The following is a 72,089-nucleotide window of genomic DNA, read 5'->3' as shown; positions in this document are numbered from 1 at the left end:
AAGTCACAGATAGGGAGGGAACTCCTCACCCCCGCCCCCATCCTTTGGTTTAACACTGAGAGGGTCAGCCAGATTTAGACCCAAACCTGGCACCTGTTGCCTCTAATGTGTCCTGGCTCATGCCACCTAGCTGTTGTATATTCCCAGACTGAGAGGCATTACATTTGTGGTGCATAGGATTGGATTTTCTCTCTTGTCAAGGTTCCCCAAATATGAAATCGTCTGAGAAGCTGTCAAATCAGGCCTCATAGAGAAAGTCACTTCCTAGGGTTTGTGAGCTACACATCCAGCCCTTCACTGCACCTTGGCACCATAAGTGATCCCCCATTGTAAGGATGAGAATAGAAAGGCACTGAGTGGGTGAGCATCTTGCCTGAGGCTGCACAGCTAGTGAACAGTGGAACTAAAAACTTTAATTACATAGCTTACTCAGAAATCATTCTAAAAAATACTTTATCTGACTTCCTGCACCTAAAGATCTTTCCAGGAGATACTGACTTTTAGAGCTAACAGTCTCTTGGAAAATTCTTATCACTCAGTGAATAGATTGCAATGGAGCTAATAATAGAGTGGTATGCAGCATATCTGAAAAGATCTATTTGCTATGTCTTCTTGGTAGAGTTTTCTAAGAAGTACTTTGGTGCACTTCTTATCAAGAAGTTGAAGTGCAAAATATTTTCTATATGGTCGAATCCTTGTTCCACATTCCATTACTTCCCTGGACCTCCTTTGCTTCTCTTTGTGCTTCTGGGAGTCTTGTGTGTTTAGTGGCATTTTCTTCAATGGCGGTTTTTCTCCTTGCCTGAGGATACTTCAGAGAAAAAGCAACTTGAAGAGAAGGATTTGTATGTTTTCCTTTCATCAATGGAGACAGAGTGGTTAAGCAGCAAGCAGCTAATATTCAGCCTTAGAACTCACACAGTGAGTTCAAATCCTGGCTCTGTCACTTTCTTGCCTATATAACTTGGAGTACGTTGATTACCCACATGAGTCTCAGTTTCGAATCTGTGAAATGGGGATGAAAATGGTCTGGAGTTATTGTACAGAATAAAAGAATCAACATGTAAAGTGATGAGCACAGTGCTAATGAATAAGGGCTCAGAAAGGGGCAGCCATTATTATGAATTTTTACCAACTTGGAGGTTCTAGGGTAGACTAAGGTTGTGGGATAGATCAAAACTGGGAATCAGAAATTCCTAAACCTAAGAGAGGTGCTTAGAAGAGGCTTTCCTAGTATAAAGATAATTTGTTTTCACTAGTCTTTGTCCCAAGCATCCTAAATGAAAAAAATAGGTAAATCTTTAAAATAGTACTAGCCTATAGGGAAATATTGATATACCCACATTCTTAGTATAGGAAGACATTGTACACATAAGGTGATTCTTACTCTTTGCTTTGAGGCATGCTCTTCTAGATTTCAGTGAAAGAATTTCAAAGCTACGGACTTAAAACAGAAATTCTGCCAGGACTCTTCTGCGATCCTACTTATTCAAGACAGCAAGCCAAGAGATGATTGTGTTAAGAATGGGGATGCCATAACTGCTAAGGAGACATTCTTCCACTGTGTACAAAACAAATCTTTAACATCCTTGACCATTTTTGTCATCTCTGTAGCTTTGATCATTCCCTGTGTGACCGTTCACTGGGCCCCAGTGTGTTTAAGTCAGGATGTGAAGCATCAAGGGACACAACGTGCATAAGAAACAGACCCTTTTTCCCAAGTGTTAATTTCTGGGCCTCATCATCCATGTGTGCATCTCCAAGAATTCTTCTAAGCCTCATCATCTGGACGAGTTCTCTGCAATCCCCCAGCCTCACACAGCAGAGACTGAAGTAGAAATTACACCTATGCGCTTTTGGCCAGGACAGGATCCTAAGGCTGTGAAAAAAAAAAAAAAAAAAACAGTGTTTCTGTCCCTTACCTCTCTCCTCCAGTGTCCCCAGTCACCTTGTGAGACCCCACTATATCTCTTGTTCATAGCCTGGGTTCATCACTGGGCTCAGTAGAAAACTAACTTTCTTTCTGTAGAAATATAACTCTTACCTGTGCCCTTTCAAATTCTCCCCTTCTCACCCCAAATCAACTCAGCTCAGCAGTTTGCTAAGTGGATAACTTAATGTGTTTCCTTTTGCGGAAAACTGATTTGCATTTTAATGCAAGCTTCCTGGCACCTTGAAGACCTTTAGAGACACCTAAAGTATTGAATCTAGTGGTGTGAACCTTAGGTGCCAAGACCTAACATCTGGGTTCATAATTTCAAACATATGGTCCATTTCAGATCATGCCATCCACCAGCTGACTGTGTGGTTCCTGCCAGCCTTTAGGGCAGCCACACACTTAGCATCTTCATTGCATCAATTTATTATTCTTCAAACTAAAAGCAGTTGTCCTCACTGCCGAGTGGGGGAAGGAGCTTTGGATTAGCTGCTAATGGTAACAGCTGTGATTTTCCGAGTGTCACATGCTGCCATGAGCATGTCATCATTTTGCTGCCTCTGTTCCTCATAACAAACCTGTGTATGGTGGCAGAGTTACTCCCATTTTACAGATGAGAACAACGAAAGCTCAGAAGGATTATATACCTCGTCCAAAGTTACAAAACTAGAGGTGAAGCAAAATTCAAACTCAGTTTTGCAAGATTTTATCCATCACACTATATCCCCGACCTGGGCAGAAGGAGACTCTGCAATCTACTTTCAATGAGTCAAAGTCATGACAATAAGTTACAACCAACAATGTTTACTAAGCAGTTACTATGAACTACGCAATAGGCTTTTCATACATTTGATCTCCCCAAGAACCTAACAGGGAAGGTCCTAACCTTACGCTCATTGTATGATGAAGAGACTGAGAACTACGTAACTTGCCCAAGCGCCAGAGCAATAGAGCTGGAGCTCAAGCCCAGCTGTGGTCTCAGCCACCACTTTTTATTGCATTGCAATTGATTCACTTTGTGACTTTTGGCAAGTCCCTTAACCTCTAGGAGGGGGAGGGGGATTTTCTCATCTGACAAATGAAGTTGTTGGCCTGGAAAATCGCTAAGGTGCCTCCCAGGGTTTCCACACGGACTGCCCCCCGTGATGAGATCAAAAAGTGGAGCCAGCCTGGCTGGCCTCCCATCTGTAGTCCCAGGGTTTATTTACCCTTGGTGTCTCTGGCGATACAACAGCTCAACCATACAGGCGGCCCCACCCTGGGACAGGCTCAGTGACAGGCTGGGGAGCCAACGTTCTGGTGTCTCTGAAGGAGGGAATTAGCTCCGGGCCACCGAGGCCTGCCTGTTTGGTCCTCTGCCTTGCTAGTCTGCTGGAGGGCTGCAGTCCTTGTATGGACTCTGAGCAGGCACCCACAAGCAGCTGCTCTCACACAGACAGTCCCATGGAGCAGAGCCCTTACTGGCTGCCTCTGCTGCTTTTATTGCTTCATTATCTCTCAAGTCAGAAAACGTGAGGGCTGCAGCTTTGGCTGCAATCTGTTAGCTCCCCAGCTCTCAGGGGCCCAGCTCCTGCTGAATCCAGCATATGATGCTGTTCCTCGCCTTTTTTTTATCATCATCGTTTTGCACACACCCTGAGCTCCTCAATTACAGATGCCCTTCTCTTCTTTGTCCCCAGTTTCACAGTAGCACTGCTCTGTTGCAGTGAGGTGGAATAGTAGAAAAGAGTTTATGAACTTGAATGCACCGTGCTCAGATTCATTGCTTTGTTCCTTTTGTTGTTGATCCTCAGGAGGAGGTGCCCTCCTGGGCACCCCAGAGCTGGAAGCTTGCAACTTTAATCTGCAGGCCCCTTTCAGTCATACTTAACAGATTGCTTTCAGGCATGTGTTCGCTATCCCAGATCCCAAGTGGGAGGAAGTGGCCCTGCCTTCTCAGTAATGTACATAGATAGAGCTGGTTTTTCTATTGCAGCAAGTTCTCAGGGCATCATCATTTATAGGATGATGAAGCTTGATGATGAAGCTTGCCTGTTTTCCTGGACTAGCTTAAAGGGCTACCTCTTTATTTCCACATCTTCCAGCAATACCTGGAAAAACTACTGGAAGTTTGTTTCAAAGACTTGGGGATTGTACCAATCCTTCTGTTCTTTAAAAAACTGAAGACACTAGGAGAATTGTTCTTCCTTTATGCAGAGGAGGCGTTCCATCTTGTGATGATGATATTGAAAGACAGACAAGAAAGGGATATCCTTTCAAGGGTATCTGGTCTGAAGAGGTACCTAAACTAGACACTATCTGGGCCCTATTCCTCTCTCAGGGGAGAGGTGGCTCTGCTGCTCCCACAGGCATGTGGCTTACCCCAAGAGGCGCTGAGCAGCTGTACCCAGGGCTCTTTCTGGACTATATCAAGTACAAGGGGCAAAGTATGTAAACAGCACATGTAATTGCAACTGCGGTTATTACCCCAAGTCAACCTGATTTTGCAGCAACCTGATCACTGGAGCCTTCCTTCACACAATCCAGAGATTCAGTCACCCCATGTCACCTCAGGCTGTGGGACTAGGTTTGATGATGATGATGAGATTAACGCCATTTGCTTAGTTTAATGTAGGATTTGTGCTGTCTCATATTAGATCAGCCCCACTTGATGGTTGCAAGGCTTTTTTGAATGATGATTCTTGGAAATCACTTGAAACGGCTGACTCTGAGGTTCTGTATGAGGCTAGACCTGAGAGGGCAGCAAGGAGAGGGAGAGAAGCAGCCACCATCCTTCAAAACAGCTGTACTAGTCTGCTCGCCGGGCAGGGTGTGAGGGGCCACGCCTAGACAGGACTAGGTGAATCAGCTCGCTGCTCCTCAAGCCTCAGAGGTCCTGGAGCAGGGCCAGAGAAAGGAACGAAAATGATGGAGGGGTTGTCAAGGTGTGGGGTGAGCACTGGCAGGCAAGACAGATCAGGTCTTTGCATCTGGAATGATGAAGACCCAGGGAATGTGGATCTAAGCCCAGGAATGTGTGAAGGGGGCAGGTATGGCCCTGTTCAAATGCCAGAAAACTCTACCAGGAAGAAGGAGCAGCCTGTGAAACTGGAAAGAGTAAACTGTGAGATAGTTAACTCACATAGCTGCCTTCATGCCGGGCACGTGTCATGTCTGGGAAATACCCAAAAGAAATGCCGAGGTCCTCGATGCTGAGAGCCCTGAGCCCAAGACGAGGGGTGGTAAGTAAGATCCTACGTAAGCAAAGAAGCTCATGAGTGACGGCTTCCTTCTTCCAGCATCTACGGAGTGCTCCTCCCAGCTAGGTGCTGTGATCACTGCTGGGGACAGACAGGTGAAAGGATTCAGCCTGCACCATCGAAGAGCTGGCAGATGATCGAAAACATTATTATCCTTGCTACTGTGGAGTTGTGTATAAGATATAGTGGGAGTATAGGAGAATGAGCATCTGAATGAATCCAGGGAAGAGAGAATCCCAGGGGGTGCGGGAAAGCACCCGATTAAGATTTGCAAGATGGAGATTTGCCAGGTGAGGTTGGTTTATTCAGTAAACCAACATCATTTGCATTCCTTTCTCTGGACCTGCTCCAGGACCTTTGAGGCTTCCTTGAGGAACATGGAGCTGATTCACCCCCTCCCCTCTAGGCATGGCCCCTCACACCCTGCCCAGGGAGCAGGCTGGTTCAGCTGCTTTAAAGGATGCTGCCTGCTTCTCTCCTTCTCCTCGCCTCCCTCTCAGGTCCAGCCTCACACAGAACCTCAGATTTGGCCATTTCAAGTGATTTCCAACATGGCATCCTAAACTTATTCAATAATGGGAATAACTCTCATTTTTCTGTGTACTAAGTGTCAGGCACTGTGCTGAGCAGTATAGTAAAGGATAGAATAGGATAGTATTAGATAGTATAATAGGGGTGTCGTGTAGTGGATAGTATTAGATAGTATAATAGAAAGTGGTGTAGTGTAGCATAGCAAAGCATAGTGTTGTGTCATGTAGTATGCTACAGTATAATAGGAGATTGGAGACAAGATTTGAGCCAGGATGTATCTGCTCTCAAAGCCTGACCCTTCACCACTGTAGCACATGCCTTTTCTACGTATTAGTCCCAAGGAGAGCAACAGGAGTTGGGCACGTGCTGGGGCATTAACAATGATTTAAGGACATCTGAGCATTTGTCCCAGAGTTTGGGGCTGGCATCCTAAACTGCAGCTGCGTCCTCCAATGAACCGTTTTCACTGCCATGGGTAAGAAAACCCAGCAGGAGTATCTAGGCCCTGGCGAGGCAGACCTCACATTCCAAGCTTTACGAAACCTCCCCAAGCAGTTGGGCTTGTGCAATCCCCTTCTTCACATGCAACGAGCGTTGCTGAAAGCAGCTGTCCAAGTCTCTTGTGGCTTAAATTCCACTTTTCCTTGGAAAAGGGTGAGCAATCTTCTCCTTTCTCATCCTTAACCCCAAGTAGTGAATGGTGGGGTGGAGTTGGGGGTGGGGAGGGGTCCACCTCCGTGTCTCGTTTTCCTCCAATGTTGAGACTTGGCCATTGAAACATTTTTGCTACTGGCTCCTCCAGGGATTTAGCAACTGGAGAAGATGAGACTGTTAGGAAATGAAAAATGATGAGCAGAAGCAATTTTCCTCATGGGCTCTGGCCCCAAAAGGAGCATCAGTCTTTGCTTTGGATGCACATCCTTGTCTGTTCTGTTCTTGATTTATTTCTGCAAATCTGCCCAAGTGCAGTTAAAGTTAATGAAAAAGAGGAGAGCAGAGAGCAGGGATCCACAGGGCTGAGACACTGACAGTGTGAGGTGCTCAGGCTGGAGCTCCTGGGCCGCCTGGGCAGGAGGTCACGGTCTGTGCAGAACATGCTATTCTTATTGGGAAGACCATATCTGTGCCAAGGCCCTTCACGAGGACCTGTAGGGTGAACGAAGCTGCACCTGCCCAGGCCTCAGGGGAAACTCTGTGGCTTCTCTCTCACTGACTTTGTCATGGGTCATTCAAAATGGGCAAGAGGATTTTGGAAACCATGTCCAAGGTTGAAGGGAGAGGAGCAGCAGACAGCGATGTTCGTGTCGATTGTCTCTCCAGTTATGTCCGTATTTGAACAGATTTGGATTCTCCCTTGAAGTTGGGCTGGTTTCTGGCTTTCTCATATTGCCAGAGTTAGACAAGTAGTGAGTGTGGTTAGAGAAGATTGGAAGAGTAGAGTTCGCACACCTGGGCTCTGACTGCAGACCCTTTGCATCTCTCACCTGATCTCCTTACTGCATCCTGGCCCCCCAGCTGCCTTCACTCGGGCTTCCTCAAAGCCACCACCTGAAGGCATTAGCCAATGCAAGTACCCAGGTGACAGTGTGGCTCAAAATCCTTCTGTGCTCCTCATGCCACAGGATGAAGTCTGAGACCTTGAATGTGGCCTCGAAGGCCCCAGAAGATCAGGCCCTGCTTTGTGTCCAGTCAAGCCTCTCTGTCACCTCCCTCCCACCTGGTTCTCCCTCCAGCCATGGCCAAATGTTGGAGCTTCCTGCCTCTTCCCTCTGGCCATGTCTCTGGCTTCAGCCCATGCCCGCCCCCTCCATACCTCTGTTCCTGGCCAGCCCTTCTTCATCCTTGCATATCTGGCTCCCAGTGACTCTTCCCCTAAGAAGCCCTCTGAGTCTCTGTCCAGGCCCCTCCTCTGTCCCTACAGGGTGAGGGCTCCTTTGTGCCTCCATAACATGCTGTGCACAGCTTTATAACAACTCAGAACAGTGAATTCAAAACATCCCTTTATTACCTGCCCAGAACTGGCACTTAGCAAATGTTTATGAAAGGAGTAAGGGAAGGAAGGGAGAGAAGGAAGGAGAGAAGAAGGAAGAAAGAAAGTAAAGGGAGAGAGGAACAGAGGCAGGAAGGAGAGGAAAAAGAACACTGTCTCTTCACTATACTGTCAGCTTATTTAAGACAGGGATTATTGCCATCCGTTTCCATATTCCCACAGTGGCCAGAGCAATCCTAATAAAACGTGAGTCAAACCGTGTTGTTCAGAGTGAAGGGTCCTGGTGATGAGCTGCAAGGCTCTGACTGAGCTGGGCTGGCCCTGGCCTTGGGATGTTTCTCCTCTGCAGCTCTGGCCTCACTGGCCTCCTCCTGAGCAGAAGTTCTGCCTTCTCAGTGGAGCCCATGTCCCTCCCAAGGGCACACAAGTTACCTCTTGGGGGCAAAAAGTGTCTTGCTTTTTAACATTTCTAAAGCACAGATATACACACCGTAAAAGAGCAGATATACGATATATCTATGGCTTTAAAATGTCACAAGGGGACAATTAGTGAAAACGTGTAAAAGGACTCCATAAGAGAGCAATAAGAAAACGATTGAGAAATATTGCTTAGGTCATGCCAGATACCATCGACCTCAGGGTCTTTGCACTCATGGCGTCCTTGCTTAGATTTCTCTTTCTTTGAATCCTTGCCCGAGTCACTCTCTCACCTCCTTCACTCCCATTTACAAACAGCATTCTTGGCTGGGCGTGATGGCTCATGCCTGTAATCCCAGCATTTTGGGAGGTCGAGGCGGGTGGAGTCAGGAGTTCAAGAGCTGCCTAGACAACATGGCAAAACCCCATCTCTACTAAAATACAAAAATTAGCCGGGTGTGGTGGTGCATGCCTGTAATCCCAGCTGCTCAGGAGGCTGAGGCAGGAGAATCACTTGAACCCAGGCAGCAGAGATTGCAGTGACCGGAGATCGTGCCTCTGCACACCAGCCTGGGAGACAGAACGAGACTCCATCTCAAACAAAACAAACAAACAAAAAACCAAACAGCATTCTTTGGCGAGGCATTCCCTGGTCACTGTGTCTGAATAGCAACCTTTCAGACTTCTTGCCCCTATATTCTCTACTTCATTTTCATTCTTAGCCCTAAACCATCTGGCATACTATATGCTTTATGTATTTTTCTTGTTTATTGTCTTCTTACTGTTTATTTTCTGGAAGGAAAACTTTGTTTTGTTCACTGCTATATCTTTAGTACCTAGAATAGGCTCCAGTGCAGAGCAGGTGCTCCATGAATACCTGTCGGGTGAATGCTGAGGATGAAGCCAACACCTGAGAGGTTCTTAGTGTGCCAGGGACCAGAAAGCCCCGGACAGTGATCATCTCCCACTTTTGGCAGGAGCTTCATTCAACTTTCTCCTCAGCCATGATGCGTGGAAATGCTAGGAGGCATCTCAGCTGACCAAAGATGGGGGAGAGGAAGGCAATCAGAGTGCCTGAAATCACAACTGGACTACACAGCCCTGGACAACGGAGAATTAACTGTGTTCTGTAGGATGTGTGTGCTGTTCTAAATGCCCTGTGCCATGGGTCTGCTTTGGAAAGGGCAATAAGGGGTCAGAGAGGGAAGGAGGTCTGGGGACCCTCCCAGCCCTGACTGTGCCCTCCTCTCCCATCCTCTTCCTCAAAGCCCCAGCAAAAGCTGCAAAACCAGGGACTAGGACAATAGGCAGGTGACAGCACCACCCGGATGACAGAGGCCACACTGGCCAGTGTCCCCAAGAAACACGTTGCTTTAAGCTTCATTTGCTTGTAGGCCAGTAGCTGCCACCAAGAGCTGCGCGTTTTTCTTTTCACATTGAACACAGACAGTACTTTCTGACTGGCCTGGAAAACTTCATGGGGAGAGTATTATCCAACTTTGTCATCACATTTCAGTGAGCAACGGTCCCCTAGGCAGGCCCTTATTAGCTAATAAATTGTGAAACTCGATACCGAGTTCGTAATTGATTGAACAGCTACCTAATGACCATTCAGTAAAATTACATAAATTCATTTCTACAGTATTATAAATTATTTATTATCCTCACAACCTAAAAAGTCAAGGTTCATTATTATGTTAGTCTTATAAAGGAAGGAAGCCACACTCTCCAAAGAAAATTTTGGCCTGAGGTTGTCCAGTCAATGTATATGTGCCAACAACTTATTTAAAAAATTACTTAGACCTTCTAAATCTTTATTTTGTTTCCTTTTCTTCTTTCGTAACAGAATTTTCTTAACCCTAAATGAACTTTCTAAAACTGCTCCTAAATCTCACTGGCCCAGGTTTCTTTTCTTTTCTGTTTCTTCCTCTCCGTTTTTTTTTTTGTTGTTGTTTGTTTGTTTGGACTTTACCTTCTCTTCCCCTTGCTGTCTCTCCCATTCTTTCCTTCCTCCTTTCCTTTTGCCTCTTTGTTACATTTACTATTATTAATAAAAAAATTAGGCTGGGCCTAGTGGCTCACAACTGTAATCCCAGTGCTTTGAGAGGACGAAGCTGGAGGATCACTTGAGGCCAGGAGTTCAAGACCAGTCTGGGCAACATAGTGAGACCCTATCACTAAAATTTATTTTTTAAAAAATTATTTGGGTATAGTGGCGAGCCCCTGTAATCCCAGCTACTCAGGAGGCTGAAGCAAGAGGATCACTTGAGCCCAGGAAGTCAAGGCTGCAGTGAACCAAGACTACATCACTGCACTCCAGCCTGGGTGACAGAATGAGACCCGGTCTCAAAATAAAATAATGAGGAAATAAAACAAAAATTTTATATTACAAGTTGATGGGTGTTTATCTTAAGAAATTTGAAAAGTAATGTCAAAAATTTTATCACTTAGTAAAAAAGCTATATATATTTTAAGAAACATTTTAATTATAGAAGTCTCAGTCTTTGCCTCATTTCTTTTAATTTTTTAAAAATGAGACCGACATAGGACTCACTTTTTATTACTTATTTTTTCTCCCACTTAATATATTGTGGACATTTTTCCATATCATTGAGTATTTTTTCAAAACATATTTTGAATGGATGCCTAGTGTTCCCTTATAGCAAGGAGCAATAATTTATTAAACCAATTCTGTATCATTGAGCCTTGAGGCAATCCTCCCAGCTCTTTTTATTGCTATAAAGAATGCTTAGGGACATTCTCAAACAAAATAAATCTTTGTGCAAACTCTGGCTTTTTCTCAGAACAAATTCCTAGAGGTGGGGTCGCTGGGTCAGAAGGTAAGAACGCTTCTCGCTCTTCTTAGATTTGTCAGTTCACGGGAGTCAGATGTATCCGCCCCAACCCCCATGGAGTCAAGAGAAGTTTTCCATGTCTCTTCTTAGCTTTCACATTTGCTACTAACCTTGGCCCTCAAGATCCCCTCTCTTACTTCCTTGGGGAAGCCATGCCAAGGAGCAGGTATATATCTGTAAATCCATGTTCCTGCCCACCATGACCTAGGGTTAGCAGGCTCCACAATCCACCAGAAAACCCTAGTATGGCCAAGTCCTGGCTGGAGCTGCCATGGTGACAGACAGGGACAGCAACCCTTTATCCACATCCCACCCAAAATCTTCGGAAGCTCTCAAAATGCAGAAGACACTGAGAAAAAATGCCTGCTTTATAAGCTGGGGCAGTTTAATCCTATCCTAAGCAGTGGGGACCCTATGTGGACAAAGGTGACAGTCAGCAAAATTTCACATAGATCTTATCAAAATACCACTTCTGTGTTTTCCTTTTCACTGTCTGGTCTTTCTTTCTTTTTTTTCTTCTTCCCTCTCCTCTGCTTTCAATAAATACCAAATAATCTTAGATTTCCAAAAGTCAATCTAAGCATGCACCTAGGGGACTTACGACACAAGGGTATTTACAATGAGAACACACACCAAATGCAAAAGACCCTTTGAGACAATCAGGGAAATTTGATAATGGGTTGTGTGCTGGAGGTTGGAGGATGCCCAAAACAAGAACAAACAAAACATACTCAACTCATTAAGGTATGATGCTGGCTTTACGGTTATATGAGAATATGTCCATAAATTTCACGGATTATACCTAGGTATGTGCAGATGAAATGACACGATTGTCTTGGGTTTGCTTTCAGATAGTTTAACAAAGAAAAAGGGAGAGCAAAAAGATCGATGAGGCAGATGTGGCAGAATTTTAATAATATTGTACCCAGATGAGAGGTTCAAAACTCCTACTCTTCGGAGTGTGTTTAAAAATTTTCGTAACAGAAAAACTTAATGAGAACAGTGTCATGTGCTAATTGAAATGGGCGTTATAGAAAGACATCAGAACTCTTACATTTATTTTGTGACTTAACATTTTCTTCTGAGTTACATGTGGGGTTGCACCAGCTTTTCAGGGCTCAGGGTCCCTAAAGGGCTTAACTGAGGCCTGGTGTCTTGTGTTCCATTCCTGAAGCTACAGCAGAGACTCCCCCTCCCTCGATACCAGTCAGCAGGGACAAAGGCTGAGGAGACCCCTGCCCCTCCCGTTCAGGGTGGGGCCAGCTCTCTCTGTTGGGTCTCAGCCTTAGCATTCCTTACATCTTCTATAATTTAACACTCAAAAATGTATTATTCACTCAGAGAAGACTTTTACTGCAGTTTATACACAAGGGCCTGCGAAAGTCAACCTTCTTCCTTCAGCCCTCCCTTGTTCTTGGTTGCTAGGCATTCTATTGCTTATGAGTACAATATTTACTTTTATTTATTTTATTTGCCCTTGTATTTGAAGAGGTTGGGCAGCACCCAGAATGCTGGGGTTGAGGATTTTCTAGGGGATAAAATGCTCTGTGAAGCAGTTTGTCTCTGTCTGCATCTTGGTGATAGATTATTCCCACACAAGGTCGAGACCCTGACATGGTGCTTGGGTCTCTGCTTGAAGCCGTAAGTATGGGTTTCCCACAGGAGAGACAGGAACAAGAGGCTTCAGAACACTGCACGAAAGAGCTGCTCGATCCACCACTCCTCAGTTATTCCCACTGAGGGTTTGCTTTGCAAGATAGAGATTTGTAAAATAAATGCTCATAGGAGACTCAAATGGTAACACAGATGTAAAATGCAGAAGTCCTGCTCATTGCCCATCCCCAGCGCCCTCTGGTGGTAACTACCATGTACAGTTTGGCATGTTTGAAAGTCCCTGCCCTTGTAGAGCTACAGGTCTTCAGCTGTTATTCTACGGACCTATGGGTGGGGGGCAGTGCACATACAAGATAGACAAGCCCTGTTTCCTACCCTTAGGCATCAAAAAGATCTCTAAGAGGTCTCTAAGGAAAGTGCTAAGGGATTGGTCAGATGCAAAGTTATAGGTTATCATCCTAGCGGTTTAAGAAGGAAATGGTCAGTGAGAACAGAAGTCTTGGGAAACTCCAGGTAACATTTGAGAAGGAACATCATAGAGAAGGAAGGCTTGCCTGGTCAGGGAGGGGAAAGGAGAGCAGGACCGCAATTGCCATGGTTATAGATGTGCAGAAGACCTGAGTCTTTAGGAATCTTCTGAATGCCAATGATACTAATCCCTATTGGCTCAGACAAAAAGAGATTTATTCATGTAATTGAGAAGTTCAAGGGATATATTGAGTTCAGGCATGGCTTGATCCAGGAGCTTCTAGAATGTCAAACAATATCATTATCCCTCAGCACCTTCATTCTCCTTCGTGTTGACTTCATTCTTGGTCCACATATGGCAGATCAAGATGTGGCCAGCAGCTCCACGGTCCAATGCAATTCAGGATAGAGGCTGTGGCAAAAAGAATACATCTCGTTCTGTCAGCTTCTAAATAAGTCCCAGGATTTATTCTGGTAGGACAAACTTGGGTTATGTGCCAGTCCCTGAAGCAATAACTGTCACCAGAGATTGGAATTATGTAAATTGGCTGGCCTGAGTCAGCTCGGAGAGAAGGGGAGTAGTTGTTATTCAAAGGAGCTTGGAGTTCTGTTCCCAGAAGAGGATGCACTGGTGTCCCAAGGCCACCTGCAGAGCATGGCCTCATGGGGACTCTCAACATAATGCGATCTCGCACACTCTACTTGTAACAGCCTGTTCAGAAAGGAGCAAAAGCCCACAATAAAGAGGTTCAGTTGAGCAAAGGCTCTTCAACAAACCCTGAGGAGCCTATTGTGCTCCAAGAGTTCCAGGCCAGGATGGTGACTTAGGAGGCCCACACCTACTTCAGCCAGCACTCCCAGAGCCTGCCGAGGAGGAGCTGGTTGCCTTGTGCACAACTCCAAGCCTGGGGCTTGAGATGACTCAATTGTTCATGCTCTGGAAATGATTAGTCATCCAGAGACACAGGATGTAGAAACCCAGGAAAGTGGTTATTAGAGTTTCTGCCTGGTGTCTGGGTGGGCTGGGAAGTGAAACTGGGGTCCCTGCCATTTGCCATGACTGAGGTGGCCATAATCTGAGCAGTGGAGGACACAGAGAAAGAAGATGACATACCCTGGAGGTCCCAAGACCTGAGGCCCAGCAAAGAGGCCAAGGCCCAGCAGAGAAGGAGGCAGCCCCTTCAGGCGCCACTATGGGGCACACCCAGGAATGGTCTGGGGGCCAGAAGTCCTAGTCCTGGGTGGTCCTGTCAGCTGCCAGCCTCCCTCGTGGGAACTCCTTTAGTCCAGCAGGGACACAGGAGAAGAAGGGGATCGGGGAGGCTCATCCTCACTGCAGCTTCAAACAGATCTGAAACACTGAAGCATTTTCATTCCTTTCCTTTTTCTGCTCTTCTCCATGGGCCAATTCCTGTATTCCACTGGAATTGAGCAATGCGGAAATAAGATAATGGAGGGAGACTTGCAATTAGTGGGGATAAAGGAAGAAGAGCTAAAGGACTTGGAAGATAACCAGTTGTAGGCTTGAGAGATACCTGTTTCCTCATCAGGTGATAAAAGGAATGTGTTGATTTTAACAGACATGGAGAAGGAAACAGAACAAGCAGCTCAGGACTTCACTGGGGAACTGGGTGGGCAGGGGAGTTCACCTTTTGAGCAGTAATACTTTTCACTTTATTTAAACCACTTTTTAAACTTTTACTAGTTATTGTAAGTAATATTTAAACCACTTTGGACAGAAATATTTCAAAGTGTTTTATATAGTGCTGTGCCTCCTGAAACTTGGGATATCACAGAATTTTTAGTCTTTGAGTTGTCACTGTGAGCATCAGATAGGACAGTACCTTCTTGAATGTACAAAACGAGGCATTCAGACAGCTCTAAGCTGGAATTGAATGATATGGAAATAAGATAATGGAGGCGGACATAATTATGCCCTAAGCTGGGCATAATTTTTGTTTTTTAAAGAAACAGGGAACACTCAGAAAGTAGGAATAGGAGGGAACTTCCTCAACCTGAGAAAGGGTGCTGTGGCCTGAATGTTTGTGTCCCCCCAAAATTCATATGTTGAAACCCCAACCCACAAGGGGATGGTATTAGAAGGTGACATTTGGGAAATGATTAGGCCGTGAGGGTGAAGCCCTCATGAATGGGATTAGTGCCCTTATAGAAGAGGCTTGAGAGATCTCCCTTACTCATTTCGCCATGTAAGGGCACAGAGAAAAGATCAACCAGAAAGTGGGCCCTCACCAGATACTGAATCTGCCAGCACGTTGATCTTGGATCTCCCAGCTTCCAGAATTGTGAAAAATACATGTCTATTGTTCATAAGCCAACCAGTTTATTATATTTTGTTACAGCAGCCTGAATGGACTAAGACAAAGGGCATCTATAATAAGCCCATAGCCAAGAAAGGTAAAAGACTGAATGCTTTCCCCCTAAAAACCAGGTACAAGAAAAAAATGTTCATTTTTGGCACTTCTAATCAATATTGCACTGGAGGTTTTAGCCAGGAGAATTAGCCAGAAAAAATAAATGAAAAGCATCCTGATTAGAAAAGAAGACACAAAACTACCTCCATTTGCAGATGACATAATCTTGTAGACTATCTACATAATCTTGTAGAAAATCCTAAGGAATCCACTATTCGAACTACTAAATAAGTTCAGCAAGGTTGCAGAACACAAGTATATAAAATCAAGTATATTTCTATACAATAGCAAAGAATGATCTGAAAATAAAATTAAGAAAATAATTCCATTTACAATAGTATGAAAAAGAGTAAAATGCTTAGGAATAGATGTAAACAAAGTAGTATAAGATATATACACTGGCCAGGCACGGTGGCTCACACCTGTAATCCCAGCACTTTGGGAGGCCGAGGCGGGCGGATCACAAGGTCAGGAGATCGAGACCATGGTGAAACCCCGTCTCTACTAAAAATACAAAAAAATCAGCCAGCCAAGGTGGTAGGCACCTGTAGTCCCAGCTACTTGGGAGGCTGAGGCAGGAGAATGGCGGGAACCCGGGAGGCGGAGCTTGCAGTGAGCCGAGATCGCTCCACTGCCCTCCAGCCAGGGTGACAGAGCCAGACTCCGTCTCAAAAAAAAAAAAAAAAAAAAAAAAAAAAAAAAAAAAAAAAAAGATATATACACTGAAAACTATAAAACATTGTTGAAGAATTTCAAAAGATTTAAATAAATATAAAGAATTTATGAGTTGGAAGATTTGATATTGTTAAGATGGTAATACTTCCCCAAGTGATCTATGAATTCAATATTCAATACAAGTTCTATCAAAACTCCAACTGCCTTTGTATGTGTATACGTGTGTGTGTGTGTGTTTGTAAATTGACAAGTGATTCCAAAGTATATATGGAAATACAAGGGACCCAGAATAGCCAAAACAATCTTGAAAAAAAAAGAATGAAGTTGGAGGATTCATGCAAAGATTTCAAAAACTACTATAAAACTACAGTAAGCAAGACTGTGTGGTAGTGGCATAAAGATAGACATAAAGATTAATGGAACAGAACTGCAAGTTCAATAATACACCCATATATCTATAGTCAATTGATTTTCAAGAAAAGTGCCAAGACCATTCAATGGGGGAAAGAACAGTCTTTACAACAATTTGTATTGAAATAACTGTATATTCACATGCAAACAAATGAAACTGGATCCCTGCCCCACAAAGTATACAAAAATTAAATTAAAATAGATCATAGACCTAAAGATAGGAACTAAAACAACAAATCTTTTAGAAGGAAATATGTGTATATCTTGATGACTTTAGGTTAGGCAATGGCTTCTTAGATATGACACCTAAATCACAAGGAACAAAAAATATCCAGATAATCAAATTTAATCAAAATTTAAAACATTTGTGCTTCACAGTATGCTATTAAGAAAATAAAAAGACAACCCACCCAATGGGAGAAAATATTTGCCAATCATATATCTGATGAGGAAATTATATCCAGAATATATAAAGAACTCTTACAACTCAACAAAAAGACAGACAAACCAATTTAAAAATAGGTAAAAGGTCTGAATAGACATTTCTCTGACGAAGATATTCAAATAAACAATTAACACCTGAAAGGATATTCAACATCATTGGTCATTAGGGAAATACAAGTCAAAACCACAATGAACTATCACTTCACACCCATTAGAATAGCTCTAATCAAAAAGGTAGACAGTAACAAGTATTGACAAAGATATGGAGGAACTGGACCACTCATAGATTGCTGGTGGGAATGTAATAGGGTGTCATGATCTTGGAAAGTAGTCTCACAATTCCTTAAAAAGTTAAACATAGAGTTACCATATGATCCAGCAATTTCATGCCAGGTAGAGTATGCCCATGATAGTTGAAAATATATGTCCATATGAAAATTGGTACATATCAACATTATGTGTAATAGCCAAAAAGTCTACCAGCTGACGAATGGATAAAGCATGGTATAGCCATACAATGGAATAGTAGCCTTAACAAGGAACAAAGTACTGATACTGATAAACATGGATGAACCTTAAAAACATTATGCTAACTGGAAGAAGCCAGACCCAAAGATCACATACTGTATAATTCCATCTACATGAAATGTCTATAATGGGTTAGTCTATAGGGACAGGAAGTAGATTAATGATTGCCTAGGGCTGAGGGTTGTGGTAACATGGGGAGTGACTGCCAATGCACGTGAGCTTTCTTTTTAGGGTGATGAAAATGTTCTGGAGTTAGATGATGGGGATGGTCACAAAATTTTGTAAATATACTAAACACTACTGCATTGTATACTTTAACGTATGTGAATTATATGGTATGTGAAATAGATCTCAATCAAGCCATTAAAGAAAAAGGTGGAAAAAATTAACTGAGGAAATTGAAAATTTGAGCCACCAAGAGATATGAGGCCAGAGTTTTTCTGTTGTTCCCTTTTTATTGATACAAAATGATATTACATTAAAAATGATATTATACACTGGGTGCAGTGGCTCATGCCTGTAATCCCAGCACTTTGGGAGGCTGAGGTAGGTGGATCACCTGAGGTCAGGAGTTCGAGACCAGTCTGGCCAACATGGGGAAACCCCATCTCTACCAAAAATACAAAAATTAGATGGGCATGGTAGCGCGTGCCTGTAATCCCAACTACTCAGGAGGCTGAGGCAGGGGAATCACTTGAACTTGGGAGGTGGAGGATGCAATGAGCCGAGATCATGCCACTGCACTCCAGCCTGGGCAACAGAGTGACTTTGTGTCAAAAAAAGAGATATTATACATTATCTAAATGTTGTTACACTAGTTTTAGCTCTCTAAATGATAAGTGTATGATGATCAGTTTCTGAATGGATCGTGAATTATTTTTTCACATGTCTGACCAGCACTGAACACTTCCCCCTACCCTTTCAATATTTGGTTGTTTACTTCAGGAGGCTCCAAGGGAGAACTGTTTTTTGCCTTTTTCAGCTTCTAGCAGCCACCTATATTCCTTGGCACATGACTCTTTCCTCCATCTTCAAAGCCAGAAGAGCATCTTCCAATCTTCCACCATCTATCCCAGAATTCTGCCACCATATTGCCTTTTCTTCTTCTATAGTCAGCTCTCTCCCCCAATCCTCATATTTGTAAGTATCTTATAAGGATCCTTGTGATTCTATTTAGAGCCCACCCAGATAATCCAAGATAATCTCCCCATCTCAAAATCCTTACCTTAATCACGTCTGCAAAACTCCTTTTGTAATATAATTAATAACAACTACAAGTTGTTCCAGAGGATAACCCTGAAAATCTATGTGAGTCATTATTCAGGCACCCACAGAGGTGATGACATCCAGTTGTAAGTCCAAAACCCCACTGGAGACCCATGGAATGGGTGAATCCCTCTCTGAACTTTAGTTGCAATTCTACAACAAGCTGGCATTACCTTTGGACAAAAGTTTTCCTAGGAATTTTGCTTGCACTGTTGTTCTGTTTGTGGCAATCACATGAAATTCATTTTTGTGTGGCAGGTGCACACAGACCTTGCCTGGATCTTTTCAAAATCGGTGGTGGATGGCCAACATTCATTTCCATTTATTTCCCATGCAAAAGGCAAAGTTGTCAGCTGTTTGGTGAATATTTCAGAGCTCTGGCCTAGAAGAATCTTCTGGAACCCTGGCTGCCTTGATAAGACACAGTTGAACTGCTTCTCCACCCAGTGACTCCAGCTGCTGTCCTTTGATCTCTGATGTTTACTCTGTGCTGATTTTCTCTTGCCTCACTCGCTGTCTGCTGTCCACACATCTCGATGAGCCGGCTGTGCCTGCCTCTGTGAGGTCCCCACATTCCTCAAGTTTGCAGCTTTTATTGTGCTGTCAGGACAGGGAAGCAGCTTGTACCGTTGTGGGGAAAGTAGAAACAGATAAGCCTTACTGAAGGCCCAGGGAAAGGTCCTCTCCTTTTCTCTCCTTGCATATTGTGAGTATACCTTGAAATTTCTCTTTTGACACCTGAGATGTTTTGCAGGCTTACTTCCACATTTTCTATAACATTCCGGATACCTGAGGTTGCCAGATCGCTGGATTCTGAATAACTGAAGCATCCCCGCATCAATCATCCTCTAAGTGAACCCAATGTCCCGAGGCCTGCTTCTGTTTTCAGCTTGTTCTGGCTACAGAGGTAACAAGTCTCCTACTGCATCTTCATTATCAAGATCATTCTGAGCCAGGAAAAGAGAGACAAGAAGGGAATGGGAAGAGTTCTATAGAATTTGAGCCTTACTTTTCTTGAGCTCTTTGCTCTGAACAAAACTAAAGCAGATGTTTTGCCATCTTTGTTGTCTGTTGTGGCTCCAGATGACACATCTCAGAGGTTCCTGTGATATTTTCATGTGTGCTGAGCTCCTGCCTCCCACTGCCTGTGAAGGTCCTTCCACAGCAACACTCCTAGGCAGCAGCACACACTTCTGCAACCACCGTCCAAATTGGCGTGTACAAGACTTTATGGTCGGAACTCATTGCTGTGAACTTCCAAACCCTCTATCATCATAACAGCTGCCATCTCTGGAGTGCTCAGCATTGGGCTGAGGGTTAGCCACTCGTCTCTTCTACCTGTGAAAATAATCTTATGAAGAGGTTAGTAATATTAATATTCTCATTTTATTTTATTTTTTTGTCTTTTTTTTTTTTTTTCCTTTTTGTGGAGAACGGGGTCTCGCTGTATTACCCAGGCAGGTCTCGAACTCCTGGGCTCAAGCTATCCTCCCGCCTCTGCCTCCCTGAGAGCTGGGATTGCAGGCGTGAGCCACTGTGCCCAGCCAATATTCTCATTTTAAAGATTAAAAAACTGAGGCTCAGAGAGGTTACCTTGTCAAGAATTCTAGTTATTGAGTGGCAGATCTGGGATGTGAATACACCTCTGTCTGGTTTCAAAGCTCATGCTCTTACATAAGCTGTATCTTTGGGTGAGACCGCTTCTTAGGACCAAGGGTAACTCTGGAGAGGGGCTCAGTAAGAGGCTACAGTATTTACCTCTTGCGGCAGTTGGGGGAAGCAGCGATTACATACTATTTCATGCCCAGCAGGTGTAAGCCTGCCATTTGTGTGTAAACCTGGTGAGGTTTGCCATCGTAAATCTAGAACCCATGATTGCCTTCATTAGACTGCCTTTGCCAGCCTGGTATACCTACTCAGAAGATGTATCTAAGCCAACTGTGAACTGAATTTTGATCAGGACTTTATTTATTATCTGGGTCTCATATTCACCCCCTCTAATGGAGTGTTCAATCACGTTTCGGGTCCCCAGGTATCAATGTCAGCAACAATCCGTGTCCAACATCTTCAAAATGTTTGGGCATTTACCCTTCCCCAGAGTCCAGTTACCCAAGGAAATGGCTGGAGGTCCCTCTGGAGGAAGGCCTGGGAGATTAGCTTCTTCTTCAGTCAGTCTTGCCCTCAGCTTCCTGATGAGCCATCCTTGATTTATTTCAGTTGTAGAGATTGAGCAATAATACTTTGTTGGCTGCCTGTTTTTCCCCTCGAATGCAAATTTCTTTTTATCATTTCCATAGCTCTCTTTTGGTCAGATCCCACTAGCTGTCACACCCACTTTGCTGCCCCTTATGATAATTACATTATGATAACTACAAACACTTTGCATTGAACAATAAGTGCTCCCTCGATCAGTCCCATTGTTACTAGGGAGCCCAGTTCTATATCAGCTACTTTGGATATCCTGCAATAGTCTTGACCTTCAGAGAAGAGCCCCCACTGAGCTTCTTCATGACGCATGCCCTCTCACTGGCATATTCTTCTTGCTTTGGCAAATACAGAGTTCTTCTAGGCCCTCTTGTAAAAAAACTTTTCAGCTGTTCAGTTCTCTGGCCTTGTGTGGTATATCCACTCTAGCTTGCCTGTTTTCTGAGCCTTTCCATCCCTTCTTTCCCCATCTTCCATGATCTGACATCTCCATTAGACTTGGCATCACACTTTCTAAACTTTGAACTCCCGGGGTTCTTGCCAGGATGTTAAATATTGCATCAAAGGAGAGTGCTTCCATAGCAATACATTTTCCCCATCCAGCTTTGCATTTCATCCCACTTTGTCCAGCACTCTCTCTATTCCTTCCTGTACATGCGCTTGTCGCCCTTGTTGGACATGTTGGCTGGATCCCACAGCTCTCTGGGCTATAGTTCGTTTCTTCCCTTAGCAGGTTTACACTTTTCTGGCTAGATTATGTTGTGGCTTGACCTTACTTATGGGTCTGGTGGTCAAGAGTAGATTTATGGAGGGAGGAGAGAGTTGTCACGCATTGTCTTGCAAAACAGAACCTCATCATCATCATCTTCATGCAAAAGCAGGCATTAACCTTTAGGAGAAGAGTAGGATACTATTCCAGGCTTAGGGAATTCCAGAGGATCTGGGAACTGGAGAACTTGAGATGTTTTAATATATCAACCCAAATGTCCCCAACCCACTCTTTCCTAATCATAGAACTGACTTTGGTCTAGCAGACCTGCCAGGACTAAACTTCAGTGTTGCTTTGAACATTTCTACTCTTATAATTAAACCTGGGGCCTGCTTCTCACTTGTATCTGCCCAGCAGTTGCAGAGGATAATAGTCTTTTCATAGGCTTCATATAAAAGCCAATAGGTCCTCTGGTATGTATACCTTGCCTTATATTGGTGTTTAATCACTTAGTCTTTTTAAAAATTTCTCTAATGAATTAACAGCTTCTAGCAACAACCATCTGATTCCACAGTTCATGTAATTACTATTTCTCCCAAAACTCTTAAGCACCTGAGATCTCGCATCTGCCAGAGCAGTTTCTTCCCAGGTATAGTGTCCTAGTTCACCACCAGTGAAAATTTTAACAAGAGAATCACAACCGCAAGTGCCTTCCACCAGTGATGAGGTCCTCATTGCAGCAGCTAGCAGATGACAGCTCCAACATGCTGCTGGCACCAGCGTTCATAGGTCAAGTTTCCCAGCAAACAGACTGTGTGCAGGAGGTTTCCTGGGAGTGGTCTCAGGACCAGCCCCTGCAAGGGGTGAGGGAAGCAGAAGTGGGCAGGGGGAATAAACTATGATCCAGTTGCAACAGCAGACTCAGCCAGTCCTGTGGGGAGCTCTGGAACCAGACTCTTGCCAGTTGAGGCAAGAGGGCTGGAACCCTGTGCCCCTTCATCAATGAGTAATAGAATGCAGGCTGCCACCAGGTAAGGGGTGTATCTTTGGGTGAGACTGCTTCTTAGGACCAACAGTAATTCTGGAGAGGGGCTCAGCAAGAGGCTACAATATCTAGGTCCTGCAGCAGCTAGGGGAAGTAGTGCTCCCATCCTGATGGCACATCTGGGCAGCATGTCCCTTCACTTTTTCTTTCCAATGAGAGAGAGAAGAAAAGAGATTAAAAATAAAATAGCCCCTTTATTTTATATTTGAAATGATTGCTCTTGTGATTATAATTTACAACCTTAAAATGCACCAAATTAACCTCTACCATGTCAGGTACGAGGTTTGTTGTTGTTGTTTTTGAGACGGAGTCTTGCTTTGTCCCCCAGGCTGGAGTGCAGTGGTGCCATCTCAGCTCACTGCAAGCTCCGCCTCCAGGGTTCACGCCATTCACCTGCCTCAGCCTCCCGAGTAGCTGGGACTACAGGCGCCTGCCACCACGCCCGGCTAATTTTTTTTTTTTTTTTTTTTTTTTTTGTATTTTTGGTAGAGACGGGGTTTCACCACGTTAGCCAGGATGGTCTCCATCTCCTGACCTTGTGATCTGCCCTCCTTGGCCTCCAAAAGTGCTGGGATTACAGGCGTGAGCCACTGCGCCTGGCCCAGATACGAGGTTTTAACGGTATATTCACATTTACCTGCTTCTCCATCTTTGGTGCTATGATGCCATATATTTTACTTCTACACATGTTATAAACTCCATAAATCCCATAGCATATTGCTATTATTTTTGCCTTGAGCAATTACCTTTCAAAGAAATTAACCAATGACGAAAAACAGCCTTTCATAGTACTTGCATATTTGCCCTTTTGGGTGCTCTGCATTTCAGTATCAGTGGAGATACCTTGTTGATCTTGTCAGTATTTCAGGTAAGAAGGCGTTAAGCTGCGATTCCAGATGCCCTTGGTTCCTTGTGAGGTAAACTCTGGGCTTCTGAATCCAAGCACCACGGGGCATGTTTTCCAGTTTCTCTTCCACTGCCACCTCCTCAACAAAATTTGGGACTGGGTGTGGTCTAGGCAGGCTGAATTACTGGGCTGAGTGCTTTGTTTGGGATGCCTCCAGATGCCATTCATCCCGCCAACTGGCACAGTCAGGCTCAGTTGAGCTCTCCCCATCCCTGCAGGGTCTCCCCGGCTCCAGGAGGACCCTTCTCCATCTTGTAATTCGGGGATCTGGCTCCCTCCCCCAGGTATGGAAGCTGCTCACCATAAAGGGCTCACTTCTCTCTGGAGTTCAGGTCATCCAAGATTTCTTGCATCCCACTGCTCTTAACCAGCCTGGTAGAGAAGCACACTTTTTATTTTGTTCCAGTTTTTCTTGCAGTTCTCTCAAAAACAAAGGTCCCTCCCATTCTCTTATGTTCTAACCAGAAGCAGAGGTCCTCTGCCTGCTTGCCTGGCCTTTGCTGTCTTCTCTCCTGCATCAGCGGATTGCTGTAAGGAGCTGATGTGGATCATATTATATTATGAGCCAGGAAGGTTACAGGGTTCTGGTTTACCCAAAGCCAGTAGCTGGGATCTCGATGGGTCACTACTACATCTCCCTTCATCTAAAGGGAAACAGCAGTGGAATCACCAGAGCACATGCAGCATTGTGGGTGAGGACAGCTGGGTCTTACCTGTATGTGTAACATACACATACACATACACAAATCACTGCAGGGTCTAGAGTTTATCACAGACTCTTTAGACTTCCATGTTCTCATTTGCAAAGTGAGGAGTTCCTGCTATGCTACCTTAGGAAAGAATTCAGCTGGAGCACTTTAAGATTCTAGATCAGTTTTTGCATGAAAAAAATGAAAAGGGGCTGGGCGCAGTGGCTCACGCCTGTAATCTCAGCATTTTGGGAGGCTGAGGCAGGCGGATCACTTGAGGTCAGGAGTTTGAGACCAGCCTGGCCAACATAGTGAAACCCTGTCTCTACTAAAAATACAAAAATTAGCTGGGCATAGTGGTTCATGCCTGTAGTCTCAGCTAGTCGGGAGGCTGAGGCAGGAGAATCGCTTGAACTCAGGAGGCGGAAGTTGCAATGAGCCGAGATCATGTCACTGCTCTCCAACCTGGGTGACAGAGCAAGACTCTGTCTCAAAAAACAAAGCAAAACAAAACAAAACAAAAAGAGAGAGATAAAAGAAGGAAAAAAGAAAAAGAAAAAAGAAAAGGGCATTTGGTGATATCTGAATTCCGGTAACATGAGTGGTTTCAGTCATGCTACGTCCCTCATTAACTTGTGATGAAAATGTACGCACAAGGCACTAATTCTTTATTTTCACAAAATAAGATGGTGGCTAATTTGATTTGAATGCTCCAGTCTGTGAGTGCGCTTAGTGATTTTTAATCCAATTAGTGTTGGAGATACTTCTGATTCTAAGGGTATCCGGTTTCTGCTTATGGTGTAAGTTCTATTTCCCAATGACTCATGTTTCAAGAAGGGAGAAGTTGGGGCCTCTAGTCAATAAAAGGGGTCTGTTTATGTGATTGCTTTGTTTTCTGTTATTAAACCCAAGTGGCAGAAATCATAGGTCTTGCTTTTAGTTCAGATTTCAATAAGCAGTAGAAAACCCACAGACAATTTCGACTTGAAAGTTTGCCATACAAATTAGAATCATTTCTCAACCGGGTCTCAAAACATCCTGCTTGAAAGTAAACAAAAACTGCCACCATGACCACCATGCTGGGGAACATTCTGGAAGTCTCAGTCCAGAGGTCAGCAGTCAGTAAGCAGTGGACCAGCTTTTGATTCGATCTGAGTTGTATAGGCAGATAAACTTCAGGGCCTGATTCAGCCCATCCTTGCAGCTTTTCTTCTGTTAGAACACAAAGTCAGCCTGGACCACTATCCAAATAAATAATATTTTCACCGAGAAAATCATGCCCCAAATCAAATATTCAGCTCTGTTTTAGTTGGCACTACGTCCATTTAATACCCTGAAACTTCTGAAACGAAAGTGTGTTTGTAATAACATCGTGGTACAATTTTCACATTTAAATTTTTGTAATCAATAAAACTCTTCATCACTCTCAGGGTAATTTAGTAATAAGAAACTTTCTTCCATCCTTGGCTGTTGTTGATAAAAGTCACACAAAACCATCTTAGACATAACACAAGTTGTGTCCTATTGCCCCTGAGATAAATCAGCCTATGATCCAATTTTTATGTGACAGGAAAGTGAAAAGAAAACAGAGAAAAGTGAAAATGATCTATAGGAAAACACTTTGCAAGAGCCCATCTGTTTGAGGACATGTGTTTTTGAGCTGTGATCCGGCTCATATGATCGGGGAATAAAGTTTGTCATGAAGCACAGTCTTGCTAAGCATTGTTCGGGGGGAATGTTGCTAAATCCTTTTGGTGTTATTTCACAAGATGGAACTTAATATCTCTGCTGCTCAGACTCTCAGGTGACCAGGAAAAAATTGGGAAGATGAATCTTTCATATTTCCAGGAAAAAAATGCCTGGGACATCTTTACTCACATTGCTCTCTATAATGAATCTGGCTCTGTATGTTCAATTAATTATGAAACATACACGAGCCAATCATAATACTATACATAAATTAAAAACAAATATTGTCCCATCTGTGAAGAGTTGTTGTGGAGCATGAACAACATACCTTTGTTAAGAATGTGGAAAACAGGGTGACAGGGAGTGGCCTTGAAATCATTTTTTTTTTTTGGAAGGCTCTAGGAAAATAAAAAGAATATTGAACATTGGATCTGGGCTCATGACAAGGGGGTACTGACAAGATTATTTCTTCTTGGTGCTTCCAGGAAAGGGAGTTAATTGGATCTGTGGTTTTTAGATATAGTTGGTGCTTCTGGCATGGCTGCTGGATGGAGCGGGTTCTTGGGTTCATTTTCTTACTGGGTGCTGTGCCCAGTTCTACAGTATGAGAGGAAAAGATTCTGCAGTTCTTCAGTGCGCAGCATGTTTTGACAGCCTGATGCAATGAGACACACAATTATTTCAGCAACACAGAAAATGTAAATGCCACCAGGCACCAGGGGAAAGATCCTTTGTGAAGACCCAGATCTATACTATTATCTACGCTATTATCTCAAGTCCAAAAGGCAAAGTGAGGAGGAGAGAAGATATGGTTAGAAAATGAAGAATACAGTCCAGGCACAGTGGCTTCTGCCTGTAATCCCAGCACTTTGGGAGGCCGAGGCAGGCGGATTACCTGAGGTCAGGAGTTCAAGACCAGCCTGGCCAACATGGTGAAACCCTGTCTCTACTAAAAATACAAAAATTAGCTGGGTGTGGTGGTGCACACCTCTAATCCCAGCTACTTGGGAGGCTGAGGCAGGAGAATTGCTTGAGTCTGGGAAGTGGAGGTTGCAGTGAGCCAAGATGGTGCCACTACACTCCATCCTGGCCGACAGAGCAAGACTCTGTCTCAAAAAAAAAAAAAAGAAAAGAAGAAGAAGACTATAAACTCCAACCACATAAGTCAGGCGACCTGAACTGGATCTTCATTTCCTTACTAATAAAGGGATACAGCTACAACAGATCATCTCAAAAATTACAGTCTCCCCCTCCTGCAAATCTCCTAGTCTAGAAATTGATGAATTTTCTTTTATTAGAAAGTTAAGGTCCATGTTTTTTAAATACCCTAATGTGCTAGCACACCTGTATTTATAAATTGTAGACTTTAATTGCCCTTTATAGGGCTAATTCAAAATTCATGATTCCAAAAAAATGTTATAATTCATTGAAAATATAAACGGCTAATGGGCATCTTGACTGCATCGAAATTCTTGGGTTAGATGGAGAAATGAGAAAATTCTATTCGTATTGCTAGTTTACAATTTGCAATTGTAAATTAGCACTCTCTCCTAGGTGTGAGTGACTAACTTATCCAAACAGTTCAACCCTCTAAATTTCCAACACAAACCAAACCAACCAAATACAAGAAAAGAAACAAACAACAATAATAAAGCAAAACAAGGGGGAAACAAAACTGAAATTCTTGCCTCTTACATCATCTTTAAACAAGAGTATGCCTTCAGCTATTTCCTTTAAAAATTCAGACATTTCTAGTGTTTAGCATTTGATCACTGCAGATACTGGAGAGGAATAAGAATGGTAAAAATGGTTTCCCTCCAACTTACCTCTTTCCAGGAGATTCCAGCAGGGCACCTGGTGGAGTTTCAGCAAGAAGCTGACTTTCCATGACTCTTTCCCCTTTTTTTCCCGCCCATATCCTTGGTTTTACTGCAGAAAATATAGAGTACGGCATGATTTATCTTTGAGGCAGCCATGAAGAAAATTTGGAGAAAATTGTAAGACTTGTAGGATTGGAATTGTAGGATCTAATTCCAGTGTAGCCATTCAGGAGCTATGTGGCTTGGGGCAGAGATCTCTGAGACTCAGTTTCCCCACCTGTGAAAGGAAAAATGGAACTACTTGAACGATCTCCAAGGTTCCATCCAACTCCAAAATTCCTTGGCTCTGATTAATTTTCTATATTTTTTTAGCAAGTTTCTCAGAGATTTTATCTTGTTTGCAGAGCTAGAACCTTCTAGAAGGGTTAAGAAAAAAAAAAAAAAACCCAAAGATACCAATTTCATATTATGTAAAACTATAAGTTTGGAGTAGTCTTTGGTATATCTCTTCCCCTCATAAAAAAAAATCTTTAGAGATAATTATGATTTGAAATAAATTATTGAGCTAGTTTAACGTTAAGAAAAAAAAAACGTATCGGCACTAAATATTTGCTAATTCCAAGATGACCCAGGTTTTAAATATTTAACTTGTAAATATAGTGATTCAGACAAACATAACTTTATTAACAAGGAAGTTTAGAAGATTAAAATCCAGGAACACCATGCTGCAGTCGGGTCACGTTACACATTGTGCAACATCGTGAACTCATATTCATTGTTTGGGACAAGAGATTCCCAGTTAAGAATGCACGGCTTTGGATTGTGGTAGCCTGTTTCTTCAGATTGCCCTTCATTATTTTTCTTTCCTTTGCACTTTAAAAATTCTATACCTATCTTTGGAGAAGCTTCCCCAAATATCAACAAGTCGCTTGGGCCGCTTTCAACAGGATTTGGAGTATAGATACAGATACTTTAGTTACCGTAGTAGCACGAGACTCTCACATTAAGTACAACTGTGTGTCATCCTGTGCCAGTTATTCATGCCTCTCAGCTCCAGATTCACCCTTCATTGCCTGCCCTTGGAGATTGGAGAGAGGCCTTTAAATATGTTGCCCTTTCCAGCTGTTATAATACAAGGCTGTGTTAGTGGAAGGTGCTGGAGAGACACTAGGAGGAAGAGGTTTTTCTTACTGGTTCTGGCAGCTCACTTGTCTCGTGCACCTGGCAGGGTTTCTCTAGCACCAGGTTTCTGGTGGCACAACGGCTTCAGCAGTGTCCAGCACCTGCAGTAATGGTGACTTTCCCAGTCCCAAGCCCCTCTGGGTACATGGTCAGCAGTACCCAGTGGCCAGGAGCTTTGCCTTGTCTCCCCACAGGGCAATCGCATAGTCTAGTGTCTTGTGTCATAGAGACATCACTCTGTGAACAGCTTTCCCTGGCACTCTCGAGGGCAGGTTTCCAGCAGGTTCTTGCACAGCACCACAGCAGCTTCCCAGCCATCCAGTAAGCCATGGCCATGCCGTCTCCAACAAGGTCTGGAATTCAGCCCCGAGGCTGAGGTGGGTGGATCAGAGGCTCTACCTTGGGCTCTCTCCATAAGCCCTCGGTATGGTAACTGCTCCTTACACCTGCCATTCCTATGTTTCTTAGAGTTCTTTTTATCCAGTAGTAGCCCATTTCCCATGACTCCAATCTGATTTTATAGTTAATAAATCTCTATGTTAAACTTTTCTTATTTAAATTACTGTGTGGTTTCTGTTTCCTGATTGGACCCTGACCGGTAAACATCCCAAGGTGAAGATTGGCTTATATTTATGGAAAGCTTGAGAGAGAGAAATATTTTAAACCATAACAAATATAGTTAAATTCATTGTTCATTTTTTAATGTTGGGTGGTTAGTTTTGGTGTAAGCTCTCTTCATCTTGTATTACTGTCAATTAGTTTGCTAGGGCTGCCATAACAATAGACCACAGGCTGATGGGCAGGAGTGGGAGGTGAGTAGGGAGGCTTAAGCAATGGAAATTTATTCTCTCACAGTTCTGGAAGCTAGAAGTCCAAGGTTAAGGTGTCAGGAGGTTGGGTGTCTCCTGAGGCCCCTTTCCTTGGCTTGCAGATGTCTGCCTTCTTGATGTGGTCCTCACATGACCTTCTTTGTGTGCCCACATCCCTAGTGTCTTTCTGTGTATTGAAGTTTTCTTTTATAAGGACACCAGTCAGATTAAGGTCGACTGTTTCAGCCTCATTTTAACTTAATCACATCTTTAAGGGCCCTGTCCAAATACAGTCATATTCTAAAGTACTAGGGGATTAGAGCTTCAACACACAAATATTGGGGGGACACAATTCAGCCCGTATTATACTGTTTTTCCTTTTCTAACTTTGGTATTAGATATCAATCATGCAGAAGTAACTCTGCAGTAGTGAGAAGATCATCAGACTTGGCCTTGGAAGACCTGATTTTGGTCCAAAGTTCCACTACTCACCAGCTGGGCAAGCGGTTGAATCTCTTGAATCTCTGTTTTCTCATCAGTTAAAGAGGCTTAAAGGGGCATAACAGGGATTCAATGAGGTCATGCCAATGAAAGTGTTTTAGAACCTACAGAGGACTTTATAAAATGCAAGGCATTCCTTGGTAGGTGTATGAAATCACACATTTTCTAAAAACTCTCCCATTACATTTCATACTTGATACTTATGAAAAGGCATCACCAACCTATTAAACAAGTGTTAAATATAAATGATTTGTATAGCCAAAACGTCTTTGGTTTAATGACCATAGGAAAAATTTCTTTGGACTCACAATTGTCTCTGTACATTCCAGGTCATCTTAATCAAACCCAAATTTTGAATTAGTTATTGCATTATCTCTTGTTTTCTCTTTCTTTTGCAGAAGTAATAAGTAATACTTTTAAAGCCTCATGAACTTATTTAATTGACTTAGCCTTGGTTTTTGGAAAATATAGAAACTACATGGTCTTTAGAATGACAGCCAGCAACATTTTTGGGAATTACAATATTCACTATAACCTGGTGTTCATTTTACCCAATACCATGGCATACCCCTCACCAAGTAATTCAGTGCCTGCAGTCAGTCATCTTGCACAGTGAGAAACTGAGGCATCAAGTGTCATTGTCTTGTTCAGGTCCCAAAGAAAAGAAAAACTCTCATTTGTTGAGGAGTTTTACGTGCAAGGCATATTGCACAGATATATAATTTAATCCTTACAACAGCCCTAGGAAGCAAGTATTATTATTAAACCCATTGTACAGATAAGGAAACTGAGCTTCAGAGAGAGTAAACAATTTGCCCAGAGTCACGTGGTTAATAAGTAATAGATCAGAGATTAGAGCTCAGACCGGCCTGACTCTGCTCTGTTGCTATGGGTCTTATCTCTTCCTTTAGTAGCCAGAAGTTATTTACAGTGGTCTCAATTTAATAGCACTACTAGTGGTATAATTGTCACTGGATTCAAAGCAATTAGCAATTTTATCTAATTGAGTTTGAATTATACAATTCTCCAGTGATTAGCTTCATAAGTGTTCTCAGGCTATGTCACAAATATTAAAAGTTAAGTGCTGAATCAAAAAAATGTTGGCAAAGATTCAATCATGTGCTACAATAGCACCAGTTGGCCATTTGACTCTTGTACATACATAACCATTATCTACAGTGATATTTGTTTTGTTGCCTTTTCAGTTTTCCCTCTGCCATCTGTGTATGCGTTAACTTCATCTGTAGAGCAAGTTGTGTTCATACACTTACCTAGTAAAGGAAAAGGCACTTATGATAACTATTTGTTTTCCTTTTCAACTTTTATATCAGACTCAGCAGCTGAGAAATAGCATACTTTTGAAAAATTTAGTCTCTTTCAAGTTTGTGCTAGATCTTTAAAAGGCTTGACATTTAACCCTCCATAGCTTTACTTTGAAATCTTGTTGGAACGATCTGAAAGAGTGATCTAATTTCAAAAGGAAAACAGGAAAAAAAAATCAAATCAAACTTCACTGAAATTGCAGAGACAAGTCATGAGGCTCAAAGAGAAACTGAATGAGACTGTCATTGCTTTAATAATGAGAGGGAGGAAATGATGTCAATTTAGTAGGACCGTTCATGGGGAACCATCCTCCTTTGAGGTGTCTCTCTTCCCTTACAGGGTTTTGCAGTTCAGTTATTTCAGCACTAACTTCACTCCCTGATAGATAGGCTCCTTAAGATCAGGAATTGTTTAACTCAACCGTATCTCCTATTCATTATCTTGTCTCAATTGCCTTAATATGGGTAATCACTACCTCTAAATGGACTATTACAGTGGCTTCTAGAAGAGCTTCCTGCCTCCAGTATCTTCAGCATGACCTCCTGTCCACACTGCAATATGATCCAGTCCTAAAACTGCCCCAACTGATGCCACATTTCTCCCCAGATACCATCTGAACTCCATCACTGACGCTGAAGTCCTTACAAAATTTGGCCCATACCAAATACTTTGTTAACCATGTTTCCCACCATTTCTGCTCTTTTCCTGATGCTGCCCCCTGCAACCTGAGAAGTAAACAAACAAGAGGATGTGATATTGAGGAACATCCAATGGCCTGGTGGGAACTTCTTTGGGCTGAGTGCTCAGAGAAGACCTCTTTGAGGAGGTAGCATTTGTATTGAGATGTTTGGGAGCTGACCACATGCAGAAGTGGGTAAAGAACATAAATAGGCAGACGGAAGCTCAAATGCAAAGACCGTGTGAGAAGACAGAGTCTGGTCTTTTTATATGGACATGATGGAGACCAGTGTTCCTGGAGTATATTAAGAATAGGAGCTGCAGATTAGGCAGGAGGCAGGTTCTGGAGGAGCTTTTCAGCCTCAAGGAAAGAACAGTGGGGAGACCTTCAAAGTGGGACAGTGAGATGACACAATCCACATTTAGAAAAGACGATCTTGGCTGCTGGGCAGAGTGAAACACAGGGGGCTCCAGTTCCAAACAACTGTTTGCCTAAGTCACCTTCCTGAACACGATCGGTGTATACGTGAGGGATTATTTCTTGTTAGTAAATTGTGAGGAGGATCACGGTATCTTTCTTTTGGGTCTGCATTTTGAAATTTCCATGGAGTAGGCAGGTGTCAAGGTACTTCTTCAAAACTATGTTGTAGTTTTGCTAACATTTTACTTAATAAAGTCATAAAGCCATTACTAGCACTTGCAATCCAGAATTAAACATGCATTAAGTACCTACTGTGGACCAGACATGGTGCTTGGAGGATACAGAGACAAAGGTAATTCTTATCCTAGAGAGTCTTAGAGTGTAGTAGGTTAGCATTGTTCCCAGAGGCCCATGTTAAAAGTTCTGTTGATACCTCATCTTAAGACTCGTAATGAACCATGCATTTTAGCACTTTGTAACATTATGAGATTGTATTATTTATATCAGCTTATAATATACTATGACCACCAGGTGATATTTTCACAGCACAGTCACATATTTTTCCATATTTTCCAATCCAATCTATACAGTTGGTTTTTCCTTTCTCATACTTGGCCTCAATGACTCATTCTTCTTGGTTTTGGTGACATTTCTAAGGATATTCATAAAATTGAATCTTAGCTGAAAACAGCTTAGGATCGCTTTAGAGAAGTCTTTCACCACATAATGAAAAATGGTGTTGATTAAGTAGTTCCATGAGTGTGGTTGACTGTGGTGTCTCTGTAGTAGTATGATAGGTTTCTTCTCCATCTTTGCAGAAACTATAGTTAGAAAGTGATCAACTTTAGTCTATTTCTTTAAAGTGGGACTGTACTTGGGTTTGAGAACAGATTCAAGATTTGCAAGGACTTTGGAAATTCTGAGGTATGTGCCCCACAGTTAAAAAAATCATACCTTAGCTGAATCTTAAATTCAGCTGATGAAAGAAAAAAAATAAAAAATAAAATTATACCTCATACAAGTAGCCTATTTTTAAGGAGAACACTTAGCCTTCTATTCACAACCACATTTGTTGCATTTGGCTCTAGCTGGAAAAATTAAAATCTGTGTTTGTCAGCAGTGAGGCCAGGATGCCTATACCCCAAGTTTAAATATCCAGGAATCATCCAGTGGTTTGCTTTTATTGTTCATAAAGTCAGCAGAGACAAACCACCTGAGTAGTTCCAGATGTTAAATTAACAAGGCCCTACTTCACAGATCTACATGTAAAAAGTACATTTATAGGCCCAAGAAAAGGCTGGGAGGACTGTGCTGTTTAAGGATAGACAGACACTTTCATTCTTAAAACAGATTAAATGTGGGATGTCTAGCCTTGCTGATGGCAGGGGTAGATGACATTTACCTTTCTTTGGTCACTTGAGGCTTCATGGTGTAATGCACTCCTCTCTGCTCTGTTTGTTAAGGAGAAAGCCCTGGTGGGCCAACTCCAGAGGACAGGGCTGTTTTAAGATGCAAGGCTCTCTAAAATTTTAACAAGATTACTTGAGGGTAACACGGCAAAGGAAAATTTCTCCACATTGGCTCAAATGCTGGAGAATATAGAGACATAAATGTGACTTACATTTATTAAAGTCTTTTCCATTTCACTGGTATTTTGGCAATGAAGCTAACATCATTCCAGGCACCTTGCTTTGTGAGTTGGCTACCGAGGGTAACATTATATAGAGGTAAGAAACGTAACTTGCGTGGGCCTGGGGCCGGGGGTTAGAATTTGATGCCATAAATCTTAAAACTACTGAAGGTATCTTATATTTAGGTTTATCTGGCACAGCCAAAAAGTGAAAGTTCTGATATCCAGAGTTCCTACGTGGCTATAATACATAACTTTACTGAGTGGCAAAGAATTTTTATGGCCACTGGCAAGAATCCAAACAAAGATTCAACTATCTCCCCACAAGATATTTCAGCGGAGTGACCTAAGTTATTCAAGGAAGGTTCTGGCTCATAAATCTGAGGTTGGAATACTAACATTATTCTATGTCCTACATATTACATTACAATTAGCAGAAGATGGAAGCATCTATATTATTTGTACACAATGTTACTCCATTGTCAATCGATGAGTTATCGTGATGATCAGGTAATCTCATGTACTGTGCAGTAGCTAAAATCTAACATTTCTTGAGAGGTGATGATGCGTCAAGCATGGTGATGAGTGAGCTTTAAACATTATCTTGTTTAAGCCTCCCAAGTCACATTATGAAGTAGGTGCTCTTGATAAATGAGGAACCTAAGGCATAGAACAGTTTTAAGCAATTGCCCAGGGTAACGAAGTGATGGAGTTCGCATTCAGACCAGCCCCATGTTCTCAACCCACACACTGTATTCCACACTCAAGACCTCTGTCAACAATGATAGCAATTAAAAAAATCTTGAGCATTTATAAATATTAAAGACATTTAAAGAATCTATCAAGAATAATGGAAGGCGTCTCACATAGCCACCCTCCACGGTTAAGAAATAAGTATTGCCAGCACAGTAAAATCCATCATGTATACCTTCCTCAATCACCTTCCCTGCCTGCCCTCCCCCTCTTCCAGAGGTAACTCTGGACCTGAACTGGATCTTATCATTCTCATGCATTGCTTTCTACTTTCACTACATCAATGTATATCCTTACGCTATACATATAGTATGGTTTTATATGTTTGTATGAATGATATATCATACCTTATGTGTTCTTTTACAACTTTTTTTTTTGCCCAATATTGTATGTGATAGTTAATTTTATGTGTCAACTTGACTGGATGAAAGATGCCCAGATATTTGGTTAAACATTATTTCTGAGTGTGTCTGTGAGGATACTTCCAGATGAGATGAGCATTTACACTGGGGGACTCAGTAAAATAGACTGCCCTCCCCAGAGTGGGTGGTCATCATCTAATCTGTTGAGATCCTGGATAGAACAAAAAATGGAGGAAGGAGAAATTTGCTCCTCCTTTTTTCCCCTGCCTCACTACTTAAGCTAGGACATCTCATCTCATTTTCTGCTCTGGGAATGCGGTTTACACCATCAGCTCCCCCAGTTCTCAGGCCTTCAGATTCAGACTGATACTATACCACTGTTTTTTCCCACTGGGTCTCCAGCTTGCAGATGGTAGGTGTATTAGTCTGTTCTCATGCTGCTGATGAAGACATACCCAAGACTGGGTAATTTATAAAGAAAAAGGGGTTTACTGGACTCAGAATTCCACCTAGCTGGGAAAGCCTCACAATCATGGGAGAAGGCAAAAGGCACGTCTTACATGGCGGCAGGCAAGAGAGAATGAGAGCCAAGTGAAAGGGGAAACCCTTTATAAAACCATCAGATCTCATGAGACTTATTCACTGCCACGAGAATAGTATGGGGGGAACTACCCCCATGATTCAATTGTCTCCCACCAGGTCCCTTCCAAAACACATGGGAATTATGGGAACTATGATTCAAGATGAGATTTGGGTGAGGACACAGCCAAACTGTATCAGTGGTTCATGGGACTTCTCAGCCTCCATAATTGTGTGAGTCAATTTCTCATAATACATTTTATACATACACACACACACATACTATATGAATATACATATATAATACATGTGTATTATATGCATGTGTGTATATGCTATGTGATATATATTATATGTATGTAATGCATATATGTATTATGTATGTAATTATACATGTATATATTACATAAGTAATTATATAATGTTACATAGTGCATATATAATATATGTATTAACAATAAAGAGAGCCAATATGGTATATACACATGTAATATTTCATACATATATTATATACACGTATGTAATATTACATACATGTATCTGATACATGTATGTAATTACATACGTGTATATATTATATACATATAGAACATATTGGTTCTCTTTCCTTGTTTCCATAGAGAAATCTGATTAATACATTGTATTATTTGTATTTGCGGGGTTTCTTCATGTTGATGTGTGTGGCTGTAGCTCTATTTACTTTCACTATATGAGGACACCCTCTTTTCTTCATTTCTCCTATTATAAAAGACACCTTCCCATGAAGCAGATCAGTGCCTTCACACCACCTTCTGTGTTTACTGGGATTGATACCAATGTCACTGTTTTATTGACAGAGAAACTCGAGCTTAGTTCAGCGCCTTCTCCAAGGCCTCATAGCCAGAAAGTGGCAGGACCAACCTTTGAACTCAGTTCTCCATGGTCTGAGGCTTTCTCTTCCACTGCATGCCGACCTTCTTGGATGGTGCTCTAAAAGCCCACACTAAAGCCCCTCTGCTAGAGCTTTTTCTGGCTGTCTTTGAGTATATTTTTCTTTCTGAGGTTAGAACAATATAAGGAATCCCACTTGGGGCCCAGGTCCCCATGATGCCTCCTCTCCTATGCTCCTGAAGGATGCTGAAGGTAGAAGCAGCATGTAGTATCTTATCCCAGTCATTACACCTGAAGATCTTAATAGCTGTGTAGCAGTAAAGACAACACCTTCCCACCTTCCCTCAGGTGGATCTGGGGCAGGGCACTCCATTTGTATTTGTAAAAGATTCCTTTAAAAAATCCAAAAACTATATATATATAATATATATGTATATATGTGTGTGTATATATAGTTTTTGTATATACATATATATAGTTTATGTATATATGTGTGTATACACACACACACACACACACACACATATGGCTAGGACATCTCATTTATCTTCTGCTCTTGGTACTATAATACAATAGTACTAGTCTGAATCTGAAGGCCTGAAAAACAGTGGCACCGACAGTGTAAACCCTAGTAAACACATATGGTGTAAATATATATTTCTATATATGTATATATATAGATACATATATCTTGGCAGGGAAGGTCTGCAGAGTGCTTCCAGTTGGCTGTAGTGCCGGGGTGAGGGGTGTGGGGGTGAAGTTTGAGAAATTTGTTACGTTTGGTCCTAATGTTCAATACTTGAGCCTTTGGAGGACATGTAAACCGATCAAAACAACAACAACAACAATAAGAAGACACTGACAGCCAGAAAATATCATGGGAGTCTTTGTTTTGAAGAGGGTAGAGACTGATTAATAAAACTAGAAGCCAATTATTTCCACTGGTCACTTTCCTTTCTCACAACAGGTGGCACCTCGGCAATGAGGATCATTTAGAAACAGAAAGATCATCATTGTTTTGTTTTTCATAGTAAGCATTTCTAGAGAAATGCAGTTGAATATTTTGGGAGAAATAAAATTTAAAATGTTTTATTATTTAAAATTTGAGCAAAGTGGTAAAGTCCAAATCAGATTGTAGTTTAATATTATCATACCAATGTCAGTTTTCTGGTTTTGATATTATACTATAGTTATGTAAGATGCTGTCACTGGGGGAAAGCAGGGCGAAGTTACTGTCTACTATGTTAGAAACTATATGTTCAGTTCAACAACATTTCAAAGTAAAAAAGAAAAGGTTTTTATTTTCCTTTTTTAAAAAGAGAAAACTTGAGCAGCACTGTTTAGATTTTGAGCCAGGCAAGCCTCATCAATAAGGCATTTTATAGCAATGTGCTTAGGATAAGTGGAGAGTCAGAATTTTGAAACAATGTTTAGCAGTCAGTAAACTGACTAGAAGGCAAGGTTAGTGTTTGCATAGCACTTTAAAAAGTTTACAGTCATCCAGCCTGTTAGGACTTATGCTGTCCCAATCCCTCCTCCCAAATGTACTGTACCTTAGGGTTTCTGAACCATGGTACTGTTGGCATTTTGGAATGAGCGATTCTTTGTTGAGGGGGGCTGTCCTGTGCATGGAAGGATACATACATATATATTGGTTTCATGATTTCTACCCTCCAGATACCAACAGTACCCTGCTCCTCCCAGTTATAACAACCAAAAAATATCTATGGGCATTGCTAAGTGTTCCCTGGGGGGCAAAATTGTCCTGGTTGAGAATCTCTGCTATACTCATAAAACAAATCTTTTATCTGCACTTTTAAAAGAAAATGAAGGGCAGGCATGGTGCCTCACACCTGTAATCCCAGCACTTTGGGAGGCCGAGGCGAGTGGATCAAGAGGTCAGGAGTTTGAGACCAGCCTGACCAATATGGTGAAACCCCATCTCTACTAAAAGTACAAAAATTAGCCGGGTGTGGTGGCGTGCACCTGTAATCCCAGCTATTCAGGAAGCTGAGGCGGGAGAATCACTTGAACCCGGGAAGGGGAGGTTGCAGTGAACAGAGAGCCGAGACTGCGCCACTGCACTCTAGCCTGGGTGACAGAGAGACTCCGTCTCAAAAAAAAGGAGAAAGAAAATGAAAACTTGGTGATTTTATAGATTACAATGACAGTACCCTCACACCCATCCTTCTGTTGGCCTTAAGGCACAAACTCCTTGAGTAGATATTCTGAATGTTTTGTTTTGTTTTGTTTTCCGAGATGGAATCTTGCTCTGTCACCCAGGCTGGAGTGCACTAGCACTATCTTAGCTCACTGCAATCTTTGCCTCCCGAGTTCAAGCAATTCTCCTGCCTCAGTCTCCCAAATAGCTGGGATTACAGGCACCCGTCACCATGCCCAGCTAATTTTGGTATTTTTGGTTGAGATGGAGTTTCACCATGTTGGCCAGGCTGGTCTCGAACTCCTGACCTTGTGATCTGCCTGCCTCAGCTTCCCAAAGTGCTGGGATTATAGGCATGAGCCACCGTGCCCGGCCAAGATTCTGAATTTTTTTAAATGTGCAATCTCACCCATTCTTTAGTGTCATGAACATGGATGGTGGTATTCAAATAGAAATATTTTCTGTTCTTAAAAAACTGTCTGAAACAGATATGTCAGGAGAAATGTACATAAGATCCCAGAAGAACAGAGTGTGTACAACGTTGGCCTTATTGAGTATCATGTAGACTCGTAATTTCACACGTGAAGGTAACTTGTTACATTAAAACCTTCACAGGCTTTAGTTTATTTAAGCCTCTGGGGCTAACACAGCACATTTCTAAATATTATGGGTTTTGTAAAGGTGCATGGTGAACAAGCAGCCTGCCGGTGCACTGGAAAAGTGATAAAAATCTGCGCAGAGCTTAATCACGGCTTTCTCGGGAGTGTATATTTATGCGGTGATGTCAGCATGGTATCCTGTAACTGGCTGAAGGTCATGTTCTGTGTTCATCTGCACGGGATTTAGAAACTCTCAAACAGACTTGCTGAAGAAAAATGGCCAGCCTAGTTGGAGCATGGTGGCCCCTTCCCAGTTTGTGTTCTCCTCGAGCAAAGGAACTGAACAAAGAAATCCATCTTTAAATGAATTCAAAACCACAGCGGCTCCATCTTTTGCCACATGAATTATTTGAGTTATTGAGGCTGGCTCCAGTGTCAAGCGTGTATGTTGCCTTAATATATTTATGTAACCCAGGACTGCCGCAGAGAAGGCAGACCCACCTCAGCACGTGAAGGTCTGCGACAAAGGGAACATTCAGACCAGATCCTGTGTAACAAACACATCAGGAACTCTGGACTGGGAAAGATGTTGCAAGCCCAGCACAATGCTGGGCTTTATTCCCCTTGTGGAGTCAGGCTGTAGTCAGCCAAACTGTAAACTGCTGTTGACTGAGCAGACCCAGCCGGATGGCTGACCTGGAGGGAGAGGGGGCTCCAGTCCGGCTGCTCAGAGCCCTGATGGGGGTGCAGACACCAAGTCTGGGGCTGTCAGCGGCTTTGTATTTCCTGTCTGGGCTCAGTATTGACTGCAGGCAGGGAGGTGGAGTGAAAGAATCTAGAAGCCCATTATCATCACACTCTGTTCCATAAACCCACACAGCAATCTGGCCCACTCGGCCAGGTCCTGGACTCAGGCAAACCTCACTCTGTATCTGGAAGGGGAGCACTAAGGTCTCTGAACATTGCTGGCATGTACAGCGTCCTATGGTTATGATGACTCTGTAGATGACACACTCACCACGCCAGTCACAGATTAGGGTAATTCCCGTGGAAGGTATTGGGTTTGTTTTTTCTTGGTTGGTAGATTTGCCAATTGGGATGCAGTTCAATGCCTTTGGGTGAAAGTAGGAGCCCAGCTCCCATGAGAGATAGTTTTGTCTTTCCATCAAATCCACCTGAGATGCCACCCATGAAATCCAATCTATTGACAGGGATGCAATTCAAACTAATGTCAGCAAAAAATAATTACCACACATTTATTAATATATGCCAGGCACTGTTCTAAGTCCTTCCCGATATCAATATATTTCCATCTTCACAACAGCTCTGAGAGGTAAGATTATCATTATCCCCATCTTATAGATGAAAAAACTGAGGCACAAAGAAATGAGGCAACTTGCCTCCAAGCCACACAGTTCTTTAGCCACAGCTGGGATTTTTACCCAGGTAGACTGGCTGCAGCATTCACTCTTGAGTACCACCTGATATAGCAAACAGGAAAATGCACTAGCTCAGGGCTGGTCTGGGTGCTGGAGTGATCTGCAGACACACTGGAAGAGCTGCAGGGACTTTATAGCACCTGGCTCTTTCTTTCTGCATGTGTCAGATCCAACCCCTCCTCTTCTTTTTGAATACCCATTCCCTCCTGCAGCAAGTAGTGAAAAACATGGCTCCCTGAAGCCTCAGTTGGTCAACCCAGTGGAAAGTGAGTTTCCTCCCCACTTTCTAAGCCTAGATCACTGTCCCCTGTGGTGAGTTGTGGCACTCACACTTCCCTGTACCCACAGCCTTTTCCATGTGATTTTGCAATCCTCCCACAAGTTCACCTCTCCACCTTTTTATTCTGAGTGTGGCCATGTGATTCCTCTGGTCCATCCAACATTAATAGACGTGACACAAACTGAGGTTTAAGAAGGCATCTTCATACTTCTGCTTCTACTCCCGGAACTGTGCCATATCATGAGAACATGCCAGGCCAGCATACTAAAGGTTGAGGGACATGTGGGACAGGACCAAGATACCCAAAGGCCCCTGCAATGGCCAGACAGCCCCTAGATTGGGAGAGAACCGAGCCAAGAATAGAACTGTGTGGCCAAGCTCAGACAGAATGATCTACCTGTAGACACATGAGCTAAAGGAATGCCCTTAAGCCTTTGCGTTTTGGTGTGGTTTGTTGTGCAGCAGTATTCAAGGCAGAAGGAATGAGGCATGGTCACTGATGCCCCTACCAGGACTATGAAGAGTCAGGGAGTTGGTCCTCGGAGGAAAAGGGGAGCTCTTACCAGACAAAGGGCCCTAGGAAAGCATTCTAGACAGAGAGCATCAGAGCTTTGTTCTCCAAAACCCCTACTTTTTCTTTCATTTTAGGAATCTTCTTGAGATACTATCTGAAGTCCCTTCTGCAATAAACCTTATGAATTTCCCTTAGATTTAAAAGCCAAGAATCTTTTGATTTTCTTTTCTTTAGCAATGTACATTTTGAAATTGATTGTATTTTCCTTTTTGCTTTGACCTCTAAGAAGCTTAAGGCCAAAACTGTGGACCAAAATCAGTAAATTTTTGGACCTGAAAATATGATTTTGTTTCGCTAAACTTCCCTCTTATTTCATTTTACCATTTTGCCTCTACTTTCTGTTCTCTTGATTTTAAAAATGGTGTTTCTGTCTCTCTCATTGTTTTGTGTGTTTATTAAGTTATCTCAAGTTCACTTTGAGATCGGTAGTGATATAAAAATAAAAACTAATAACACTGTTATTTTTAACTTCAGGTGAACAGTAGTTCAGATAAACTCAAAATTTATGATCCCAGTACCTTTGACATGACAGGAATTACGGTTTCTTTACAGCAAACTGGATGATTAAGAAGTAAATAAGATCTCTTAATAAGATAAAGGAACATGAAAATTACAATGAGATTAGCATAGATCAAAAAAAAAACTGGGTAAGTCAGTCATCTTGACCACAGGAGAAAGTTTCTGTCATGCATTGCTATAGGAGTGCAAATTAGCACAACTGCTGTGGAGAGCAATTGGGCTATGTCATTTACCTTCAATGCATCTTATTTACCTTAAATGCATCTTATTTATCTTAAAATGCATATATCCTTTAGCCAGCACTTCTGGGAATTTATTCAATTTTATTTATTACAATAATACATTTTAAATTTAAATTTTAAAAGTGAAATAAATGTATTTACATTTTACGTCTGGGAATTTATCTCACAGCTGTTATAGAGTGCAAAATGATATATGGATAGGGAAATTTACTGTGACTTTGTTAGTAATAAACAAACATTTGGAAACAACCTAAATGTGCCTTAATGGAGGATTGGATAAGATGGTACAATTCATATAATAGTCATTTAAAAATGAGAATAATATCTATGTCATAACATGAAAAGGTCTTTAGGGCATAGCATTAAATGAACAAAGCAAAGTGTAAAACATTGTGCGAAATGTACCACCTTCTGTGTGGGGCAGTGTGTGTAGACATGCATAGAAGTACACATTTATTCTTATGTGCCTACAGAAGATCTCTGGAATCATATTCAAGAAATCTGGTAATAGCTGTGAGTTCTAGGGATGAGAGCTGGGTGCCTAGAACCAGAAGTGGGAGACTTATTTTTAATTTTACATCCTTTTGTAAGTTTTTAAAAGTTTGTACTGTATTTGTGTGTAATTTAGTTTTTTTAAAAAATTTTAAATTGAATTAGTTCTTACTGGTTTATTGCATAAGGAATTACCACAATTGCTTCTTAGTGTGATAAAAGAAAATAAATCTAGCTCCTCTAGCAATTTTCTATATTAAGGCAGTTGTGCCATTTATTGAAAGACAGCTCAATGATCTGAAAAAAAAAATAAGTAATATGCATGTCCCCAAAAGAATGGCTGTGGCTCACGGAACATAGCCTAATATATAGCATTCATCATTACATTAGACACCACATCAATCCAATACAGCCAACATTTACTGAGGGCCTCTCATCAGCCAGGTCTTTTGTTGGGAGCTAGAAACAAACACAAAACTCATACAACTCTCTCTGTCCTTAAGGTGGTCACACAGGTGACTAATATACTGTGGTGAATTCTAGTGTCCTTGAAGGCAGGAGCTGTTGGACTCATTTTTGTATCTCTAGCACGTAGCATATGGTAGATACTTCCAGAAAATTTGTAGAATGAATGAATGAATGAATGAATAGGTGCTGCATTGAATAGGCTGAAGGAGACAAACTCTAGTTGGGGAGGCAACTCGGAAGTAGCAAGTTGGGTCATGAAGAGTTGCCCAAGTCCACAGCTTCATTATCCAGCACCAAGGCTATTGCAGTTAAGTGTCCATGCAAAGGGTTAATCTTTATTGATATAATGAACTATAGTGAGTTGGCAGGTGAATGACTTCATGGTTTTCTGGAAATAGCATGAGTTTGGGGCCAGAAAGACCTTTGTTAGGAACCAAAACCTACCATTTATCAGCCAAATGACCATGGTAATCTTTCTGAGCCTTAGCCTTCTCATTTATAAATTGGAAATAATTATCCCTAACTTCCAGGTTCCTTGTGAGTGTTGGGAACCATTTCTTTATTGAAGAACTTCAATTTATTGAAGAATTTGTGGGTGCCCGACACCATGCTAGCCACTGAGTAATGAACAAAGTCAAACCCTGTGGTTAGCACCCAGGAGGTATTCATGCATGGAACCCCTTAAGATTACTAATTTTGTTTGGTGTGATTGGACAACGCTTCTTCCCTCCAATCAGGGAGAATTAAGGACACTTCCATTAGGGTGGCATGAATGGAAGGGGGCATCACAAAGAAGATGAAGATGAATGGAGGGATAAATCTGTGTCTGGACCAGTAAGTTCAGAATTACTCAGAGAGATTCTGACTCTCAAAGGATTCAGTAGGCTCTTTCAGCAGAAGTCTCATGCTCCTGGTATAAGTTGTGTTTTTCTTTCTTTCTTTCTTTCTTTTTTTCAATTTTTCAGACATAGTAAGGGGCACCAAAGGAAAAATCAGGAAGGGCACAACGAGGAGTAAATGATCATCTTCACCAGCCAAACACAGCTTCCTGACCCAAAGCTCTCCCTTCCTTCACCTGGCTGAGGAGGGAAGGGCTTTCTTCACTCAACACTGAGCCGGGGATGCTGCAAGTACCAACAGGACAAGCCACTTGCTGACTTTTGGCTGGGGGTGAGACTAGCCAGAATAAGAAGGGATGTGGGGACATGTGAGAGGAAGAGAGTTAAGCAGGCAGAAATTCTGGAGGGGAGAGAGAGTAGAGAGGTGTTGGGGAGAGGGGTTCCCTACCAGCAGAGGGAAGGCCTGTGAGATGACATCCTGAAGGCTGGTTGATGATACCTTTCTCTGTGTTATAAATGGTGATAAGACAGACCAAACAGAGAATGTCTGATTTTTTCTAACCCCCCACACCCAACCAGTAGTGTAGGTTTGGATGAATGACTGTAGTCATTAAATAATGATCTGTTTGAAACTTCTGTGTGGAGGCCTGCATGTGTGTGCATGTGCTTTGGGAAGTGTGAAACAGACAGTCATAACATGCAGGGGAAGAGTGTTCATGTCCATAGAGGCATCTTCAGAGACGCTACAGCTACAAGGAGACACATACGTAGATGCCTCCCAGTGCTGAGATGCTCCCAGGGACCAAAGGTGTGGGATTTATAACAGGGGTAACACTATCTTAAATCAGCATTGTGCCCTGACCCCCACAGCCCCAACAATACGTCTCCTATCTCCTGTCTCACTCCTTCACCTTTGTACAGGCTGCTCCTTCTGTCTTAAATGTTTTGCTAACCCCATCGTGTCCTTCAAAGTTCAGATTGGGGTTTCTTCCTACAGGAAGCCATCTTTGGTCATCACTTCCTTTCCTACCCCCAGGCCTGTCCCCCAGTGTCCTGAGCATAGCTGATCACATGACCTTCAAGTTATCTATTTCTCTTCCTCTTCTGCTAGACTATGGACTTGAGTACGGGTATAGTAGTCCATCTATATGTGGTTTTGCTTTCCATGGTTTCAGTTACCTGCAGTCAACCACGGTCTGAAAGTACTGAGTGGAAAATTCCAGAAATAAATTCATAAGCTTTAAAGTGCATGCTCTTCTGACTCAGTTCACTGCAACCTCCACCTCCTGGGTTCAAGTGATTCTCCAGTCTCAGCCTCCCAAGTAGCTGGGATTACAGGCACCAGCCACCACACCTGGCTAATTTTTGTATTTTTAATAGAGATGGGGTTTCACCATGTTAGCCAGGCTGGTCTCAAACTCCTGATCTCAGGTGATCCACCTGCCTCGGCCTCCCAAAGTACTGGGATTATAGGCGTGAGCCACCGCACCCGGCCCTGTCACTTCATCTTATCATGTAGGCTTTTTGTCATCTCACAAGAGCAGTAGGTACATTACAGTAAGATACTTGGAGAGGGAGAGAGACTACATTCACAGAGCATTTATTAAAGTGTACTTACAATTATTCTTATTAGTTATTGTTGTCAATCTCTTACTTTGCCTAATTTATAAATTAAGCTATCATGAGTATGAATGGAGAGGAGGAATGCGGTACATATAAGATTCAGTGCTGTCTGTGATTTTAGGCATCCACTGGGGGTCTTGGCGTGTATTCCTGAGGATGAGGGGGATGACTGTAATGGATGTTATATCTTCAACTCCTCACCCTACAGCAGCATTTGGCATATAGTAGGGACTCAAAAAATGGTTGATTAAATGAATGAACTAGCTATTGAATGAATTTAGAAAACTCAATTACTGTGGGAATATTGACAATTCTAATAGGTTTTCTTTCTTTTTCTTTATTTCTTTTTATTGTTTTCAAGTTTAAAATGTTCCAGTGAGGTGACAGAGTATCATCTAGGCTTAACCTCTAGCAGGGTATAAACGAGGGCACAAAGGGATCCCTCCTGCTTTTCTGAGGAGCTCAGGGGTGTGAGAATGTGCCTGTCATCTAAAGCAAGGACAGAACCAAAAGGGGTCCACAGAGTAATCGGTGGCTTTATGAATTGTTCCCTAGAGGTGATATTTTCTTTTTTTTTTTTTTTTTTTTTTTTTTTTTGAGACGGAGTCTCGCTCTGTCGCCCAGGCTGGAGTGCAGTGGTGTGATCTCGGCTCACTGCAAGCTCCGCCTCCCGGGTTTACGCCATTCTCCTGCCTCAGCCTCCCCAGTAGCTGGGACTACAGGCGCCCGCCACCTCGCCCTGCTAGTTTTTTTTTTTTTTTTTTGTATTTTTTAGTAGAGACGGGGTTTCACTGGGTTAGCCAGGATGGTCTCGATCTCCTGACCTCGTGATCCGCCCGTCTCGGCCTCCCAAAGTGCTGGGATTACAGGCTTGAGCCACCGCGCCCGGCCTGAGGTGATATTTTCATATGCCAGTTCCCATATCCTCTTTGGAATGCTTCTTGAAAAGCTTTTGCTCGATAAAAGAGAAGTTACCCCAGTTAGAAACACAGGACTTCACTGACAGGAAGCGTTTTCTTCTGTTCTTCTCCATGTTTAAAGAATAGAAAATTCAACTCCATTTGTCTTGAAGATTTAAAAATAGATGTGGCTCTCATGGCTCATCCACAGTCGCTGAGCAAGAGCCAGCTTCTGGGTGGTTCACAAGGAGCAGCTTGTCTATCAGGAACCTACCCCCAGCCCGTCCTAGGGCAGGAGCCCAACCAGTTTTCCTACATGAGATCATCACTTTACAATGGGGTTTAAAGCTATTTGTTTTTTTAAACAGCTGGTTCAAACCTTGCACTAGAATCAAAATGTAAAATTGCAAAGCAAGTACTAGCATTTCACATCTGATAAGTGCAAATAATGGGGTCAGATCACAGGCTCAGACATGGATTTGACTTGCCCTGGTCATCACTACTGCTGAACTGAGAGGCCAGACAAAGATGGGGCAGAGAAGCTCTGATGGAGATTGGGGGGTTTGTTCTTGGAGTGGTTTTGCCCAGACCTCAAGAAAAGGATTCCCATGGATGGGTCTGGAAGGCTGCGGTAGAGTGATTATGCATCGAGAAGGCTGGATTCCTTCTGATGGTGTCACCTCAAGGATTAGGCTTGTAATGACGCTGAGGCTGCTTAATTTAGGAATAACAGATAAAGATAAAATCAGGCTAATTTTTTTCAAGATCAGGTTGACAAAAATACATTTTAGTCAGCTATGGATAATGAGGAGAAGAAACGAAGTATTTGGCATTGTCGGGCTTAGTTTCCAAACTCCAGTTCTATCACATAGAACTGTATGAACTGGGTAAATTATCTAACAAGACAGAGCCTTAGTTTCCTCCCATTTAAAATGGTGACTATGAGACCTACCTTGGAGAGTTATTGTGAGGAGTCAAGATAATGTCCACAATGCACAGCAAGGATGGGGCATAAATAATGATATTAGTAATGCAGTATTTTGCTTTGAAAAACAGTCTCTTTTCAGGTAACCCAGCAACCCACTCCAAGTATAGGAAAGAGAGAAAAGAGGCAGAGGCAAGATAAAAATACTGACAGGGCCAAGGTAATGAAATCCCATTTTATTAAAGAAATGACAAGGTGCAGATGGCCTGGTCTAGTGCCTTCGTCTATATGGGTTCCTGCCAGGATTATATACTTTTTCATGTGCTGGCTAAGGTGGGGCTAAAGGTCTGTCCATATTCGTAGCCCAAGAAAACTGGATCATTTCACTGTCAGCTGGAAGGACAGCCTACTCAGAAGGGAGGTTTATTTGATCTATATTCCCTGAATCTTCAACTTCGCAAGGGAATTCCATTCCATTCCCTTCCTCCCAGAGCATGGAGCTTGGTCCACACAATCAGTCTATCTTTTGGCACCTGAGAGATGCCTGAAAGGCAGGTGTATCTGCTTAGTATCCAACCTGTTTTTATTGTCAATCCCAATGACACAAGTGAGTTCAACTGGCCATGACTTTAGAGGAGTCAGAGGTTGTCATTGTTCCAAGAATACAGTTTCACAACAGCCATAAAATGAGGACTGTTTAGCCCAAGGATAATGAAATGGGCTGAGGATCTCCAGCTGTGAAACTGAAAACGATAAACTTTCCCACAAATTGGCAAGAGTATTGTTATACCCATCTTTTGTCTTTGGGGAGGTCATAAAAGACATCACTGCACTTCAGTTACACAGAAATGAAGATCTCCCATCCCCTGACCCTTGCCTCAGGGATGCCTTCTCTGTGTCTCCCAATACTCAGACTAATAGTCTCAGAAAGTTTAAAAAGGGCATTTTATAAAATCCTTTTGATGTGAAATGCTGAAAGCACAAACTGAAAGATGTTAACAATAAGCCTGTGGCCCCAATGTCCTGAGGACCAGTCATTTGCTGCCTGGTCCAGTCTGGGTTCAGCACAAACCAATACAGCCACCTCTACTGTGGGCATGAAAACAAAGACCCCTAAAACTACTTCAGGAGTGACATGGATGCTACAGAGATTCACCCAAAATGGCTGGCAGAGTTGTGGAGCCACCTCCCTTCAGGGACAAAGAGCATCTTTTGTTTACTGCCACCCAGGAGTTCCCATTAGGGAATCACTCCTTTACTTAACGTCAGTCCACGTGGTTCTGGGGAAAGCTGATTTCATCCTTGATTCTGAAGGTTGAGGGATCCAGGCTTAAAACAATCAACATGTTGCATTTTCTGTGGCCACTTTGATTGGTTGAGACATGAGCATGTGACTCAAACAGAACCAATGAGATGAGATGAAATTTTCACGGGTAGGGGGTGAATTCTGACAAACTCTCACAGCCTCCGAAGCGGGAAGGAGGTGAGTGAGGCCTGGTCTACCGCAGGGGGAAAGCCAGGTAGTGAGCTGAGAGAGAGAGGGAATGGGGCGTGAGGTCACCGTGGGAGCCCTGCCCCAAGCCGAGCCTCGGTCATCCCTCTAGCGCTTTTGGCGGTGCGAGTCAATGACTTCTCTTTTCTGTTCCAGTGACTTTCGGTAGGAAATGTTGCCATTTAAACTCCTTTATTGCCCCCATTGTGTCTTCTTTTGCTTCTCTGTCACTTCCTCTTTTACTATTTGTAGTTTTCTGATTAGTTTTTTTCTCATTCTAAAAACAATCCCTACTTATTTCAGAAAAAATCATAAAGACAAAAAAGAAAACAATGTGATTTTCCCAAGATCAAGCAGCTCTCAGGTGGCTGATGCCAGAGGCAGAGTTCCTGATCCTACCAGCTACTTTTAGCTTCTCACAGACCTTTGCAGCATTCTGATGTAAAGCTTTCAGTCTTTTCCCCCTGTGGTGTTTTTTGTTTTGTTTTGTTTGTTTTTGTTTGTTTTGTTTTTATTTTGTTTTCTAGATTTGAGTCGTGCTTATTTTTAGTAGAGATGGGGTTTCACCACGTTGGCCAGGCTGGTCTCAAACTCCTGCCCGCCTCAGTCTCCCAAACTGTTGGGATTACAGGCGTGAGGCACGCTCCCGGCCCCTTTGAGTATTTTTTATGAACATATATTATTATTTAAATAATAATAGGCCGGGAGCGGTGGCTCATGCCTGTAATCCCAACACTTTGGGAGGCCGAGGCGGGCGGATCACGAGGTCCGGAGATCGAGACCATCCTCGCTAACACAGTGAAACCCCGTCTCTACTAAAAGTATAAAAAATTAGCCGAGCGTGGTGGCGGGCGCCTGTAGTCCCAGCTACCCAGGAGGCTGAGGCAGGAGAATGGCGTGAACCCGGGAGGTGGAGCTTGCAGGTAGCCGAGATCGCGCCACTGCACTCCAGTCTGGGTGACAGAGCGAGACTCCGTCTCAAAAATAAATTAAAAAAATAAAATAAAATAAAATAAATATAAAGCTCAGATGATATTACAAATGCAGTTCGTATTCTTTTTTAAAACTTAGTAATATATCATTGACATTTCCCACAAGTCAATTAAATATTTTGCGGGAACATGATTTTTAATGGTTGCATAATATTTTAGTTGAATTAAATATATCATAATTTATGTAAACATGCTCATATTGTTGGAACTTTCTATTTTTTTTTCTATTTAAAAAGACAGATGGAGCACAAGGGATTTTTAGGACACTGTTCTGAACGATGCTGTCATGGGCTGTACATGTCACAGATTTGGGAAAACCCATAGAATGTACAACATAAAGAGTGGGTCCTAATGTAAACTATGGACTTTAGTTACTAATAATGTATTAAGATTTGGTCATCAATTGTAACAAATATACCACACTAATACAAGATGTTAGTAATAAGGCAAACGTTGGGAAGGGAGGAGCATATGGGAACACTTTATTTTCTGCTGAATTTTTCCATAAACCTAAAGCTTTTCCAAAAATGTCTATTCATCAAAAACAAACAACAGAGTAAACAAAAAACAACGTAAATATAATTTTTAAACCAATTCTGATTATTTCCTTAGAATGAATGTCTAGAGGTGGAATTATCGAAGCAGAGGTAAAGATATTTTAGACGTATTGCCATAAGTTCTTTTCAGGAAAAAATGTAACACTTTACATTCTCACCACCACTGTATGAGAGTGTCTTGCTCGTTGTATTTTTGCCAACACTGAAAATTATTGAGTTTTTACATTTTTGCAAATTTAATAGGAAAAACAATACCTAATTCCAATTTGCCTGCCTTTGATTATTAACTATAAAAATTAAAACAGTGTGATACAGGTTAATGGTGTAGAATGAATAGCTTATAAAGATAATTAAGTTATTGAAAAGGGGACCATCACAAACAAGTGGGACTGGGGAGAGTAATTTTTCGGGACAAAGGAAGACAAAATGAGATCCACACCCCATGCCTTCTCCTAGTGTACTCGAATGTGAGTGTGCGGAGCTTCTGAAAACACAGACTGCTAGTGCCAGCCCCAGTTTCTAATTCACAGGACTAGGGTAGGGCCCAAGATGTTGCATTTCTAAGGAGGTGATGCTGATGCTTGCTGGTCCAGGGACCACACTTTGAGAACCATTCCCTTGTACAATAAACTAGATCAATGAAAGGGGCAAGTGAGAAAAAGAATCAAGCTCTAACCTCTCTCAGTCCTTGACAGATGCCATATATGCATATTACATATGTTTCATTATCACATTAGAGAATGTATGCTCTTTTCAAGTACTTATGAAACAATTACAGATCTTAACTGTGTACTCAGCATAAAATCCATATCATTCCATAAAGGCAACCTCAACATAGCTTAAAATGTAGGAAGAGGAAAGATCACATTTTCTGACCAAAATGCAATAAAGCTAGAAATAAATAAGTAGAAACAAGCAAACATTAACTTCCCAACCATTTGGGAAATATATTAGTCTCTTTAAAAGACCCGTTTTGCCAAAACAACAATAAGACTACTGTACACTAAAATGTATGTGTTGAAGCTAAACTTGTCCTTAGGCAAAAACTTACACCTGTAAGTTCTGTCATTACTTAAGAGTGAAATAGAATAAACACAAAACTCCAGAATGTAGGAAAAGATTATCCAACCTAAAGCAGAAGGAAAGAATAAATATGAAATGTGAAATTGAGTTTAAACTGGAAAACCCAAAAGCAATAGAATTGTTTAATTAATTCAAGAGATTACAAAAAAGTAAAATAAGAAAACAAATCATATTCTACGTTAGTCAAAAAAGGGAAAAAGGTGGGAAAATACAAATGCCCAGAACTAGTCAAAAGAAAAGATAGACAACCACAGATGCAGGGGAAAGTTTTTAAAGTATTAAAGACAACTTTGTAAAACGGTGCAAATACATTTTAAAATGCGGGTGATATAGATGATTATTTTAGAAAAATAAGTTCTCTATATGAAGTAGAAATAGGAAACCTAAAATAGGCTATAAGATGATTGTGAAGAACCTTATCCTAAAAGCGGCCAGGCCCATATAGTCTACACAGATCAAACCATCAATGAATAGATAACATAGGAATTATTTACATTATTTCAGAACTCAGAGAAAAAAGAGCTACTCCTTTATGCTTTTCTTGTTTTTATAAAGCCAGCGAAGCATTATAACAAAATCTATCAAAATTATACTAAAAAGAAAACTATGGCCCTCATTTCATTTATAAACCCTAAACAAAATATTAGCAAATAGAACCCAGCACTATTAGTGGATCATTATCATCACTGATACATAACGTCTGTCCAAGCCAGCACAATAAACCAAACTAAGTGGTGTAAATATTGGAAATGAGCAAGCAAAATTGTCATTATTTGCAGATAAAATGATTATATGCCAGAGAAAATCCGAGACAATAAACTGAGAAAACTATTAGAAACTATATGAAACAGTAGTAATATGACTCTAGTTCCAAAATAAATGTACAAAGAAGCAATAACTTTCTTTCATACTAACAATAACCAGTAAGAAAATATAATGAGGCCGGGCGCGGTGGCTCAAGCCTGTAATCCCAGCATTTTGGGAGGCCGAGACGGGCGGATCACGAGGTCAGGAGATCGAGACCATCCTGGCTAACACGGTGAAACCCCGTCTCTACTAAAAAATACAAAAAACTAGCCGGGCGAAGTGGCGGGCGCCTGTAGTCCCAGCTACTCTGGAGGCTGAGGCAGGAGAATGGTGTAAACCCGGGAGGCGGAGCGTGCAGTGAGCTAAGATCCGGCCACTGCACTCCAGCCCGGGCAACAGAGTGAGACTCCGTCTCAACAAAAAAAAAAAAAAAAAAGAAAATATAATGAATAAAAATTCTACTCATAATAACAATTTATATATAATAACCAAAAGACATGCGCTATATAGAGAAAACAACAAAATTCTATTCATGGGCAGAAAAAGAGATTTGAGAAAATGGAGAGCTGTACCTTTTAGATATGGTCTCTTAACTTTATGAAGTGGGAGAAAATTATTGTTAGTTTTTGAACTACAGTTATTTTATATTCTTCTATAGTCTAAAGAGAAGATAAGCTCTTTTTTGGAGCCTAAAATGGTTTTGTTTAGCCAAACAAATGATGAGCTGGTTAAGTATTGGAAAGATAAGTCCTCATGCATTGGAAACTATAATGGACTAATTAAGATAGTGAGATTTGACTAGAGTTGAAAAACAGGGGGGAGAAGGGACGAGATCAAAGTTAGGGGCCCAGCTGGGCTTAAAGAGAGAGAAGGGACCATCCTTTTGTAATAAGACAAGTAGAAGGAGTTTCAAGAGTACACTTCCAATATTCAGTTTATAGTCGTTTGTTGTGGTGTGTTATTATGTGACCCATTTCCATAGCCTCCAAACCTTCGATGATAATGATAACAGCTCGTGTTTATTGAGCACCTACTTGCCAGACACTGCACTGAGCACTTTAAGTCTTTAACACTTTAACTTTGTACATTTAATTATCACAAAAATCCTATTTTCCTACCTTATAGATGAGGAATTAAGGCAGAGAGACATTAAGTAACTTGATCAAGTGCATAGCTTCCAAGTGTGAAGTCGAGCTGTTGACCCAGACATTCTGACTCCAGGGCTCGGATTTGTAACACTACCCTGATGTTGTCTATCTACCATGCACATGGCCTTGAGTTAGTGCCAGTGAAAAGATCAGATGGTTTCCAGTGGAGTGTTGTGGACTGGAGAAAGGACAGATGTGCAGGGGTCAGAGCCAGACTGGAGATCAAGAATTCCATGGAAGCAGGAATATGGAACTGACTCCGGGAAAAATAAACACCAACCCCCTTGACTGCCATGATACCCCAGAGAGCCTGGAAATCATGCTGAGACATCTATCAGGTGTGACTTGGGATATTGAGACAATTTTATTACATCTTAAAGTAAATGATTACTTCAGCTGACTGGATAACTTAGATCCATACCAGGAGTTGAACTATGGCTTTTAATGCATTAAAATGCTAATGCTCCCTAAATGAATTGAAAAACAACGCAGGCATACCCAAATTCAAGTGAGAATTTTTGATTTGGCCAAACTTCAAATTTTTATTTAATAGAAAAAATTATACCAAGAAATAATTTAAAAAGACTTATCCAGAAGAACTTAACCTATGAAATAATAAAACCTATTATAAAGCTATACAAGTTAACACAGTATATATTTCAAATATTACTCTCCCTCCAAAACCCCTCTAAACGAACTGTAAAGAGATTTAATTTTTCCTAACACATAAACCCACAGAGACAAACAGACTGGGGAAAGGGCAACTGTAACAAAATTCTGGATTCTGGAAACAGATGGACCAGTGGCAACTGACACAAGAAAACTGACTCCTAAAGATGAAATGGGAAAAGGCAGGAAACAACCTGACTTACAGGGAAAAATGTGCCAAACTTGGCAGTGTCCGGTACCTCTGGAAGGAGGGATGAAGGCAGCACAAAACACTGAGTATTTAAGAAGCGATTAGTTTCCTAGCACCATTGCCACCATCGCTACCACCATAGCAGAAATCTTGAGTTCTAGCTAGGATGGAAAGTGGGCGAACACCAGAGAGAGTTGAGGACTGGAGTGGCATTCAGGGAAGTTAAATAAACATTTACCTAAATGAATGAAAAATTGGAATCAGTCTCTAGAACTCTGGTGGGCAGAACTATTACCTCCAGGCAGAAGATGGAAGATCCTTCTCTAGAGAGTGTGAGTGGCCCAAGAGAAAAGACCTGAGCACCTTGCAAGAAACCTGTCACTTTCAAACCTCATTCCCAGGCTCAGAGCTTCCAATCAACATCTTTTTCCTATTCCCAGAACAGTGCTGCATCTCTCCACTCCCTTCCTCCCCGACAGCTCCCGGATATCCCATCAGCTCCCTCCTTTGGAGTCAGGGACACTGGCCCAGGGGAACTGGCTTCTCGGCCCCGAGAGCCTCCCTGCTCCCCTCCACACACCGACTCCCAGCTTAGCAGCAGGCAGTTGTGGGATTTACAGCTGTCTTTCCAGCCTTGGCCTCTGCCCTTGAAGGTGGGGGATGAGCCTGGCCCTGCTGCTGGCCAGCACTGCTCCATGGGGAGTTCCCGCTGCCTCCCACTTTGCTGCTGAGCCACTTCCTAAAAACCCACAGAAGCTGAGGAGCTGCCAAGTCCTCCAGGAAAGGCTGCGGCAGGTGGTACCTGGGCTGGCAGGGTGACATGGTGGCTGTACACACATGCTTTTGGAGTCCTGGATCCAAATCTCAGCATTGCCCTTTCAAGTCCCGGGACCTTGGACAAGTCACTTAGGATCTCAGAACCTCTGTTTCCCAGCTGTAAAACTGGGAAAATACTAGCACTGTCTCCCTGGACTGATGATTGTGGAATGACATGATACTTGTCCGCAGCCCAGTGACTGGCCTATGTCAAGGCACTATAAATGTCTTCTTAAAATGATCAAAACCAAAATCTTAAGGCACACAATTAGACCAAAGCCACTGTTCAAATGGTATTGTGTGTGTATGACAGTGGTTTTCAGTTGCTTTCCTCCAGTGACTAATGATCTCAGGACCTTCCAGGGCCTTCTACTGAGTTTATGGGCTCTTTATATATCTTCTTTTGTGCAGAGTCTGTTCAGGCCTTTGTTCAAATTTTTTTCAAATTACTTACATTTCTCTTCATTAAGCATCTATATCTCCAGTAGAATGTCATTGAGTAATGGTGGAGTATATAAAATAAATAAAGTTGCTCAATTTCCATGCTACTGGGTTTCTGGACATCCCAGAAAATGTTATGAAAAAAGCAGAAGCAGCGGCAAGAACACATTACTCCATTTTTAAATTAGATTATTTGTCTTTTTATTACTGACTTGTAAGAATTCTGTATGTATTCTGTGTCTAAATCCTTTGTCAGATATATTTGTTGTGAATATTTTCTTCTAGCGTGTATTTGCATTTTACTTAATAATGGTGTTTTTAAAAGAGCTGAAGTTTTTTATTTTGAGGAAATTGATTTATTAACTTTTTATGGTTCATGCTTTTGGTGTCCTATTTAAGAAGTTTTTCCAAGATCAAAAAGATTTCCTTCTATGATTATAGCAGTTTTATTATATAATTTTAGATTTAATGATTACATCGATGATCCACTTAAAGTTAGTTTTTGCATATGTGGGCAAGTAAAGGCTGAGGTTCATTTTGTTTTTCTGTATGGATATTTAGTTATTCCAGCATCTTTATTTTGCATAGACTACGCTTTCCCCCTTTGAATTACCTTGGCATTTTGTCAAAAATTAATTGACCGTGTATGTGTGGCTCAATTTCTGTATCATCTTTTTCATTCGTCAATGTATCTAACTAATAACACACTGTCTTAATTGCTGTGGCTTTATAGGAAGTTTTGAAATCAGGCAGTGTAGTCCTTCCAATTTGTTGCTCCGTCTCAAAGTTATGTTGTCCAATCAACTATTTTGAGACAAGGTTTTGCTCTTGTTGCCCAGGCTGGAGTGCAATGGCACAATCTCGGCTCACTGCATCCTCCGCCTCCTGGGTTCAAGCAATCCTCCTGCCTCAGCCTCCTGAGTAGCTGGGATGACAAGCATGCGCCACCACACCTGGCTAATTTTGTATTTTTAGTAAAGATAGGGTTTCTCCATGTTGATCAGGCAGATCTCGAACTCCTGACCTCAGGTTATCTACCCACCTTGGCCTCCCAAAGCCAATCAACTTTTTAATGCCCTACTCTTAGTTGTGAGAGGAAAACCAGGATCACCAGACATATAAGGAAAACCTGTAACATAAAAAGAAGTTGACTTCATGAAGTAGAGAGTAAAATGGTGGTTGCCAAAGGCTGGGGAAGGGAGGTAAGGGAGAATAAGGATGGGGAGAGGTTGGTCAATGGGTACAAAGTTACAGTCAGATAGCAGGAATAAGTTCTGGTGTTCTACTGCAGTAGGGTGACTAGGGACTATGGTTAACAGTATTGGACTCTATACTTCACAATAGCTAGAAGAGAGGATTTTGAATGTTCTCATCACAAAGAAATGACAAATCTATGAGGTGATGGATATGCTAAATATCCTGATTTGATTTTTACACAAGATATACATATATGGAAACATCACTCTATATACTGCAAGTATGTACAATTGTTATGTGCCAGTTTTCAAAAGTCAAAATAAAAAACAGCAAAACAAATGAGAGGAAATAGAAAAAATTCAGGTAGAAGACTTCAAAAGTAACATTAATATCCCCAGAAATATGATAAGATATTGAATCCATGAATGAAAAACAGGAGAAAATTTAAAAATAATATCCAGAGAATTAAAAGAGCTCTTAAATATTTACACACAGACACACACACATGCACACACACACACACACAAGATTTCTGAAACCCAATAGAAAGGTTGGGAAAAAAACTTAAGGAAAACTTCCAGAATATAGAGCAAAAGGCAGGAAGATAGAAAATATAAAAGAGACTAGAAAATTAAAGACTGGTTCAAACAATTCTTCATCCAAGTTTCAAAAATAGAAAATAAAAGCAAAGAAATTAAATATAAAATAATTCAAGGACATTCCTTATAATAAAGAATATAAATTTCCACATTGTCATGATTCCATAAGTCTCCAACACAATGGTTTAAAATAAGCCCAGATTGATTATTTTGAAATATCAGAATACAAAAAAGAAAGATTCCCTAAGCTTTCCGAAGGGCGAGGAGAATGTTCCTGACAAAGGATCAGGAATCAGAATGGCTTCAATCTTCCAAATAGCAACATTGGAAAGAAGAAGGCAATGTAGCAACACCTTTAAAATCTTGAAAATCCCATATTCAACCAAAATATCAAACAGATGTGTTAATAGAATAAAGAGACTTTTCAGATCTCTGAGATTCCCCAACTATTGACCTGCCGTGCATCCTTTCTCAGATACTTACTGAAGATGTGCTTCACTAAAATGGGAAGTAAACCAAAAAAAAAAAAAAAAAAGAGGAAGTTATGGGGTAAGACAGCGGAATCCAACACAAGAAAGCAGCAAAGGGAATTTCCAGATACAGTTGGAGGGAGGTCCCAGTATGGCACCTGTGTACCAGGACTGGAAAGGCAGCCAGTCCAGATAGGTACAGGTCAGGCGCTCTAGAGGAAATTTCTTCAAGATGGAATTGATAAAATATCTCATGTATCCATTCATATTGAGGACATGTTTAGATGGTAGGAAGTCTGGGGTCTCAATAATGATAACTTCTTAGAAAAGCAAACAGAGTATAAAAGAAAAAACTAACAGTAGTGGAAACAAAAGCTACAACAGATAACAGCAATCATAGTGTACTACTGTTTATGTCTCAGTTGTGCATGGTATTTACATGGTCATAATAATGACAGCACCATATGTTTAGCTAAGTAAAATGTAATAAAACCACATTTCAAAGAGCAGGGAACAGAGAGGATGTGAGTATGTTTGTTGTGTGTATTGTGTTGTGTGTAAATTATGGGACTATAGGTAGGATAGGTTGAAAGAGAGATTAAGCCCTCATATTTTATAGTGTGAATTCTATAGGTACTGTAATGCCTGAAATTGTGGAGAAAATCAAGAAATACCAATATAAGCAAGTTATGTAGATATAAGGTAATAAGTGCCAAAAGAATCATCTTAAAACCGTTGCCTTTTACTGGTCAAGAAGTCAAAGGGTGGGCACTGGGCACTGCTCTTTTTGTGACATGGCTTCTAGTCTTATTTGAGTCTTCAAACTATTATACAGATGTAATTTTGACAAAAGTTTAAACTCAAAAAGGAGAACAGATAACTTGTAAATTGAGATGAAAAGCTACTGGCAGCACATGTCCCTCAACACAATTTACTCTTCAGTTGACCTGGCCTTCATCACCAGAGGCATGGTACAGTTCACAGAAAGAGCATGGAGAGATAGGGGCCCGGTGGATCACAGATACAAAACTTAAATTGCAACCAAGAAACCCATTGAAGAAAACCAATACCATGAAAGAGAAACCACAAACTCAATAACAAAAAGCTAAAAACTAAATAAATTGAGCTAATAGAACAAACAGAAGAAGACTTTTTAAAAATACATAATATTCAGAGGAGTAGGAAAGGATATTACATTTTTAAAACAAGAACACACTGTAGAATAAAACAATTGGAGCTCTTGGGAGTTAAACTATGATGATCATAATTAAAAGGTTTAACTGACATTTTAATCTTAAATAGTAAGCTGGAAGATCAAATGGAAGGACTTTTTTTCAGAACACAGTTCAAAAGGACAAAGAGACAGAAGGCATGAGAAAGGAAAGAATCTTTGAGGATAGATTCTTAGATCTCCAAAGGAGATCCACTCTTTCTAATAAGAGACCCACAAAAGAGAAGACAAACTGAAAGGAGGAAATATTTTATATTTCCCAGAGCTAGAGAATGACATTAGTCTTCAGACTGAAAGGGCCCATTGATTTCTACTCATGCTATGGTTTCTCTAAAGATTTACAAGGCATCTTAAACTCTTTGAAAGAATCGACCCTATATCTACCCTATTTCTTCATATATTTAAGTTGTAATTACTAAAATCTTTTATGAGTTCTCTTGTACATCTTCTATCTCCTGGCCATCCTACTGTCTGTCCTCTCTTGTCTTGCTTCCTGACTTCATGTGTAGAACTCTGAATTGCTGTGATTTGCCCCTTTGGCTTTGCCTTTCCAGTTACCACTGCAGATTGGACAGCTGCAATTTCATGTCTTTGCATTTTAGTCTGTGCAAGGCACACTGATATGAGTTTGAGGAGAGACACATGACCAACAGGATGCTCTATCTAACTGTGTACCTTTGCACTGGAATGTTCTTCTGGAATCTTAGAGTATCCATTACATGGATCATTTCTGCCAGTCTCTGATGTGCCTCTCAGGAAATTATCATTGCCCATCTCGTGACTGTTGATTTGGTACATAGCAGTAGGAGTCCATGTGAGTGCATATGTACACATACATCTCTGAAAAACAAGATAGTGTGAACTTCATCTGCACAGTATACTCATTTCCAAATTCAAACCATATATTCAACTTCTTGCAGGATAGATTTGCTCTGTGGGTTCAATACAGGTCCTAGAAATGTTTTTGTTTTTTTTTTTTTGTTTTTTTTTTTTTTTTTTTTTTTTTTTTTTTTTTTTTTTTTTTTGGCCACCATAGCATTTTAAAAAGGTTTTAATTGGTTGTGGAAAACCAAGGCCAAGTGCCTGTAAGACAATAGTAATGACTATTCCCTTTGATAGGGTATATGCTTATCCTAACCATCATGCACCAACAGAAGGGGGAGCAAAGCACTTCCAACTACATTGTCTTTAATGAGAATAGTAGCAAACTACCCCACACTCATCTACTCAAGATATTTATTAAGCATCTGCTATGTGTCAAGCACAGTGCTTGTCAAAAGACATGCAAAGATGGATAAGACCACAGGATATTTGAGCAGGAAGGAACTTAAGAGATCACCTTCATCTATTTCCTGATAGAGAAGTCAAGGCTCAGAGCTGTCAAAAGCCTTACCCATGGTCAAATACCAAATTATGTCAATGCTAGAATGGAAAGCCAGTGCCCTTAACATATTCTAATGTTGTTATATGTGGTTCATTTATTTGCACTTATTCTAGTCTTGTCTTTAAAAAGCACAGTGAGAAAAAAAAGGCAAGCTGATATTATAAAGAAAACGTAAAAAGTAAAAGTAAAAAGGTGGGGGCAATTTTTAAATAAATAGTACTTTGTGTGACCTCAGTTCCTTGTAAAATGTCTTGTGGAGATTACTATTCTACTGCTAAAAAAGATATTCTATGTACATAGAGACTTGAGTATTTATTTCTTTCAAATTATAACTTTTTTAAAGGACAGGTGAAATTTTACAAACATCAAGGAACTCAATATCGAAGAGGAATTTGGATTCTTTATGGCCCCTTTCCACCACTTGGAAATAGAATACTCCTTCCAGTCCAAGGATCCCTGGCTCGAGACACTTAGGGCCTCTGCCATGTGTCAAGTCCTTGATTCCTGAGCTCTCTCTTGAGTTACAGAAAACGAAGGAGTTTGTGGAGGTGGCAGCCACTTAAGGATCTAGGAGGTAAGGCTTTAGATTGTTGTGGTAGAGCCCAGTCTACTAATTGGGTATTTGTGTTACACAGGATAAAGAATTAATGTTAGTTTTCCTTATTCCTTTAACCATAACCTTTTCTTGTAGCCAGTCCACTTTGCTCCTGTCCTTCAGAGATATCTTATAAATCCTCACCTCCACCCCCAATCTTGTTTCCCTGCTTCCCTTATTTCAGCCTCACTGGGTATTCATAGTTTCCTAAAGCCACCATGCACACTCATACCTTTCAGCCGTTATGCATACTTATCCTTGCTAGTGTTCTTTGTTTGGTGTGGTGTCCCCGACCCTCTACCTACAGGGAGACTTGATCTTTCCTCGCTTTGTGCTTCCACAATGCAAGCTTCCTTCCAGATTACTTATAACACAGCATTCTGGACTCTGCTGGTCTGTAACTATGCTGGTCTATAACTATAGACCAGAGTAGGAGCTTCTTGAAGCCAGGGACTATTTTATCAATTCTTTGAATCTTCAGTACTGGCATATATAAAGTCTCATTTTTAAATAAATAAGAATATGATTAGCAAGAAATGAAAATATAGTTTAGAGGTTGTTCATAGGAATTTCCGGTTGACTTGTTTTCCAGTTGACTTCTTTTCTGAAAACTTTTCTGATTTCTAGGGGTCAATCCTTAAATTTAAGAGATATTTCTTACCCCAAATCATTGTCAATTTTCACAATTTCACTAATTTCCCATCATCAGAGCAAAAAGAGGAATTTACAGTTTTAGTATCTAGCATCTGCCTCTCACTGGATTATTTTTGTTATGGCCTTTAATTTTTATTCAACAACATTACTCAAGTAGTAGTAGGCAGAACATTGGAGAATATGAAACTAGCTTGAGAGAATGTTCAATTATGTTTTCATCTTGATTTTATTTCACATATGAATGTCTTTCAATATTGCTACTGGTCTCTGATTTAGGATTTCTGATGGAATTCTAATGCATTCACTTTTAAACAATATTGGTATATAGAATCACACAGTTTAAGACTTGGTGGGATATTTGAGTTTATCTAGTTCACAATCTTTATTTTGAAAGGAAACTGAGATGAAATGAAGTTAAGATTTGAACAAAGTTATCTAGATAGTGAAATAACTAAATGTAGAATCTGAACTTTGCAAATCACTATCCAGTTTCCTCCTTTTGGTTTTGGACTTCTCTAGCTATTCTTTAATCAATGACATTAATTTTTAAGAGTAGTTGTAGGTCCACAGCAAAACTGGGCAGAAAGTACAGAAGTTCCTATATATTCGCTTACCCCACACATGCATAACCTTCTCAGTATCAACATCCATACCACAGTAGTACATTTATACAACCAGTGAACCTACATTGACATGTCATTATCATAAGTACATAGTTTATATTAAGGTTCACACTTGGTGTTGTACATTCTATGGGTTTGACAAATGAATGGCATGTACGCACCACTGTAGTGTTACACAGGTTAGTTTAACTGGCCTGAAAACCTCTGTGCTCTGCCCATTCATCTTCCCTAACCACTGGCAACCACTCATCTTTTCACTGTCTCAGTAGGTTTATCTGTTCTGTAATATCATATGGTTGGAATCATAGAGTATGTAGCCTTTCAGATTGGCTTCTTTCATTAGCAATATGCAATAATTATTACTTTGCATTATTTGATTAAGTTTTCTCCATGTCTTTACATGGCTTGTTAGCTCATTCCTTTTTAGTGTGAGATAATATTTCATTGTCTAGATGTACCACAGTTTACCCATTCACTTACTGAGGGACATTTTGGTTTTGACAGTTATGAATAAAGCTGCCATAAATATCCATGTGTAGGTTTTTGTATGGGCATATGTTTTAAATTTACTTGGGAAAATACAAAGGAGTGCAATCACTGGATTGTATGGTAAGAGTATTTTTAGTTTTCTTAGCAATTGCCAAGCTATCTTCCAAAATGGCTATACCATTTATACATTCCTGCCAACAATGCACGAGAGTTCCTGTTGCTCCACATCCTCATCGTATTTGGTGATGTCAACATTCTGGATTTTGGCCATTCTAATCAATACATTGTGGTATATCATTGTTGCTTTAACTTGCAATTCCCTGATGACATATGATGCTGAATAGCTTTTCATAAGTTTATTTCCCATCTGAGTATCTTCTTGGGTGAGGTGTCTGTTCAGGTGTCTGTTCAGGCCTATCATTTAACTGGTTTGTTCATTTTCTTCTTTGTAAGTTTTAGTTGTTCTTTGAATATTTTGGATAGTATGCCTTTAACACATGTGTCATTTGCAAATGTTTTCACCCTGTGGCTTGTCTTCTCATTCTCTTGACATTGTCTTTCACGGAAGTTTTTAATTTTAGTGAAGTCCGGCTTACCATTTCTTTCTTTCAAGGATTGTGTCGTTGGTGTTGTATCTAAAAAGTCATTGTCACACCCAAGGTCATCTAGATTTTCATCTATGTTATCTTTTAGGAGTTTCATAGTTTTGTTTTTAAATTTAGGCCTATGTTTTATTTTGAGTTAATTTTTATAAGGGTGTAAGGTCTGTGTCTAGATTCATTATTTTTACAAGTGGATATCCAATTGTTCTATCACAATTTGTTGAAAATTCTATCTTTGATCCATTGGTTTTCCTTTGCTGTTGGCCAGCTGTATTTATATGGGCCTATTTCTGGATCTTTTTTTTTTCTGTTTCATTGATTGGTTTGACTGTATTTATGTGGGTCTATTTCTGGATCATTTTTTTTTTCTGTTTCATTGATTGGTTTACCTGTTCTTTCACCAATAACACCCTGCCTTGATTCCTACAGCTTTACAAAAGGTCTTGAAGCCATATAGTGTCAAAGCCATCTTTGTTCTCTTTCAATATTAAGTTGGCTATTCTGGGTTTTTTGCCTCTTCATATAAACTTTAGAACCAGTTTGTCAATATCCACAAAATAACTAGCTGCAATTTCAATTAGTATTGTGGTGAATTCACAGATCTACAGAACTGGGAAGAACCAACATATAGAAAATATTGAGACTTCCTTTTCATGAACTGAACATCTCCCATTTATTTAGTTCTTTGGTATCTTTCATCAGTTTTGTGGTTTTCTTAATGTAGATCTTTTATTTTGTTATGTTTATACCTAAGTACTTTGGGGGATTGCTAATGTAAACAGTAATGTGTTTTTAATTTCAACTTCTACTTGTTCATTGCTGCTATATAGAAAAGTAATTGACTTTTGTACATTATCTTTGTATCCTGCACCTTGCTATAACTACTTATTAGTTCCAGGAGGTTTTTTTGTCCATTCTTTAAAATTTTCTACATAGATGATCATGTCATCTGCAAACAAAAATAGTTTTCTTTCTTCTTTCCTAATCTTCATACCTATTTCCTTTCTTATTTTGTTGCACTAGCTAGAATTTCCAGTATGATGTTGAAAAGCAGGGGAGAGGTAATATCCTTTTCTTGTTTCTGATCTTAGAGAGAAGTTTCTTGTCAATGTTATTTATTAAGTTAAGGAAGGTTCCCTTCTTCCTACTTTGCTGAGTTTTTATTATAAATGGGTGTCGGGTTTTGTCAAATATTTTTTCTGTATCTGTTGATATGATTGTGTGATTTCTTTCTTCTTCAGGATGTTCTGTGATGAATTATGTTAATTGATTTTCAAATATGGAACCAGCCTTGCATATCTGGAATAAATCCCATTTGGTCATGGTGTATAATTCTTCTTATAAATATTTGGATTTGATTTTCTAATATTTTGTTAAGGGTTTTGCATCTGTGTTCTAGAGAGATACTGGTATACAGTTTTGTTTTCTTGTAATGTCTTTGATTTTGGTATTAAGGTAACACTGGGCTCACAGAATGAGTTAGGAAGTATTCTCTCTGCTTCCATCCTCTGGAAAATATTGTAGAGAATTAGTATAATTTCTTAAGTGTTTGGTAAAATTTACCAGTAAACCCATCTGGGCCTGGTGCTTTATGTTTCAAAATGTTATTAATTATTGATTTAATATATATAACAGTAGGTCTAATCAGATTGTCTATTTTTCTTGTGTGAATTTTGGCAGATTGTGTCTTTCAAGGAATGCTATGGTTTAGATTTTTGTCCCCTCTGTATTGAAGGTCCCTCTGTATTGAAATTTGATCCCCAGTATTGGAGGTGGGGCTTCATGGGAGGTGTTTGGATCATGGAGTTAGGTCCTTCATAAATAGATTAATGCCTTCCTTCAGGAGTGAGTGAGTTCTCCCTCTATTATTTCCTGTGAGAGGTGGTTGTTAAAAAGAGCCTGGCAACTCTCCCCTCTCTCTTGCTTCCTCTTTCGCCATGTGATTTTTTCATATGATCAATCTTGAACTTTCCAGCCATCAGAATCATGAGCCAAATAAATTCTTTTTTTTTTTTTTTTTTTTTTTAACAAATTACCAGTCCCTGGTATTCTGCTATAGCAACACAAAATAGGCTGAGACAAAGGAATTAGTTCATTTTACATAGGTTATCAAATTTGTGGATATGAAATTATTCATCATATCGCTTTATTATCCTATTAATATCTATGAGTTATAAGGTAATGTCCCCTCTTTAATTTCTTTTGTATTTTATTATTATTTTTAATTTTTTATTTTATTTAAAGTTCCAGGATACATGTGAAGAAGGTGCAGGTTTGTTACATAGGTAAGTTTTTTATTATTTTTTTTTAGAGACAGGGTCTCACTCTGTTGCCAAGGCTGGAGTTCAATGGCATGATCATAGTTTACTGAAACCTGGAACTCCTGGGATCAAGTGATCCTCCTGTCTCAGCCTCCCAAGTAGCTGGGACTACAGGCATGTGCCAACATGCCCAGCTTAATTTCTAATATGATTAATTTCTGTCTTCTTTATTTTATTCTTAGTTAGCTTAGCTAGAAATGTATTGATTTTATTGATCTTTTCAAAGAATGAGTTTTGGGTTTTGTTAACTTTCTCTGTTGATTTATTATTTTCAATTTCATTGATTTCTGCTCTAGTTTTTAGTATTTCTTTTCTTCTGCTTACTTTGGATTTAATTTGTTCTTTATTTCATTTCCTAAGATGGAAGGTTAAATTATTATTAATGTCAGATTTTTCTTATTTTCTGCTATATACATTTAATGTAATTTTCCTCTGAATGCTGCTTGTGCTATATTCCACAAGTTTTGCTAAGTTGTATTTTCTTTTTGCTCAAAATGTTTTTTTAATTTCTCATGCAATTTCTTCTTTGATCCATATGTTATTTGATGGCCGGGTGCGGTGGCTCAAGCCTGTGCACCCAGCACTTTCAGAGACTGAGGAGGGTGGATCATGAGGTCAGGAGATTGAGACCATCCTGGCTAACATGGTGAAGCCCCATCTCTACTAAAAATATAAAAAATTAGCGGAGCGTGGTGGTGGGCGCCTGTAGTCCCAGCTACTCGGGAGGCTGAGGCAGGAGAATGGTGTGAACCCGGGAGGCAGAGCTTGCAGTGAGCAGAGATAACGCCACTGCACTCGACCTGGGAAAAAGAGTGAGACTCTATCTCAAAAAAAAAAAAAGAAAGAAAAGACAAAAGAATAAAAAAGAAAGTCTTGCTTCATCTCCAAGTATTTTGAGATTTTTTTCAACTTTCTATTATTGACTTGTAGTTTAATTCCACTGTGAACTGAAAGCAGAGATTGTATGATTTTTATTTTTACTGTTTTATATATGTTAAGATGGGTTTTATGGCTCCAGAATGTGGTCTATCTCAGTGAAGGTCCCATATGAGCTTGAGAAAATGTATAATTTGATGGTTTTAGATGAAGTAGTCTATAGCTTTCCTTTATATCCAGTGTTTTGGTGGTGGTATTATGTTTAGCTATGTCCTTACTGATTTTCTGCCTGCTGGATCTGTCCATTTCTGATAGAAGAGTGTAGAAGTATCCAACTGTAGTAATGAATTCTTCTATTTCTCTTTATAGTTCTGTCATTTTTTGCCTCATGGAGTTTGACACTCTGTTTTTGTTAGGTACATACACATTAAAGATTGTTATGTCTTCCTGGAATATTGACCTTTTATCCCTATGTAATGCTCCTCTTTTTCCTGCTTGATTACTTTTCTTGTGCTAAAGTTGGACCTGTCTGAAATTAATAAGCTGTTCTTACTTTCTTTTGATTAGTGTTAGCATGGTATATCTTTCCATTCCTTTACTTTTAATATATATGTGTCTTCATAGCTAAAGTGGGTTTCTTGTAGACATCATATAGTTGAGTTTTGTTTTGGATTCACTCTGACAATCTGTCTTTTAATTGCTGTATTAGACACTGATATTTGAAATGATTATTGATATAGTTGAATTATCATCTACTATCTTTATTACTATTTTCTATTTAGTGCCCTTGTTCTTCACACCTTTTTTTGTCTTCTAAACTTTTTCTGCCTTTTGTAATTTTAACTGAGCATTCCATATGATCCCATTTTCTTTCTTTTCTTAGTATATCAATTATACTTCTTTTTTTTGTGGTTTCCCTAGAGTTTGCCCTATCCATTTACAACTAATCCAGGTCAACTTTCGAATAACACTATACCACTTCATAGGTAGTGTAAGTATCTTATAATAACAAAATATTCCTAATTCTTGCTGGGCGTGGTGGCTCACGCCTGTAATCCCAGCACTGTGGGAGGCCAAGGCAGGCAGATCACAAGGTCAGGAGATCGAGACCATCCTGGCTAACACGGTGAAACCCCATCTCTACTAAAAATACAAAAAATTAGCCAGGCGTGGTGGCAGGCGCCTGTAGTCCCAGCTACTCAGGAGGCTGAGGCAGGAGAATGGCATGAACCCAGGAGGCGGAGCTTGCAGTGAGTGGAGATTGCACCACTGCACTCCAATCTGGGCGACAGAGTGAGACTCCATCTCAAAAAAGAAAAAAAAAATTCGTAATTCTTGCTTTCCATCTCTTGTATCATTGCTGTCATTCTTCTCACTTATACATAAGCATACATAGGAATATATATATATATATTATAATATAATGTAAGCATACATTGGAATATATATTATATAATGTAAGCATACATTATTGAGTAGATTGGTGATATTATATTGAATAAACTGTTATCTGTTAGATCAATTAAGAATTAGAGGCTGAGGGGGGCAGATCACCTGAAGTCAGGAGTTCAAGACCAGCCTGACCAATATGGAGAAACTCCATCTCTACTAAAAATACAAAATTAGCAGGGCATGGTGGCACATGCCTGTAATCCCAGCCACTTGGGAGGCTGAGGCAGGAGAATTGCTTGAACCCAGGAGGCAGAGGTTGCGGTGAGCTGAGATCACACCATTACACTCCAACCTGAGCAACAAGAGCAAAACTCCATCTCAAAAAAAAAAAAAAAAAAGAATTAGAAAAACAAGTTTTCATTTTACCTTCACTTAATTATTTTCTGATGCCCTTCGTTTATTGAGATCCGTGTTTCTGACTTACATAATTTCCCTTCTCTCTGAAGAATTCCTTTTAACATTTCCTGCAAGGCAGGTCTACTGGCAACAAATTCCCTAAATTTTTGTTTATCTGAGAAAATCCTTATTTCTACTTTACTATTGAAGAATAATTTTGCAGGATGTAGAATTCTTAGTTGGTGAGTGTTTTCTTTCAACACTTTCAATTACAATTAGGTTTTCCTATCCTTGCACTTGTTCACAGAGAGGTTTCTGCTTGTGAGTTTCTGTTCTGATAAGTCGTAAATCTCTATATCCACCTGCCTGTCTCTCCAATCTGGGGGACAACTTTTTGCCCTGTGCACTTACTTTTCTGACAGATCTAAGATTCTTTGACTTTTCAAGTTGTTTAGCTTTTTTACGTGTTAGTATCGGGTGGTTTATTCCAATCTCTTTACATGTTAGACTAGAAACCAGAAGTCTCTCATTGCATTTTCAGACTAATAACTTTATTTACTTTATTTAACCTTAATTACAATGGATTAAACATGTGCAAATAGAAGAATACATGGAGTCTCTTATTTATCCTATGAGAAAGAGTGGTCATAATACTTCTCTTATTGTTACTGGGATCTGATTTTCTTTGCCATTTGGCCTATTAAGAACTTGTAAAGTGACAGAATTAAATATTGCTTCACTGAACTAGCTGGTTCAGTGAAGAACATCAGGTTGTATAATCTATTTGTACTATGCACAAAATCAGGCAATAATGAAGATACAATTTAGAACACAGCAAACCTCAGACCAAAGTTATTAAGATGAAGAGAGGCTATTCATACTTTCCTCCCCACCACCATTCCTTTGCCCACCCAACATAGTCCTATAATTGCCACCTCAGTGCAGGGCTGGTGTGAAGAAAAGCACAGCAGACCTATGGAGAGAGAGATGCTCCAGAAACCTGGCAAGTGGGTGCAGGGAACTGGTGAGAGAAGAAATTGTAGCTGTAGAATGAATTTGGATCCCTGTTCCAGTTTTGAGGAGGCCTGGTAGGGTTTCGAATTCCTTTTTAATTACATTTTTTTTGGCCACAAGACTATGGCTTCTTGAATGCAATGCTGCCCTGACATTTAACTATGTGGGTCCTGGGATTTAGAAGGCTTGCAGAAACAACTCTGCTGTATAGCTGGGTTGGCTTGCGGGGCTTATCTGCCTCAACATGCCTACTGTATGCTGTGCTAACATTTTCTTAAAGGAAGATGATTACTACAAGAATAAAAAAGAAAGTAGAAAATGACATGTAATCTACAAAATAGTTTCTGAGGAGAAATATATTCCTGCCTGGCACAATAAAAGGATTTTTATATTGTTGTTACTAGAAGAGAGTCAAGGCTACTTTTCAAAACTGAAAACCTCAAAGTTTTGCCTGGAGAAATTTCCTTTTGCAGGAGGATTTTGAAAACTTCGACTTTGATCTACTTTGTTTGATCCATGGGAAGTAATATTGGTAATATCTCAGGGTTCAGCAGAGTAACCCCATTAACTTGCCATGATCATGAATTGATTACTTCTGCTTAACAAAGGCATATTAAAAATAAGACAGAGCCTCCAACCAAAGGCATTTCATGTGTCCTAAGTAGCCCCATATGATGGACACACAACCATTCTCAATAAACCAAATAATCCAGCTTGTCTTCAGAAGTTCAAGCTGATAATAGTATGAGGTAAGTCTTATACCATGCTTGGCAGGACTCTGGTGAGGGGTGCAGGCTCTAGGCCACCTCTAGCACCTCTTCCTCAACTGTACTTGCTCATTGCAGAACCTGTTTTATATTTTAGGTTAATGTATAAGGTACCATTTGAACAAAGGATTCTGTGCACCCCCCGACCCTGCTGCAATGGTTTGAAAGCCATGGAGTATTCATAGCTACAAATGGGCTTTGTTTTCAAACAATGTATGAGTCAGTTACTTATAACTCAGAACACACTTCTACTCCAGTAGAAATAATATTAAAGATTGTAGGTAGGATCCTAAATTGGTCCATAGATGCCTGATTTGTAACCCACTGCGTCCTGGAAAAGCAGGACAGCTACTGGAACTTCTACAGCAGGTGGGTATTTTAGAAGTAGTAGGTTCAGTATTGTTCTAATAAAGGTCAGAAAATATTAGTAATAACAAAGAAGAGTACTTATTGAACACACTGTATGTGCCAGTCTCTCTTCTGTGTGGTTTATGAGTGCCATCTCATGTAGGATTAATTAAAGTTGACCCTACAGAATTGTGTGTCAGGCGCTCCACAGATTTTCTCATTTAGGCTTCTTTTTATATATTTAGTTAGTTAGTTAGTTAGTTAGTTAGTTAGTTAGTTAGTTAGTTTTTATTTTTTTGAGATGGAGTCTCGCTCTGTTGCCCAGGCTGGAGTGCAGTGGCATGATCTCAGCTCACTGCAAGCTCCGCCTCCCGGTTCATGCCATTCTCCTGCCTCAGCTTCTGGAGTAGCTGGGACTACAGGTGCCCACCACCACATCAGGCTAATTTTTTGTATTTTTAGTAGAGACGGGGTTTCACTGTGTTAGACAGGATGGTCTCGATCTCTGGACCTCGTGATCTGCCCGCCTTGGCCTCCCAAAGTGCTGGGATTACAGGCATGAGCCACCACGCCTGGCCTCATTTAGGCTTCTTAACAACCTATTTTACAAACAGAAAAACTGAATCAGAGAAAATGATTAACTTGCTTTGATTTGTTCACATTTTGATCAGATTTTCTGATATCTGGCAGAGTGATTTCTTTCAAGTCATTGGTCCCATCTGGTCCTGATACCTGCAGAAGTGCACTTGTGGCCACAATGAGAGAGGTCATAGGCCAGAGGGTGTGACAAACTGGGCAGCAAGTCAGCAGGACCAGGGGAGAGAACAAGTTTGTAACCTGAGTCTCCACTCATCACCTGTGGGACTCCAGCACGTTGTGTTAACTCTCTCGGCCCTGT

This window comes from Rhinopithecus roxellana, chromosome 11 (assembly GCF_007565055.1).
Source record: "Rhinopithecus roxellana isolate Shanxi Qingling chromosome 11, ASM756505v1, whole genome shotgun sequence".
Taxonomy (NCBI): Eukaryota; Metazoa; Chordata; class Mammalia; order Primates; family Cercopithecidae; genus Rhinopithecus; species Rhinopithecus roxellana.
Note: the sequence above shows the minus strand (reverse complement) of the source record.